Source organism: Vicugna pacos, chromosome 5, assembly GCF_048564905.1.
Source record: "Vicugna pacos chromosome 5, VicPac4, whole genome shotgun sequence".
Lineage (NCBI taxonomy): Eukaryota > Metazoa > Chordata > Mammalia > Artiodactyla > Camelidae > Vicugna > Vicugna pacos.
In genome coordinates, this window is record NC_132991.1 from 80,680,451 (window position 1) to 80,752,539 (window position 72,089).

The window sequence follows — 72,089 nt, forward strand, 5'->3', positions numbered from 1 at the left end:
CCATCATCACCACCACCATTGTTATCAGCATCACCAGCAGCAGCAGCAGCAGCAGCAGCAGCAGCAGCAGCAGCAGCAGCAGCAGCATCCTGACCTTTCACTAGGTGCTGGCCTGTAGCAGTATCTGTCAGTGAGACAGATCTCAGGCTCCTGCTCTGCCCTAGCCTTGACCACAGCCACTGTACCTCTGAAGAAGAGCGTGAGTCCCACCTTCCCCCAAACATGATGCACGACCTTTCCTTTGCTTTCCCTTGTGTCATAGTTCTCTATGGAGTCTTGACGTCCAGCCTGCCATTGGCCAGCCTCCTCTTGAGGAAGGCTTCCAGTGGTCCAGTTGCTGGTAAGGATCTGGCCGTGGCGTAATTTTCTGAGCCTTGTGGTTGGTGCCAGTTGGACTCTGAGAATTCACTGCTTCCTAGACTCGTTGTGTGTGGGTTTAAGTCACATATCCTCCTGGAGATACTGATTGAAGGGAGTTTGAGGGATTTGGGGCTGATCAAGGAAAAAAAATATGACCACAAGGTGGCAGTAGCACACTAAGGCTTTATTTAGGTGATGCTTTGACAGGTTTGGGCATGGGGGAGGGCCCTCTCAGTGTGACTCTGTGCAGAGGCTGCACCATGGAGGTCACTACTCAGAAAGGGTGGGGGCCGAGGGAGCTCCCAGGAGGGAAAGGGTTGGTAGGGGGTTTAGGTGTCCAGACGATGTTGCCCAGCAGCCTGGCCAGGGTCAGAGAGCCCAAAGGGCAGCAGTGGCTGGGGGCCTTATGTACGGCTACCCAGTGTTGGGTATGCAAAGCAGGCAGGCTCTACATGGCTAAATATCCACTTATTTGGTCTAAATAAAACAATTATATGTGTTAACATTTGAGTTTGGCACTAGTGGGCTTTTGAGCTATCACAGACTGGATGGCTTAAACAACAGGCTTTTACTTCCTGCAGTTCTAGTGTCTGGAAGTCCAGGATCAGGGTGCCAGCAGGGCCAGCCTCTCGGTGAGGGCTCTGTTCTTGGCTTGTTGATTGCTCCCTTGTTGCTGTATCCTCATGTGGTGGAGGAGAGAGAGGGAGAGGGTGAGAGAGAGGGAGAAAGTGAGCTCTGGTCTCTTCTTAAAAGGGCGCTAATTCATCACGAGGACCCCCACCCTGATAAGCTTGTCTCAACCTATTCACCTCCCAAAGGCCCCACCTCTAAATATCATCACATTGGGGGTTAGGGCTTCAACATATGAAGTTTTGGCAGTTTGGTGGGGGGAGCACAAACATTCAGCCCATGACATTTCTAATATAGAACTTTCTTTTCCCTACCAGAGACAATAAATGGAAATGCACTTTGAAAAGTGAAGAGCATTATACTAATGGAAGAAATCATTTTTATTACCACTTGAAAGGTTAACTTCTAGCTAATCACAAATGGTTTCTGATATTAGGTTTTCTTAACAATACAACCAAATGATGACTTGCCCTGTTTTTCTCCCAGCCTCTCCACCTAACAATGTCAAAGAACGCCAGTCACCACAATAAACCCCACACCCTCTGTCCCCTCCCTTCTGTCTGGCAAGAAGAGGGGTGAAATCACAGTGTGTCAAGCAGGCTGTAAACATTTGAGCTGTTTTCCCTCAACTTTTGGGAGGGCTTCTCTGGGATGACAGGAGGACAAAGGGTTGTGGTGTAAATTACCATGCAAATTGCCACGATGTTTGAACTTAAAAAGACTTTGCTCAATGAACTTGAGCTTCTGAGACTCCCACGGAAGGGGAGGCATGCAGTATCTTCCAGAGCTGAGCTGCTGAACCACCTAAACAGCCCCACATGCTTGACCCCAGTGAGCTCCTGCAAATACACTTGAGCGGCTGCTAAAATATGAAAACCAAATAGAGTCTATCTTTATCTTTAGACTATGCTTCCCTGATGCCCTCTGAGCAGTTTTCTTCTTTAAAGGCCAGTCCTTGTGGGACAACACTAAACAGCTTTGTAGTGCGATGCTGTGAGTGTGTCTTGGAGATGCAAGGGTACGCAGACGCTGTAATTTTCTTTCTTTTTCCTGGTTCCCTTCTTTCCTCCTTGTGTCTCATTCCCTGGGTCAGTGAGGAAACAGATGGTTCATGTGGGAACTCGCCTCATCTCCGAGGCTGGCATGCTTGATACGTTAGTCCTGCCCTGAGCCTGTGACTGAGAGGCGTGACTTCACGATATTTCCTCGTGGGGGATTGTCTGTGACTTTGTTGCCTCCATTCCCATGGCTACACCTGCAAGGACGAAGGCTGAGGCCACATCCAGAGGAGGGGGACTTGTTCTGAGCTCTCAACTCATCTTTCACTTGTAGGAAACGACTTCATGAGGGCCCAACCCTAATTTTGGGACAAATAGGGGGCCGTAGAAAATGCCCTGAGCAATTTCCATACCAGGGTGTAGGATAGCTTCTAAAGAGCCATTAGAGCTGGTCTTGGTCCTGCTCCTCCCCCTTGTCCATTGTGGCTTGATAGTAACTCACAGTTGGAGGCATATTTTTTTGTTAAAAAAAAAAAAAACCCACAACCACCGCAGTGAATGTTTATTAACTTTTTTTAGCTTTAGGTGTACGGCATAATGATTTAGTATTTTATACATTAAGGAATGATCACCACAATAAGTGTAGTTCCCATCTGTCACCATACAAAGTTGTTACAACATTATTGACTGTATCCCCTAGGTGTACTTTACATCCTCCTGACTCACTTACTTTTATAGCTGAAAGTTTGTATCTCATCACCTTTCCCTATTTCGTAGGTTCCCTCAACCCTCTCCCCTCTGGCAACCAGACTCTGTGAGTCTGTTTCAGTTTTGTTTTGTGTTTTTTGTTCTTTGTTTTTTCAATTCCACATATAAATGGCATCATACAGTATTTGTCCTTCTCTGTCTGACTTATTTCACTCAGCAAAATACCCTCCAGTTCCATCCATGTTGCTGCAAATGGCAAGATTTCACTCTTTTTTTATGGCCAAGTCGTATTCCATGGTATATAGATACCACATCTTCTTTATCCATTCATCTGTTGAGGGACACTTAGGTTGCTTCCATATCTTGCCTATTGTAGGTAGAGCTGCAATGAGCATATGGGTACATGTATCTTTTCAAATCAGTGTTTTCATTTTCTTCAGATAAATACCCAGAAGTGGAATGGCTGGACTATATGTGATGGCTCATCACAGTAGATATCATTCCCATTGTGCAGGTGAGGAAAACAAGTCCTACTTTTAGTTTTTTGAAGAACCTCCATTCTATTTTCCATAGTGGCTGCACCAATTTACATTCCCCCAACAGTGCAGGATGGTCCACTTTTCTCCACATCTTCACCACCACTTACTGTTTCTTGTCTTTTTGGTAATAGCCATTCTGACAGGTGTGAGGTGGTATCTCACTATGGTTTTGATAACGTTTATTGACCTTGATGTGCTGAACCTCATTGTGCTGAACCCTGGGCATGTTTTATCTCATTTAAACTCCTTTAAATGCAGGTATATTAGGGTTCTCCAGAGAAATGAAATCAGTAGGATGTGTGTAAACACACACACACACACACACACACACACACAAAGTCTACATCCATCCATCAATATTTTAATTTTTAATAAAATTTTTTTTGAAAGGAATTGGCTCATGTGATTGTGGGGCTAGCAGTCCAAAATCTTCAGGACAGGCTGATAGGCTAGAGATCCAGAGGACTGTCAATGTTATGGTTGGAGTCCAAAGGCAGCCTGGAAACAGGATTCTTTCTTCTCAGGTGATGTTAGTCTTTTTCTCTCAGGCCTTTGACTGCTTAGATGAAACCCACTCACATTATGGATGATAATTTGCTTTACTTAGCATCTACTGAGTTAAATATTAATCTCCTTGAAAAAAATATCTTCACAGTGACACTTAGACTGTGTCTGACCACGTATCTGGGAAGTATGACACGTTGACACCCAATATGAACCATCACAGTTGATATCATTCCCATTGTACAGGGGAGGAAAACAAGTCTCAGAGAAATGAATTCACTCGCAGTGGTAAGTTAAACAATGGTCTCCAAATATGTCCACGTCATAATCCCCAGAACCTGTGAAGGTACCTTATATGGCAAAAGGGACTTTGTAAATGTGGTTAAATGAAGGATCTTGAGATGGGGAGAGCATCTTGGATTGTTCAGGTGGGTCCAATGTAATCTCAAGGGTCCTTATAAGAGGGAGGCAGGAGGGTCAGAGCCAGAGGAGAAGGTGATGTGATGACAGAGGCAGAGATTGGAATGATGCTCTTTGAAGATGGTGGGAGGAGCCACAAGCCAAGGAATACAGCTGACCACGAGAAGGTGGGAAAGACGAGAAGAAGGATTTCCCGTAGAGTCTTTGGAAGGAACCAGCCCTGCTGAGATCTTGATTTTAGCCAGTGAAACTGAGTTTGGACTTCTTACTTCCAGAACTGTAAGAGGATACATTTGTGTTGTGTTAAGCCACTAAGTTTACGGTGATTTGCTACAGGAAACTAACGTACCTGCCAAAGGCACACAGTCAATGGTGGAGGAGGGATCTGAACCCATGTTGGGCTGAGCCTCAGGCTTTGAAGGCCATTATCATCACTAGCCTCGTGGCTCTCCCCTAAACAAGAGTTCTGGGTCCCTCCTCCCTCCTTCCACAACCCTTGCTCAGACTTTAACACCCTGCTCCTGAACTTACTATCATAGGGGGAAATTAGTCATGTAGGAGAGAGAGATTGGGGATAGGAAGTGGACACAAGAGTCTCCATTTATTATCACTATGTGGCAGGCACTTTTGAAAGAAATATTAGTGTGTTTATTTCTCCCAACCTCCCTGGAAGGCAGGTACTATTACTTCCCATATTTCATAATTGGGGAAACTAAGACCAAGAGAGGTTAAGTAACTTGCCCCAAGTCACACAGCTGGTAGGAGGCAAAGCTGGAGTTGAAGCCTAGATCTGGCTGATGTCAACATTTCCCCACACTCTTCTCCAGAATCTTCAGCACAGCAGCAGCACCAGCAGGAGAAGAAAATGTTGGTAAAAACTGTAGAAAACTGAAGACAGGCTCCCTGTGTTCTTGCTTTCCTTCCCAGAAACCTCCCTCTCAGGTGTACAGGCTGCAAATCCAGGGGTCCCCAGGGGTCCCCACAGCGTCCTCTATACCCTCCGCTCATGGAAGAACATTCTGTGTGAATTTCCTTCCCCCCGTCTTCTCACCTTTGCCTTCTCCATCTTGGCTCTTTGGCTGCCCCTTAGCATCTGCTAACGTAACACTTGGGCAGCTACCCCCTCACCCCAGACCCCTCCACCTTCTTTCCCTTTTTCCATTCTCATTGCTGCCCTTTCTCTTTTACTCTTTGGTTGTGGTCACCCACAGAGGGAGGATGAAACCTGCAAGAGGAAAGGGAGTGGAGGGTGAGCCACGCTTTCCAAAGCCATCTGACCAGACTTCCTTTGATGGCTGGGGGGTGGGTGTACAAGTTCCAGAGGTGGTCCCCTCACCCAGTGAGCTGGGCATCCAGTGACTGAAGATGACTCCTGGCAACCAGGGGTGACTGGAGACAGCCTGCGGATTCTGAGCTGCGTCTGTGACTTAACCAAACAGGTTACCAACAACATTGGGCTAAAAATACGACGTTTATTTTGGAAATAACTTGTTTTGGCAGTTATAAATACTCTACGAAGCCAGCTGAGAATGTAGTTTAGCAGCTCTCTGACAACTGAGTAATATTTGAGATGCACACACTACTTCTATGCAAAATCCAATATGCAATTTCAGCCAGTTCTTTGCTCTCCTGAAGAACCGAGGGGAGATTGGGTGCAGATAAGACTGGTGAAGAATCAGGTTAGTGCAGGGTTGCAAAGTACGTTTCCAAACTGAGAATCTTATTTTGGAAATGATGCTACTGGAAGACATGCTCAAGGAAGTTCTCTTTGCCTGCTAGGCATTCCTTTGTCTAGGTAGCAGAGAGCTGAAGTGAATTGTTATAGCTCCCTCCCTCCCTCTCGTTTTTCCTTCCTTTCTTTCCTTTCCTTCTTCACCTCCTCCTCCTCCCTTCCCCCTCCTTCCCTACTTCCCTTCCTTCTTTCTTTATTCACCCACCCTTCAGACAGCTATTAAGCACCAACTTTGTGCCTGATGCGTTGCTGTCTGCTGGGGATGGTGATAAACAAAACGAACTTGATCTGTGTGCCCCTCCTCCCAAATATGCAGTTTAGGATGCACTGTGATGGTAATTACAAGTGGGCAATGGAATAAATAATTAGAAAATGTGATCCCTGCTGGAAGCAACAACTAAGAGGGAGGGAGAGAGGCGAGGGATGTTCCAAGCAGAGAACCAACTGCGTGTGGGAAGGTCTGAGAAAATGACTGGTTTGAGGAACTGGCTTGATATATTTTTATTCATGAAATTTCTAGGAAGAGCTGGAGGAGGGCTGCTTGCCTGGCACTCTGAAGAGCCTGGCACTGACTCCTGCACTCTCTGCCTCTTTCCTTCCCGTCCCCCTCTCCCTGTTGGGAAGACTCTCCCCTCTGCTGAAAAATCCACTCCCACTGTTGCCTCCACTCACCCCACTTCACTGTCCTGGGCTCTGAGCTCACCAGCACCGTTTCTGCTACCTTCTTCACACCCCTGGCCTCGGAGGTGCAGACACACCAATGAGAGAGCAGCTCCCGCTCCCCATCACCCCTCTTCACCACTGCGCCCATCACCGCCAGCCTCATAGCTTCACCATCAGCACTGCGGCTCGTGGCTACAGTGATGTTCAGTTACCCGGCCATCATCTCCATCCCTCCTGTACCCCTGCTGCCTGTTCTGCAGCTCCTCTGCCTCCTCTTTCCTGTCAAGGTGGCTGCTGTCTTCTTTGTCCTTTCACTTGTGACTCCCTCTGCTCAGCCCCAGGGAAACCCCAAGCAGGGAAGAACCTGACCATCTGCACCATGTTATGGCAGAAGGAACATGGACTCTGGTGTCACACCTGGATTTGGGTTTCAACTCGATCAGCTGTTGGCTGAGTGGACTTGGGAAAGTCCCTGACCTTCAGACTATGACGGTTGGTCCACGGTTATGATGAGGATTCTGGACATGATGGCTGTGGCCATGCCTGGCACTTAGCAGGTACTTAGAAAAGGGGCAGTTTCTTCTCTCTCTCTCCACCCCCTTGGACATTGGTGACTCACAAATAAGAAATGACAAGAAATGAACCAACACACAGTCGCCGGCGCCCACACATAGCACGCTACTGCTCTGCAGCACCTCCACTGCCTGAGAATCATTTTAAGAACAATTTGAGGGCTCCCCAAATGCTGCTTCAAAACTTTTGGTTAATGATGCTTAATATTGCTTTAAATTATACAAGAAGTACATTAATATACTCTTATAAAAACACAAACAACAGACAAAAGGAAAAGTTCACCTCAACCATTACCACCCACACATGTTCCAGTCCCAGTTTCTTCCTCAGCAGTAAATACTCTTAACAGCTTTGTCTACAGTGTAAACTTCTGAACTTAAAAAAAATACATTTACATGAATATGTGTATGTGGTTTTGTGCTTTTATTTTTCAAATAACTGGTATCATGATGTAATACATGTCATAATGTAATATTATACTGCAACTTGCTAGTTCACTTAATATGTTCTTTCCTCAACAATATGTATAGAATAGTATCTTTGCATACAACTATGTCTTTTGTTTAAGAGCGATACTTTATTTTTAATGTTTTGTTATGGAGAAATTTAAATACATTCAAGAGTAGACTAAATAATATAATGAATCCTCCTGTACCCACTACTCAGGTTAACAATTATCACTCGTCCAACCTGGAACATCTAACCCACCTATTTTCTCCTTCATTATTTTAAAGTGAAACTCAGATACAGCTTTCTGACCATAAATATTTCATTATGTATCTCTAAAAGATGAGAGTTATCAAAAAAATATAAACACAACATCATTGTCACACTTAAAAAATAAACAATTCCTTAATATCCACCTTTATCTAGTTAAAAAATGATTTGAGTCAGGATCCTATTAAGATGCACACATTGCAGTTGGTTGATAAATCTCTGTCTTTTTTACTGTGTAGGTTCCCCTTCCATTTCTCTCTTCTTGCAATTTGTTTGTTGAAAAGATCTATCTGCATTTGTACCTACTGCATAACATTTCCCAGTAAAGCTCCAACCTGGGTTATTCTCCTGTTTTGTTGATTGGCACTTGGGTTGTTTGCAAACTCCTACTGTCCCCCGTATGTTCCAGTGAACATCTTAGTGTAAGCTCTTTGTGGAAACGTGCCAACATTTCTGTAGGGTAGCTACAAAGAAGTGGATATGCAAAGTTGGACAATGTGTACATTGTATTGGGCTGAACTATATGAAATTTTTATAGGCCAAATGTGGATTTGGCAATTTCAATGGTTCAACCTAATTTGTTTTAATTGAAGTTACCAAATTGCCCTTAAAAATATTGTATTGATTTACCCTCCTCCTAAAAGTTTATAATTGTACCCACTTCCTTATGCCATCCTCACATTTAAAAAGACCAGTGTTTTAAGTGTTCTGTGGGTCTGATTGGCCAAGAGTGGCTTTTATTGTGCTTCGGTGACTCTTGAGAGCCACGTGGCATCTGCATTCCCAGGAGCCTTTCTCGCTGGGAGCCAGATCCCCTGCGTACTGACCCACCCAAGATGGGCAGTATCTCTGCAGCTCAGCTGGGCCCAGATGAAGTGAGTGATCCGCTGGGTGCGTGAGCTGCAGGCAGGGGACTGGTATGTCTTCAGGTGGATTCTTCTTTTTCACTCCCTGCCCTGAGCCGCGACCCCTAAGGAGGGATTATACCTGGTTGAAATCTGAAGCCATTTGGCTGAAGCCCCTTGGCTTATAGCTAGTGGCTCCATAGGTAACCTTCACCACCCCCCCCCCCCCCCGTTAAGGCATCTGTCTTGGTTGGTGAAGAGAGATGACGTGCTGAAGGTTTGGAAGGCTACCTGGGCATTGCAAGATGCTGACGCCTGGATCCCCAGCTTTGCCCATTCTCTGTCTAAGACGTTTCTGGCACCTGTCTCCCTGGTTAAGAGATATAATGGGGAGGAAGGGGCATGGGGCTTGCAGGCGTGAGTAGGGAGGACCGTGCAAGCTGGCAGAAGGAACACTGGACAAGTCAGGAGACCTCATTTTAGACCCTATTTTGCCCATGAGAGCACTGGGACTAGCTGATTCTCTTCACCAGTCTATGCCACAGTTGTCCCATCTGGAAAGTGGGGACACAAAGGCCTGCCATACCGACTCCTTCCAGTGTTGTCATGATGACACAAGTCTGTGAAGGCATTCTGAAAGTGTCCGCGTGCTCTGCAAAAGCAAACCTCAGTGTGCAAACCCCACAGAGTCTGCAAACTACAGTCATGCTCCCTTTCCCGGTAATTATTCAGTCATTATTCACATAAGAAGGATTTCATTGTTATGTTTCATATATTCGTCGCAGTTGATGGCCTTTTAATAGTGGCATGGAGTTTGTGTACAGAAAGGCTATTCATTTTAAGATTTCTGGGCCTTAATTGTTATTTGTTTTGCTTGGTTCCAGCGTGCTCTAAATTAGTGGTATCCACAGAGCGTGTTTGTCTTGGCCCCACGGCATATTGTCTGCGGTGAGCGCTGTTTGGCCTGGCACAGGCCTGGCTCTCCCCATCTGTTTCTGATGTTTACATTGTTAAAGATACGAGAGACATGGAGGACACGGCCACATGCAGAGAGAGAACTTTTTTCTGCTCTAGTGCATCAAACAAGGTCTGAGCCTGTAATAAGCACAGCCCTAAATTACGCTTGAGCTGCTGACTGCGGGCCCAGCCCCAGTGACGGGGGATTGATTGCCAGGGCCCAGGGGTGTTCACTCCCGGGAGTGTGGGCCCAACAGCTCATTCTCCAGAAACTCATTTTTGCCTTGTATTTGAAAAGAGAGAATCATGCAGATTGCAGGGCAACAGCCAAGAGAAGGCCACCAGCCCCCAAAGAATCCCGATGCTGCGTCCTGGGGGCAAATCTATCCTGGAGGCCAGGGACAGCGAGGAACTGTCAGCTCTGCGGAGTGGCTGGTCCGAAGGCCTGAGTGATTCTCCCACATGGTCACCCCCAATCTGCTAAAGTGGGGTCCTGCATCTTTTTGTGAGATCTTAAATTTTCCTTTTACTAAAAAGTATTTTTTAAGAGTGATTTATTTATTTGTTTTGGGGGGTAGGTAATTAGGTTTATTTACTTCTGTATTTTTAGAGGAGGTACTCGGGATTGAATCTAGGACCTCATGCTGCTCTGCCAACTGAGCTATACCTTCCCCCCTTGAATCTTCCTCGTTGGGTGCAAGGCCCCAGGAAGGGAAGAGGAGGGGATGGGGGGACGGGGCTGGCTGGGCATTCGGTGTCTGTTGAGAGCAAAGGCTTTGAGGAAGGAGGAGATGGAGAGAGTGCCCTCTTTAAGCTCCCTGAGCATAGCGTGCGTGGGTGTGTATGTGTGTGTGTTTGTGTGAGTGTGTGTGTAAGGGGGTACAGGGAGAGAGCTTGGGTGAAGGTTGTGTGTGGCGGGGACACTGGATGGCGGCAGCATAGGGCGAGGCTCTGACATCATTACGTTCAGCCTGGGAGTTCCTCTTCTGTCCCGACTCTGGAAGTGGTCAGAGCAAAACCTGCTTGCTCTTGCTAAACTGTCATCCCCTTTCAGTTCCCTGAAACAAAAGAGCTGACAGAGAGACTGGCTGAGTTACTTCTTCCCATGTGCCCACAAAGGCACTGAGATCTGGGGTTTTCAGAACTTGGAGGGAAGAAAACATCTTCACATCCTCAACTTCTGCTCGAGTGGAAACCCAGTCTGCTTCCTCCTCTGCCTTCCATCTGTATCCTTTCCTAATTGGGTGCCCGATTTGGGTGGATCTAGCTCCCTGTGGAGATGAGGGTGGCAAATCCCGTGCAATGGTTTGATGCAGGCCTGTTTAGATATTTGCTGGCTGCTTGCAGAGGAATACCTAAATCCCCTTATACAGGCCCTCTGTCCTGTGCCAGGAGCTCTGTCTCCTAAACAATCCTGATTCCTCTCTCCAACTCATTCTCCATAGTGCGGTCAAGATGAACTTTCTAGAACATTTGTGGAAGGATAATATATTGAAATACTCAGTGGTGTCTTGTTCCTGCTATCTCCTTATCACTGGGACCCCCCCCCACCCCTCAGCTACCTCTGAAGAAGGTCACCAGACTCAACCCTGGGAGAGGTTTGTGTTTCCTGGGTGGAGAGCTGGAGTTACCTGCAGAGAAGCAAATGCTCTTCCTAGCTTGTTTTCCAAAAGCTAGAACTTCTTGAGGGGATTATGCAAGGAAGGATTTTGGAGGGGAGTTGGGGGGAGGTTGCTAGGAGGAGGAGGAGGAAGAAAGGAGGGGCACTGACAGTCTAACCTGCTGACAGTCTCTGTACTTTCTGTCCTGCCATTTCCTCTCCCTGGAAACACTCAAACACCCCCTTTCATTCTTCAGAACTCAGCTCAGATGGGTAGGAATTCATCCCTGATGCCTGCTTCCCTGGGGTGTCTGTGTTCCTGTGAATATCCGGTAACCTCCCTCCCCCTGCCTCCCGGTCTCTCTCTATCACAACACTTATCAAATTGGATTCCTGTTCATACGCCTTCCCTCTCCAGGGCTGGTGACTTGCTCATCTTTAAATCACAGTACATGGCAAGGTGCGGGGCACCCCGGCGGGCATTTGCTGGCTGTTCTCTGAGGGCTTCTCTCCAAGGTCTCCTCTAGACTGTGCTGGCACACCTGCTCGTTTGCTTCATGCCTTTGGGCAAGGTCTCTTCATTCTCATTCACCTGTCAAGTGAGCAGGTGGGTGCTGGACAATCTCCCCCATCCTTTCCAGGGCTCACATCCCCAGGGCAAGAGGATGTGGGAGCCTGATCAAATAGAAATGGCCAAAGTATCCCTTTAAACTCCATTGCCTTTTCCACTTCAGCCATGGTTTCTGCTGGGTGGTATGGTCAGGGAAGGGCATGTGTGGACTTATCACCCAGAGATCCAGAACATTCCCTTCTTAATTGGACCTCCTCAGCATTAAAAAAAATCTCAGTGAGTGGCATTCCCATCTAGCCAGTTCTGCAGGCCAGAAATCCCAGAGCTACAAACTGACACTTTGTCTTCACCATTGTCCCCACTCAATCCACTCTCTTCTAGATGGCTTCAAAATACCTCTCAAATCCAACCACTTTTTTTCCACTTTGACCCCAGCCGACCATCAGCACTCCATCAACATCAGCTTCCCTCTTACTATTGCTTCTACCCATTTGCACCCAGACCACAACAAACATACGGAACTGGCATCTGCACATCCACTCTGCCTCCTACCCTCCCATTTAGACTTCACCCTACTGGGTGGAGTGATCTCAAAATTCACATCTGACCCTGCCACGCTCCTTCTCACAACTCTTCATTGTCTTCCCATTGTGCTTAGGAAAAGATAAAACACCAGTCATGGCTTACAAGTCCCTGCCTGCCTCTTCAACCTCGTCTCACACCACGTCCCTCCTCAGGCTTGTTTTTCCAGTCGCTCTAGCCCTCTGGTGTCTTCATTGCCTGCTCCATGATACCCTTGGTCACAGGGCTTTTGCACATGCTTATCACCTTTTACAGTTGCGATTTTATATTTGTGAGTGTAAGTATATGATTAGTATCTGTTTCATTTACATTGTTAGATTCAGGAAGGTAAGACCATCTCTGTTTCTGTTCACTGATATATCTCTACACCTAGCATGGTACTTGGCACTCAGTAAACACCTGTTAAATAAATAAATGAAGGAAGGAAGGCAGGGCAACATACTCTGATCAACATTTGTACATGTACTTTACTTGAACATATCTGGTTTGTCATATTAACTGGTAACTACTAACATTTAATAAGAGGCAATTTTACTTGGGAAACCCTGTTCTCTGCATTTTATCAATCAAAATCTTAATATTCCAAAGAGAATAAAGATTTGCTCCCATTGTAAAAGGTTCCATATGGCCCTAAGAATTAGTTCTAATAAAATGATGAATGGTTCTTCACTCCATTAGCAAATGATCATTAATTTTAATTTATCTGTCTGACATCTGTTCCTGATCTTTATCCTTTCAAGTGTAATTAAAATAACTGTAAATATGCAACCCATCACTGAAAGTTACAGGTGACTGTACTGTACGGTGTCTATTCTCCAGCCAGTGAGACCGTATTTCCTTGATGGTAGGAGCCATTCCAGCTGGGCGCTTAATCAACATGAAGGAAACAGGAAGTGTCATAAGGCAACAGAGATGGGGTTGGTCTATCTGAGAGGCAACTGTTTAAAGTGATGGCTTGAAAATGGATTACTCTCTGCTATGACTGTGAAGCAATCCCCCAAAGGACAACTGTGCTTCTGGGGCCTTTTTGCTTTTTGGGTCATGTTTGTTTTAGAATCAGAAAATGGTGACATTTCAAGGAGGTGGAAAAGTCCTCCCTCTCACTCCCACTCCCCAAAGAGTCTAATCAAATATGTTTCAGATTCCTCTAAGAAACAAAATATTCTTTCTTACACTTAGAAGGACTGTAATTTAAAATGTGTTTGGAAGAGGAGATATTTGAATTCTCACTAAAGTGTGAATGACTGACATGAGGTCATTTCCTGAGAGGAAGTTTTGATATGGAAAGGATCCTGAGCGCCTACAGTAAGAAAAATGATCCAGAAAGGGAAGGCTTAACAATACTTTGTTGCCTGGACATTTCCAGACCTCTTAGGTTTCTTATCTTAACATGTCCACCCCCTGGCACAGGCAGAGTGTGGAAGAGGTTAGCTCTGGGGTCAGAAATTTGTGCCGAGGGTATCCCTAGGCTCAGTTTTAGGATGATTCAGGGGAAATCCATGGAGGATGACCTTCTCTATGACTGCAGGCGTCTCTGGTCCCTGGCCTGCCAGAGAAAACTGGCCTTCATAAACTAGGTCAGAAACCAGGGCAAAGCCACTCCCTTATTAAACCTCTCATATCTCTTTCTGGGAGAAAACAGGCTTTATTGTGGATGAAATAAAAATTTTAATACACTTGGGAAAAACTATGCAAGTGAAGTGTTTTCCATATACCTGGGTCTAAATTGTTACAGGGAAATTTTATTGTCATAAGGCCCATGATCTCAGAAACCAGGTTTTTATCCAGAGGCTATTCTACTTTTATAACCACATCAAATCGATGGAACATATGAGCTGATAACAATTCTGTTTTTCAGATCTGCGGTGTTTGTGAAGCCAATTTCTGCTCTTGACACAGATTCAGCCACGATGTTGTTGGATCTGGGGGAAAGGATGGCTATCTTCTTCCTCCCTTTCTTTCTTGCCTTTGTCCCCTCCCTCCCCTCTGCCCCCTCTCTTTCTGCTCTCTCCTAGGGTATCTAATCAGAAAAAGGAGAGAGAAAACTCCTGCATTCCCTTCCTATCCTCCATTCCCCCCATGCTTTTATGTTGGTGGTGATGAGGGTGGGTGGGAGATACTGCTCCACTGGTTACAGCCTACTCACCAGCCGAAGACGTCGCTATGATGCTGTAACAACCATAGTAGAGGAGTTGGTTTGGATGATAAGTGATAGGAAGCCAAGAATACGTTTTCTGTTTCCTCCCAGGGCCTCTTCCCCTGTTGGATATAGTGAAGTTGTAAGTTGTCTTGACTTAACCTGGCTATTTCCAAGTTAGTGACCTAGTTGCTACATTCTTCCAAGATGGGATTTTCTCTATCAATTACTTTGCAAATATTTCATCTGAATGTTTATAATATTATCTTTGGATGCCTCTAGGCATGCTGCATTCAACAGAAAGGGGCAATTATTTCTGGCCTTAAAATCGACTGAATCTGAGCATGTATTTGAATCCTCCTGTATTGCCAACACTGTACTAGATGAGGCATATCTTTTAGAGTTGGTGGGAAGAAATAAAATTCTATATGTAGAAAGTTGGATGGCTAGCTGGAGAAATTGGTGTATTTTTCTTTGCAAAAAATGTATTTCAGTGTCTTTAGTTGTATGTTCTGGAAAAAGGAACATAGTTTCTGTAAAAGCAATTGCTATAAGAGGTGGAATTGGGGGAAAATGCCACTTTTCGGAACTAACCATTGTGAATATTCTTCTAGACTCTTTGCTTATGCAAGTATCTTGATATTTTTCACAAGTTATCTCATATTACATATGCTTTTGTCTTGTGAGCTGCTTTTTTCCACTCAGTGATATTCTGTGGATATGTTTCCCTAACAATATGTAAAACGGTTACATAGAATCTAGCTGTATGGCTTTACGTTAATTTACTTACCTGTCCTTTCTTGATGCACCTTGAGGTTATTTCCTACTTTCACTGTTGTGAATAACTGAGGGTTGGGGTGGGGGCATCATTTTTACATCTTTTAAAAATTTGGCCAATCATTTTCAGGGAATGAATCTTGGAATCCCTGGGTCAAAGATACCCACCTAAAATACACGAATATATGCTTGTTACACAAATTCCAAGAAAATGCTCCTCCCAGCCCAGCCCCTCTCCTCCTCCTAGTTAATGTGGCATTTTGCATGTGTTTGCTAAGCTGGGGTTTTACGAAAGATTAGTGAGACCGAGGAAGGATAACTTCCCATTAGAGAATAAAAACTTCTATTAGGCACCTTCCTTCTGATTCCTCTTCTCTGTTTCCCCACTCCTTCCTTCTCGTATCACTCAGCTTCTCCCTTTTGTCTCCTTTACCTCCTTTATTATGCAGAGAATGTTTCCACTTCCCTTTGGAAACTGGATGCCTCCTGGTCCTTCAATCATTCAACAAGTACTTATGAAGTGCTACCCAGATCCTCTCCTGTTCTGAGCTTTAAGTGCTCAGAAGAGGCCAAGGAGACCTAACATTCCTGTAGAACCATTTAGAGAGAGAAGGAGAGGGAGAGGGGGAGAAACAATGTGCAAACAAAGTGGATACTGATGTCTGTTAGTTTATTCCTGAACCTCTGCCACATTGTTCTACTTATTGCAGCTTTATGGTACATTTTAATATTGGGCAGGGCAAGACCCTTACAACTATTTTTAAGGGGATCAGTTAAACAGAGATACAGGATAAAGATCAGGAGAAAGGGGGAACCTAGAGGGATTTACTGGAAGGGCTAGGAAACTCCCTTCTGATGGGTAATGATTTTGGCACCCAGTGAATTTTCCCAACTTCCTGGGAGGGAGCCATGATGACAGCACATATAGGAAACCTGGGGATTCCTAAACTTCAGTCAAAGCAATCTGCTCCCCTGTCATGTCTAAAAAGAATTGGGTGACAACAGTAATGGCCATGTGACTGAAATGATAAGTGCCTGGAATGGAGCAAGGACTTTAGCTACAGTAATAATCAAATTAAATTGCAAAATCCTCAGTGTAGTCCATTGATGCCAAGTTGCTCATGATGAGAAGAACAATCATCCAATTACTCAGGTCATGGCTAACCTGAGTTCCTTGAATGTGACCCAAGTATGAAATGCTCATATTTCTTAAGCAGCTTTTCCTTTTATTTCGATTCCTAAGGAGTTCTAGTTCCTCTTAAAATTCAAATAAATACTGACTTTTTATTGTTACTGTTGGCATGTAATTTGTGATGCAGTCTTCCCACTTCCGAGTTTTTACCTACTACTGTCTGTACTTCCTAGACTACGTAGAAATTGATTTTAGAAAGTCATAGGATACAATCCTGTTGAACGGTTTTCATTTTACAATGATCGTGTAGTAGTAAACGAGGAGTTTAGAATAAACATCATGAGGTCTTGGCTGTGAGCATCAATAGTGTTTTTTTAATAGCTATTAGAGTTATTGAGTTCTCCATTTTATACAACCACTTGTGATTATGCTGGAGTGAGCAGAAAAGAGGAAGATCTGGCAATATGGATTATTCTTTGACGCATGAAGGAGGCATATTTGGTTCAGAATTTAGTGTTAGATACAGCCCTACTAGCTGTATTTCTCAGTATGCCATTTCTCTTCTGTGAATTTCAGTTGCATTGTCTATAAAATAGGGAAAATAAGACCTGCCTTACCTATATATTTTGGGTTGCTGAATGGACTGAAAAAGATAATGCATGGAAAGCCACCTTGTAAAAGGCAAAGCATGATCAATCTTAAAATACTGTTCAGGGATTATGCCTATAAAAGGCCAACCAATTATCTCAGGACACAAAACATTGGTCACATTCCTTCTGAGTGGTACTTTGTAAATAATTCATTTAACCCACTGATTAATTTTTGGACCTGATTAAAACAGTCCCAATTCACCCTGCTTTATCATTTGTAGTGATGCTGATCTGAGCAAATGTAGGCTCTTCCCTGGGTTTGTTAGTTTGTTTTTCCTGAGAACAGTCAATTGCCCTTTGGCACTTGGCCGTGGAGGACTGGATCGTACAAACCAGTGGTTCCTAAACCTGGATCTCCAGCAGACTCACAGGAAACTTTAAAGAATGCTGATTCTAAGTTCTCACTCCAAACCCACTGAATCAGAATCCCCAGAGGTTGCAGTCCCCAAATCTGTGTCTAACCAGCTCCCCAGTGCTTCAGATACACAGCAGGAATTAGGGCTGTTCCTGGTGTGGAAACCAGGAGGCGAAGGTTTTAGCTCTTGCTCTGCCAGGTGCTAGTTGTGTCTTTCTGGGCTTCACTTTTGTCATCAGTAAGATGACTACGTTTTTAGGCTATAATCAAAATCCAAGAGCAGCGAAGCTTTGGCTAGTTCAGATCTGTAAGCAATGAAGCATTTAAAGGCAGTCTGAAGATCTGAACTGTCCTGAGAACCCCCTCATTGCTTTTGCTGAATATTTGGGATTTTGAGAGCTTCTGTCTGCAGTGAGTTCTAATAGCTAAAGAAGTTTGGAACCCGCTTCGCATCTATGACATTAGACATTATGCATTATCCTCTAGCTCTGACCACCTTTGGTTATACAGCCACAGTTAAAATGCTCTCAGAGAAAGGGGTATAAAACTTCTTTCTTATATGGTATTTTTCTTTCTCTTTCTGGCTTACTTCACTTAGAATGACATTCTCCAGGAGCATCCATGTTGCTGCAAATGGCATTATATTGTCGGTTTTTATGGCTGAGTAGTATTGCTCATATGTGGAATCTAAAAAAAAAAAACCAAAAACAAAAAAACAAAGCATAAATACAAAACAGAAATAGACTCATAGATATAGAATACAAACTTGCGGTTTCCAAAGGGGCGGAGGGTGGAAAGGGTTAGACAGGATTTCAAAATTGTAGAATAGATAAACAAGATTATACTGTATAGCACAGGGAAATATACACAAGATCTTATGGTAGCTCACAGAGGAAAAAAATGTGACAATGAATATATATATGTTCATGTATGACTGAAAAATTGTGCTCTACACTGGAATTTGACACAACATTGTAAAATGATTATAAATCAATAAAATATTAAAAACACACACACACACACACACAAACAAACTTCTTTCTTTTGTTTTATATCCTAGTTATTAAAAGTCAGTGCAAATCTCAGGAATGTGGAGAGACCAGCTTTGAGGGTAATTTGGATCTTCAAAGAATGCTCCTTTGCCTCCTTGAAAAAAGTTATGTTAAAGCAATTAAATGTTATTTGAAGGGATAAAAAAGTGCATGCTGACTACTAAATAACAGGAAGGGTATTAAAAAAACAAAACAATTCTTACCCTGGGATCAACACCAGAGAGAGGCAGAGTGATCTTGTGCAGAGGATGAGGGGACACGGGACGAAAGGGAGGTGTTAGAATGGCTTCGGCTCAATTAAAGATGTGAATGTGCAATTTGGGGATAGTCTTCTGAATTCAGAACAATAGCTGGCAACAGAAACATGAATGGCCCCATGAGAACTCCCTGTTCAAGAAACACTGGATTAATGCATCTCTGTTCAGACATGCGGCCAAATAAAGGAACAAAACAAACAAGTGGACATAATTGTTTGCCACTCAAGGGAGCCCTGGCCACTCGGCAATACAGTGCGTGAAGATTCTGGAATGCATGGGAGAGCTCACTGGGAATGACTGTTCTTGTTCCAGAGACCTGGGAGCCAGATGGGAATGGGCCTGGCTGAAGGATGAGGCGAATTGTACACTCCACATTTGATTCAGAGCAATGTTTCTCAGCTTCATTGCCCAAGTCATTCACCCAACTTGGCTCCAGTAAATATTTATTGTTTCCCAAACGCAAATCTCTCCCACAAAGGCCAAAGATATGCCATTACTGAGGATATTTTGAAAATGTGCTCCAGACTCTGAAGAGAATTGTCCAAAAGGAGATGCAAAACTCCTTTGAGTAACATGGGGAAGACGTGCACTGGGAGTCCCCAGGCATCCATGGGGTGGGTCATGTCCCGTCCTTTGCTGCCCTGTTTGTGGAGTTTTTGGAGAATGGTGAAAATTGAGCCATAGCGTGTGGGGGTCTGTGGGAAGTACTCGCATCACAGTCTGTGGGACTTTCTGTCTTAGATGCAAGAATTCTTTCTGGGTGTAGGGAGGAGAAACAGGACACAGACATTAACAAGTCTAACTCTCCAAGCCTGTGTGTACTGAAGGAGTGAGTTCATCAGTTCTGGGCCATGTTACAAGGGCAGAAAGAGAAAGTCTTAGGCCAAATACATCTGGGAAACAGCCGAAGTAAAGCTTTTTTTAGTTGCAGGACTTTTCATAACCTTTGGTATTCTAAGAAAGCGATACAGCAGGCAGCATCTTCCAAGTGCATTTGCTCATGGAAACATTTATTTGCCTGGCATCTCCTGGGACTAATGTTCTGTGGAACACACGTCGCAAAGAAAAGAAATCGAGTCAAAGAATCTTAGGGACTTTAGAGTCTGTTTCCACATCCCAGAAATCAGGTTATAGATCCTAAGAGAGCAAATGCTTTCCCCAGGATCACACAGATGGTTTTTGGCTCACACTGGATGAAAAAGCAGGGTATCATGGAGAAAGTGAGAGGTCTTAGGAGTCCAGGCATATCTGTTTCTACTGCAACATATTGCAAACACTTGTCACTGCCCCTTGGTACAGGGGTTGAATGCTATTCTACAGTAAAGCTGAGATGAGGAGAGACAGGTTACCAAGGGTCAGAGTTTGGAGGGGTTCCAATGCCAGATACTTTTGAATTTCACCCTGTTGTGCTCTGGTTTCACCTTGGCACTTACCACACTGCATCATCACTGTCTCTAGTGGCAGATTACATTATTTTGCCATAGTTCTTATCTCTTTTCCCACCTTTGCTATGGTGAGTGGAGTCTACTTCCCTGTTCCACTGATGTTGGGCTTGGCCACGTGTTATGGGCTGAACTGTGTCCCGTCAATCCGTATGTTGAGGTCCTAACCCCCAATACCTCAGAATGTAACTATTTTTGGAGAGAAGGTCATTAAGGAGGTAATTAAGTAAAATGAGGTCATTGGAGTGGACACTAATACAATATGACTGGTGTCCTTAGAGGAGAGGAGATTAGGACACAGACAAGCACAGAGGGAAGGCCATGTAAAGACGCAGAGAGAAGGTGGCCATCTACAAGCCAAGGAGAGAGGCCTCAGAAGAAGCCAGCTCTGCTGAGACCCTCATCTTAGGTATCCAGAACTGTGAAACAATGCATTTCTGTTGTTTAAGCTGCCCAGTTTGTGACATGTTGTCACAGCAGCTCTAGTAAACTGATACAATGTCTGAGGGAGTGTTTGTGATTAGAGGTGGCTGTTATCCAGAGAGTCATCAGGAGCCCAGGCATTTCCTATCTTGTAGCTCTGTCATCTTTAACACGTGGCTTCCAAGGTCACTGTGCTTGTCTACAAGAAGACAGTAGAGAGGGAGGAGTGTGGAGGGGCACAGTGAATGGTTTTATGGGTTACATCTGGAAGTGGCATACACCACTTCCACTCACATCCCATTGGTTAGAATGTGGGCACATCTACTGGGTCCCGATTGGAAAATCCCTCTGATTTCTACCACTGAGGGCCTGGTGGCTCTTCGATTTCTGACTGGTGTTTATTTGGTGGCAGCTGATTGAGACTCAGGCAAAGTCAGGAGGTCAGAAAAACATCAGATCATTCTGGCTGAAATGTGTAGACTATATGCTGCAGGAACAGCCTAGACGCATACTTGGAAACTGTGAGTATTATTATTTTTAATGTTGGTGGTCTGCTTTAACGTTCTTTCCAAAATAAAAACAGAAACTTTGACAGTAAGTCCAAGTTTGAAATGATGGTGGTGTTTTGACTCTCTTGCTTTTCTCCTTCTACTGGAAAACACTGATTCTAACTCAGCCCTGTTCAAGCCTGGGGCAGTTTAAAGTTCTCTTTTCTCATTGGAGGCAAAGAGTTGAATTCAGTTGGATTATGATCAAGCCATCTCTTGGGGGAGCGTTTGTTCTACGCACAGGAATAACCCCCTGGTTTTGCTCCCCGACATGTGCAACACTCACATTTGTGTTTTGCTGCTCAGCTCTCCCGGGTGTCTCTTATCTTCCAGGAACACTCGTCTTGTTCAAGTGCTATTGCCTTGTTAGAAAACAGGGTTTAATTCTTTTAAGGTGAAGCAGTTCCCTCATTTCCTTTTCATTCATTCAACGAACACTTATCAAACACCTGCTAGTGCCAGGTCCCCAGAGCACCAAAATGAATATGACAGTCCCTGCCACCAAAAGCCAGTGTCTAGGGGGGTGGGTCTCACTGTCACAGGCACTTGTACTGTGTATTGTGCGAAGCCTGGTTATCTTACCCTACATTCCAGGGGGCAGTTTAACACACTGAATGCAAAGACTGAGCATAATCCTGATTTTCTTAAAATTCTAAAAAGTACTTTCCCAGACATATACACACATATGAATAACTTTCCTTATTATTATGGAAGGTAGTTCAATAGGAAGTGAAGATGGTATTTCTGGAAAATAGTGCATTACTCAAAGATGATATGGAGTACATCACTGATTTGTACTTTATTAGACAGCAGCTCTCTATTTAATAATAATTTATTAAATACATGAGAAAAGAGCCTAATAGGAAATAGTCTATATTCTGTGTTTTCCATCTGTCCCTCCTTCCCTCCCTCTCTCCTCTATTCCTATCCCTTCCCTCACTCCTTCCTTTCTCTTTCTTTGACCATTTTTGGAAAACCTGCATATTCACGGTGGTTCTAGGTCCAGGATTTTCCAGTATAGAGTCAACTTCATTTTTTTTTTCTTCTAAAATAAGATGCATTATTAAATATTTAACTAAACGTGATTTGATTTCTGTACCCTTGTTAAACTTTTCACATAAAAGAGCCTACCAAATGGAAAAAAAATATCCTTACCAGGCCTTGGGCTTCTCGCTGGCTTGGACGATATGGCCCTTGGGTGTGTTTCAGGGTCAGGCAGAGGCCCTAATGGGCTGGTGTGGGGACACACAGGTGAGTAGGACTCAGCTCCACTCTGATCTAACAGGAGACAGAAGGTGGAAATCCAAGTCTCGGTCACAAGGGCACGTTTGGGTGAGTTCACATCACACCGTCTCAGACTTTTCCCAGCCCAGTCTTTCAGAAAGAGTGTGGAAAGTGAGGACTGACTTTGGCCATTTGATTTTATCCCTGCACATTTATGTCCGAAACAATCCCTCTAGACAAAATGCTTCCTAATAAGTGATTTTGTTGATTTGATAAAATGCGAGTCCCTGAACTCCCTGGGAGAATTTCTGACTCCCTCTGTGGCATATTGGGGGTCAGTGCACCATGGCCATCTGTTTTTGTAGGGCCTGTGGGCTAAGAATGGATTTTACACTTTTAAATGGCTGAAAGAAAAATCAGAAGAAGAATATTTCATGAATTGAGAAAATCATGAAAATTCAAATTTCTGTGTCCGTAAGTAAAGTTTTATTGGAACTCAGCCATGCTCACTGATTTATGCGTTTTTGCGGCTGCTTGCGCTACAATGGCAGAGTTGAGGAGTTGTGATAGAGGCCACGTGGCCCAGAAGTAAAGCTGGAAAGAGTTATTATCTGGTGCTTTAAGAAGGCTTGCTGACCTCCTGATATATTGTTGTATTTGCTGGTGGAGAAAAGTTAAAAAAAAATTTTTTTTTGAGGCTCGAGTTGGAAATTTTATTTTTTATTTTTTAAAATTTATTTATTTATTTTTATCGAAGTATAGTCAGATACAATGTTTCAATTTCTGCTGTACAGCATAGTGTCCTACTCATGCATATACATACATATATTCGTTTTCATATTCTTTTTCATTAAAGGTTATTACAAGGTATTGAATATAGTTCCCCGTGCTATACAGAAGAAACTTTCAAAATCTATTTTCATATATAGAGCTAACGTTTGCAACTTTCAATCTCCCAAATTTATCCCTTCCCACCCCTTCCTCCTACCCACCCACCCCCCACCATAAGATTGTTTACTATGTCTGTTTCTGTTTTGTAGATGAGTTCATTAGTGTCCTCTTTTTTTTTTTTTTTTAAAAAAGCATCTTAACACCTGGCCCCAGAGTCCTTTCTAGAGAAGGAGTTGTCTTTGTTCAGAAAAATCCTTTGATGGACCAATTGGATGCGAAAGCCCCAGGGTAGGTGGTGGGGGGTGGGTAACACTCAGCTGCTCTGCATACAAATGGAGGCCCAGCCCCTTGTCCCTCCTTGTCCAGAGAGAAAGAAGATGGCCCTCGGAGCAAAACATACTTCAGTTTGAATCCCAGCTCTCTGTGACTTTGGACCAGTCATTTAACCTTTCTGAGCTTCTGATTCTTGATTTGTAATGTGGAAACAATAACCAAATTGATCTCTCAGGTTTCTGTGAGGATAAAATAAATTAAGGTATACAAAACTGAGCATAGAGCCTGGCACATAGAAACTGCTGACTGAAAAGCTGAGAGTTATGTCTTATCCAGTGGACAATTCTGAGGACTCAGTCCAGGGTGACAGCCTGTCAGATTGCTCTGAGGGACTGCTCTGAAGAGGTAGGGGAGGAGCTAGGATATACAGGAGTTTTACAACTAAGATCAGGTAGTCGGAACATTAAAGATTACTTGTTTAGATCTAAAGAAAACCAGGGATCTCAAGTTAAAGAATTTAGTGCTTTTCTATGTATGAGAGGAAGCAAACATTTGGGCTCATTGAATTCATTCCTTTGACAAGCACCTAGCTATCCAGGGCCAGTATCCTGTCCTTTCTTATTCCGAGTCCCCTCAGTGTGCACCACTGTGAGTGGCTGCAGTCTGCTCCACAATGTCAGAGGTGTTCAGATGTGTATGAGAAGCCAGAACTGGTGACAGGGACCCCTGGAAGGACTGCGCGGTGTGGCCTTTGATGTGAAGGGTGAGGGTGATTAATAATGGATGTCAGCACAAGCCATGTCCTTACATGGAGCCAACAGTGATTAGAGGGGTCCTGTTTCCTTGGAGTTTTGAACAGGAAGAAATGGGTTAGTGATGTGATGTGAGATACAGTAAATATTGAGAAAGAATCTAGTGATAGTGAAGGTGGTTCTACTGATTTTCCAAGAAAGGTATGGAATCCCCAGGGAATGGAAGTATTTTCCCTCACACAACAGAGTCCAAGGGACACTAAGGAACATTTTTTGGTGATAATGTGCAGTTTAGATTTTTTTATTCTCAGCAAAGTTTCTCTACCATCTATTAAATTAGAATAAACACTTACTGTCTGGCATATAAGCTGCTTTTAAGAAAATTATTTTATTTTTAATCAATGTTTTTTTAGAGAGAGGTAATTAGGTCTATCCTAATTATTTATTTATTTAATGAGGAGGTACTGGGGATTGAACCCAGGATCTCGTGCATGCTCAGCGCATGATCTACCACTGAGCTATATCCTCCCCCCAAGATTCTGAACCATATGTTAAATGGTTCACACATTTTGTGTGTGAGTAGTTGTTCAGAGCTTGGATTCTGGAGCCAGAATGACCAGCCAGATTCAAATATGGGCTCTTCCATTTATTAACAGTGATCTTGGGCAAGTGACTTTATTTATCTGTGCCTCAATTGCCTCATCTGGAAATCAGGAATATACTCACCTGTGGTAGCTATCTGGCCTCCAGGGATCCCCGTCCACTGGTACTCAGGCTCCTGTGCAGGGCCCCCTACATCGTACCAGGGCTGTACATTACAGCAGACGTGCTGTCTATTGCTTTGATGTTAGGTTATAAAAGACACTGCAGCTTCCACTTTGTTCCCTTGCATTTCTTCTCTGTCTCTCCTGGCTCCCTCCCTGCCTCTCCTTCCCTCAGATTATTTGCTTAGGGGAAGCCAGATGCCATGAATCAAGGACATCAGGCTGTCTGTGGAGAGGCTAACAATCACATGAGTGAACTCGGAAGTAGCCCCTCTGGCCCCAGGTGACTGCAGCTCTGGCCAGTAGCTTGATCCTTGTGAGAGACCCTGCGCCAGACCCACTCAGCTAACCTTCTTCCCCAGTCTCGACCCATAGAAACTGTGGAATAAAAAATGTTTGTTTTTTGACGTCAATGAACAACTAACACAGTACCTTACAGGGTTGTTAATATTTATAAAGCTCTAGAACAGTATCTGCCACCTAGTAAACACCATATATACGTTTGTCAAATACACACATTAACACATAAATACATACCTAACTGGGGGATTAGTGGAGAGGAAGTAGCCTTTCTGTTGGTCAAAACTCAGTCAAGTCTTGGCTGTTTCAAAACCAAAAGCTTCTCCTTTCTTTAAGGCAATCTTGCCTGTTTTCACAACAATCTGAAATAAGGAGGAGACGCTGATTTACATTTCCCACAGAAGAGAAGAGAGATTAAAATGGTTAAGTGCCAAAGAAATTAAAAGTCATTTCGGTTTTTCAATTCATTACTTCTGGAAAAAAATTCGAGCCCAGCTTCATTACTAGTGCTCCGTTTTAGTGCTGATGATAATTGCAAAGGCAGTATTTTAAATTAGAATGTATAAGACCACATGTAATTAACCTGTACAGAAGGGCTAAGACTTCATATTAGACTATTAAATCAATCCCAGCAGAATCACTAATGCTGAGCAATTGATTTGAAAATACTGTACGAGCAGAGTAAAGAAGCAGGATGCTAATTACCATCCAGCAGAATTTAGCACACTCCTCGGGTATAGTCAGAGTGGCAGACTTTTTCCTCTGGCCCTTAACCCACTCAAAACTGAGAGTGCAAATTAGTTAAAATTGACTACTTAAAACAACCTGGAGTTTAAGGCAAGAGAGGGTTTTCCTGAGTGTGATGCTCTCAGATTGTCTGGGTGCTGTCACTATTGGTAGACCTGGCTGGGTGCATGTGTCAGGCTCCTGGCGGAAAGTCCCAGGGAGAGTCCAGTGGTAGCATCTCCTGATGCAGTGGGCATGAGCTGCTCCCTCGATAACTTGCATTTTGGGTACCACTCTTACAGACATTCCTCTCTCAACTCATCTCTATTCTCATTTCTACCCTGCAGTATCCATTTTCTTCCTTTCACTTTTCACTGAGTCATTCAAGCAAGCCTCAAGCACCTATAGTTTACCTAATGAAAAGAACAATAATGACAACAATAGCTTACGTGCATTGAGTGCTGGGGTACAGAATGCAAGTTGGCTATCAGAATCCAGTCCCTGCTTCCTCTCCAGTGATACGGCTGTAACCAGGCACATGGCCAAATTACATTCCCCAGACTCTCTTGCAGTGAGGTAAGACCAAGTCCCTCCACACCACTGTGGGGGAAGGGGTGCATACCACTTCTAGGCTGAGCCCTTTAAAGGAATGGCTATGTATCCTCCTTACCCTCTCCCTTTGTTGCTGTATGCAGATGATAACATGAACCTAGAGCCACGAGATGAAGTGAGTATGGGTCACTGAATCACCACGTAGAGTAAGGTCAGTGCCAACCAGGTTCACAATCTTGGGTCTATCATGTGAGGAAGAAATATTTTGTGTTTAAGGAATTGTCAATTTCAAGGCTTACTTTTGTATCCCTTTAGTTTACCCCCACTCATGTTTATATGCATTGTCTCTCATTTAATCTTCCTAACAACCCTATTAAGGGTACTATTATTCTGTTTCACAGAAAAAGAAACAAAGGCTCAGGAGATTAAATACCTTGTTTGAGGGCACCCAGATAGTAAATGGCAGACCTGGGGTTGACTGTTTTAACCGGGCACTGGGGAAGTAACAAAGAAGTTTAGGATGTTGCCTTGGAGCTCGAATAGCCCACAGGTTGCCGCGGGTTATTTTCTTTATGACCAAGAATTAGAAAACCAAGGGATAAAGATTGTTTACAGCTTCCATCTAGCCTAATTGGCTGGTACCTATGCCATGCTGTTGTTAAATATTTTGACTATTACTCCTGCTTAAGGCAGCTAGTGCCTCTCTCCTCTGTGGCTACTGAAGTTTCACGGGGCTCCAGAGTGTCAGAGGACACTAACCATGAAAAGGCATTCTAGTGCTTTCAACGCTCTGTGATGGGACTGGAGCCAATGCTTCTGGAAGTTCTTGCTTCAGTGAAAGAAATCTGAGTCTTGATTTTTTTTGGGGCATGGAGGGAGGCGGGACATTCAGTTATGCTGCTTTGGGTTGATGCTACTTAGGTCTAATTAGGTTAAAATCAAACAAGGAATTATCCTTGGCACTTTCCTCTTGTCTCAGGTTGGGTTCCTTCACGTGTGTTCATGTGAAGTGACTATTAGGGATGTTCTCCCAGGGGAGACAAGTAAGGGAGTGGGGAAGCAGGACAGGGTGAGATTTCAGATGCTGTTCCAGCCTCAGCCTAACCTGCAGGGTGACCTAATGCAAAAGTCACCCTGCAGAGATTTCCCTGCCTCAAGGCAAGAGTACAAATGTTGGAGTAGCTATACTCATATCAGACAAAATAGACTTTAAAACAAAGAAATGAAAGAGGGAAAATTACAGATGATCTCACAAAAATACAAAGGCTCATAAGGGACTACTATGAACAGTTATACTCCAACAGACTGGACAGCTTAGAGGAAATGGATAAACTCCTGGAAACATCAATCTTCCAAGACAGAATCATGAAGAACTAGAAATCTATACAGACTGATTACTAATAAGGAGATTGAAATGGTAATCAAAAGCTCCCAACAAACAAAAGCCCAAGACCAGATGGCTTCACTGTCTAATTCTACAAAACATTCAAAGAAGAGTTAATCTCTATCTTTCTCAAATTATTCTAAAAAATTGAAGAGGAGGGAAATCTTCTAAACACATTTTACAAAGCTAGCATTACCCTGATACTAAAATCAGACAGGGACATGACAGAAAAAGAAAATTTCAGGCCAAGATCCTTGATGATTATTAATGCAAAAATCCTCAACAAAATATTAGCGAACTGAATCCAACAATACATGAAATGGACCATACATCACAATCAAGTGGGATATATCCCAGGGATACAAGGATGGTTCAACATCTTCAAATCAATCACAGTGATACTTCACGTTAACAAAATGAAGAATGAAATCTGTATGATCATCTTAATAGGTACAGAAAAATTTGATAAAATTCAATTTCCACTTATGATAAAAACTCTCAATAGAGTGGGTACAGGGAGAATGTACTTCAACATAGTAACGACCATACACGACAAACCCACAGCTATATCATACTCGATGGCAAAAAGCTGAAAGTTTTTCCTCTAAGATTGGGAACAAGACAAAGATGCTGACTCTCACCATTTGTATTCAACATAGTATTGGAATTCCCAGCCACAGTAATTAGGCAAAAAAGGCATCCAAACCAGAAAGGAAAAAAATGAAACCATCACTATTTTCAGATGACATGATACTACATATAGAAAATCCTAAAGGCTCCACCAAAAAACTGTTAAAACTAACACATTCAGTAAACTCACAAGATATAAAATCAGTATATGGAAATTAGTTGTGTTTTTACACGCTGATAATGAACTACTAGAAAGGGAAATAGAGAAACATTCTCATTTATAATTGTACCAAAAAGAAGGAATAAATTTAACCAAAGAGGTGAAAGACCTGACACTGAAAACTGTAAGACACTGATGAAAGAAATTAAAGAAGATACCAAAAGAAATTGGAAGACATTCTGTGCTCATAGATTGGAAGAACTGTTATTGTTAACAAGCCCATACTACCCAAAGCAAACTACAGATTCAATCTCTAAATATGCCAGTGTCATTTTTCACAGAACTAGAACAAACAATTCTAAAATTTGTATGAAACAACAAAAAATCCTGAATAGCCAAAACAATCTTGAGAAAGAAGAACAAACTGGAGGTAGTACTCCTGGAGGTAATACTCCTTGATTTCAAACTATACTACAAAGCTATAGTACTCAAAACAGTATAGCATTGGCACAAAAATAGACACATAGACAATGGAACAGAATTGACAGCCCAGAAAGAAACCCACACATATATGGACAATTAATCTATGACAAAGGGGCAAAGAACATGGAGAAAGGACAGTCTCTTCAATAAATGGTGTTTGGAAAACTGAACAGCTACCGGTAAAAGGAATGACTCTAGACCACTATCTTATACCATACACAAAAATCAACTTAAAATGGATTAAAGACTTTAACATAAGACCTGAAACCATAAAATTCTAGAAGAAAACATAGGTGATAATTTCATTGACATCAGTCTTAGTGATGATTTTGTGGGTCTGCCTCCAGAGGCAAGGGAAACAAAAGCAAAAATAAACAAATTGGACTACATCAAACTGAAAAGCTTCTGCACAGCAAAGGAAACCATCATCAAAACAAAAAGGCAGTCTTCTGAATGTGAGAGAATATTTGCAAATCATATATCCGATTAGAGGTTAATAATGAAAATATGTAAAGAAGTCATACAATTCAACAATAAAAACAAACAACCTTAATAAAAACTAGGCAGAGGATCATACAGGCGTATTTCCAAAGAAGACATACAGATGACCAACAGGCACGTGAAAAGATGCTCAACATCACTAGTTATCAGGGAAATGAAAATGAAAACCACAATGAGATATCACCTCACACTTGTTAGAACAGCTATTATTAAAAAGGCAAGGAATAATAAATGTTGGTGAGAATGTGGAGAAAAGGGAACCCTTGTACACTACTGGTAGGAATGTAAACTGGTACAGCCACAGTATGGAGATTCCACAAATAGTTAAGAACAGAACTACCATATGCCCCAGCTATTCCACTTCTGGGTATGTATCCAAAGAAAATGAAAACACTAATTCAAAAAGATATATGCATTCCTATATTCATTGCAGCATTATCTGTGCTAGCCAAGACATGGGAACAACCTAAGTGTTCATTGACAGATGAATGGATAAAGAAGATGTGGTATATATATTCAAAGGAATACCACTCAGCCATAAAAGAGAATGAAATTCTGTCATTTGTGACAACACAAATGCACCTTGAGGGTATTAGCCTAAGTGCAATAAATCAGATGGAGAAAGACAAATACCATATGATTTCACTCATACGTGGAATCTAAAAGAAACCTCAACCCTCCTAAGCCCCTCAAACCAAAGAACAAACAAAATAAAACAAAAACAAACTCATAGATACAGAGGACATATTAGTGGTTACCAGAGAGAAGGGGTTTTGGGGGTGGGCGAAATGGATGGAGTGGGTCAGCTGTACAGGCAGCCGGGCCCAGGGAGCACTGGGGCTCTTGTGCAGGAGAGCTGCCCTGAGCCCCTGCCCAGGCCCCGCTGCAGCACAGGCCCGGCCCCACCTTCTGACCCAGTCCTGTGTTTTCTGGTCTTCTTTCCTTCATCTCTTTCTGTTAAAACAATTTTTATTTTGAAGAAGTTCTACAGTAGGGAAAGAGTACGCAGGGCCATGGCATACAGTTGCTACTCAGGATCAACAGGTGTTATTCCTTTACCATTTCTTCCCAACTCTCTTCTCTTCTAGTTTCTCTCACACACTGCAGGGAGCTCTGGCTTGGCCCATCAAAATGGAGGTGACACTGACAGCAACTGAGCGGTGAAAGGCTGGATGTCAGAGCCAGGCAGATGAGGGCCTAAAGGCTGAAAACTTTGTGACCTTGAATAGGTCACATAACATTACGACTCAGTTTAATTTTCCATAAAATGGGAACAACAGGTCTTCTGTGAGGGCCCAGTGTGACGCTGATGTGTCTTAAGTCCAGTGCACACAGCCCATGGTCAGGACTGAGTGGCCGATACTACTACTAGCCACTATGGGCCTGGGTAGACTTGTGAAATGCTCATGCTTTAGTGTATACAGATGTTGACCTATAATGCTGTACACCTGAAACTTATATAATAAAAAATAAATTTCAAGTTAAAAAAAAAGTTAAAACCTGAACCTTGGTTGAAAATTTTAGAGGGGGATAGAGAGAATCAGCCTTCTGCTGCTTTGACTGGAAGTTACTGAGGTCTAATTAGTCTGGGAAAACGGCACACTCCACATGCGGAATTTAGGGTAAAAGTTCAAGTAATAATAAAACGTCACTTTGCCAAAAGTGTTGGGTGTTGAGGTCTGAGTGGAGAGAATACAAATTTTCAACAAAGCTCCCTGAATGTGCCTCACTGGTTTCCTTATGTTTTTGCCTAGATGTTTTCTTGTTTACAACTTTTGCGACATTTCATACATATTTGAAGCTGGAAAGGCTCAAATGTTAATGGATTAAATTTAGAGGCTACTGTTACTTACTTGTATTGTCAGTAAGAAAAGCAGCCTTTTAATAAGGTTTAAAATGCCTTTTAGATATTTGTAGTTGGTTAGATACACCCGAGGAAGGTGGATACAATACCAAAGGAAAAAAACAGTAAGAGAAGAAAAGAAAAATCCCTAAATGCTTTAAAAGAGTCTGATGTTACTGTTTTTAAAACTTCTTGGCCACAACACCACTGAAGTGCTCTCCATGGAGTTTGTACCATATTCAGTTGATCATCCAGAAACCTTCCACGGAACTCGGAGATTTGGAGGAAGACAAATGAGAATCCCATCTGAAGCTCTCAGTTGGTCCAAAGTTGCCAAGATGTTTGGGGACTGAAGTTGAGTAATTTAGTTTTCTTCCTTTGTTTGTCCGAGATTGAAAACCAAAAGTGGGATTTAGGGATTCAAAGGGATTATCACCCAAACAGAATTTATGTTCAGTTTGTCTAAACAAGTACATTTCAGGAAATTAATGAAACCTGTTGAGCTTTAATATTCGATAGGCCCAAACTTAATGTGCTTTAAGATTTATTTGGACTAGTTCTCACGTTGGAGGCATGGTTATTACTGCATTCTAGCTGCCTGCTAAATTAGATAACCTGATCATGTTTGGCTTATTTCATGTCCTCCGAGGGGGAAAGGCCACTGCAGATCGAGTATTTGGAATTAGGCACATGAGTCATGACTTAGGGGTTGTCTCAGAGTGATTTATTGAGCTCTGTTCTTCAATTTCCAGGTTACACTCTGGTTTTACACATGTTTCAGAAGACCAGTCTTCCTGTTTATTAATCCAAGCAGGGGACAAAAGCAAGACACATGAGAACGTAGCAGTGAAGTGGGGATGGGACGCAGGGGTCCACTGTTTTTTGTTGCTTCGGTCTCTCAGCTCCCCAGGGCAGCAGGGGGTACAGGCCCCATCCTAGGCAACAGGCAAATTAGGTCAAATTTGTCTTCTAACCTTTTCAAGACTCTATTGGTGCTGTTATCCTTTCATCTTTCATGTTTTCTTCCCTTCCCTCTGGGTTAGTCTAACCGAGGTCTGGCTTTAAGCATGGACACTTAGATATGTCTGGTGTGAATTACACTTTACAGCCTTGCGCTCAGAGGCTAGAGGTCTCAGGAAAAGATATGAGCTGGATATCAGCTTGGGCCCCAACATGAGACAGGCACTCAGATGGTGATGGTGGTTACCAGCCTGTCCAGGGGGAGATCCTACAAGCTACAAGTTGGCAGAAGCCCTGAAACTGGACTTTCTCAGATTCCTGGGCTCCCACCCATAAACTATAGAATTTAAAGAATTTCTCCTGAAATTTGAGCCTTCTTATTTGGTTGCAACATCTGCCTTTAGCAAACCCCATTACCTGGGATTTATTATGGCTTTGAGGACAAGGTCAGACCATGCTAAGATGGCATTATTCCTGCATTAGCCACAGGGCACATGACAAGTAAGAATGAGACACCTGGTCTGTGGGCACACTCATTTACCTGCTGGGGCATGAAGAGGGGAGAACTGAGCCTGGCACAGCTGGCACTGATACACCAGTGTCCCAGCTCCTTCCACCCACCGGCCAACACCTTCTCTGGAGAAGAATCTTTATTGGTTAATGAATGAATAAATAAACGAAGAATGGATTTAACAATACTCATGAAGAGCCTGCTATGTCCCAGGCACTTTGCTGGGCTTGGGCAGAGGTCAGGTGAGCAGGATGGGCATGATCTCTTTCCTCAGGGAGCTTCAAGTAGGGAGGAGGAGATACATACTTACACCAGAGACCTGAACCCAGCATAGAGGGGGACATGAAAACGTGCACAGGGAGACACCATCACATTCGCCGAAGAAACTTATTTAGAATAGAGTAGACAGGGAAGGCCTCTCTCAGGGGTGACCTCCAGCCTGGAGGCCAAAGAGGTACCATCATTGAGAAAGGAAAGTCAAGGGGTGAGGGAACGGGGCAGATGACCTCAGTGAGGAGTGGTTTGTTCTTCTCAGAGAACGTTTTGAGGGTGGTTTATTACGTCTCCCGGGTGTACTGACTGAGCCTTAGCTCCCATGGGGGACTGCCAGACTCAGCGCACTGGGGGAGGGTATTTAACTGGGGGCTGAGTTACCACTGCAAGCAGATTTATCTTAAGAGGGTCTCCTGGGAGTTCTTGGATGCAACCCAGACCCCACCCCCTCTTACTCCCACTCACCACTTGAAGGCTGCTTTCAGCTCTACTGGAGAAAGGAGCCAAGAAGTTTTGGGGTTTACAGGTCCGTGCAGGACACTTTTTCCAGGCCAGGGTGGCAGGGGGCTGGGCCGGGGTTATTCAGCCGCCCGAGTTGGATGGGAGGGGAAGCACGCTTCCACGTGTGCAGAGGACACCTGCGGAAGCAGGGCTCCTTAACGCTGGCTCTGCTCTCGCCGATTCCAGCCATTCTTCTTCCCGGAGGGCTGCGCATAGAGACCGGACGACCCAATGAACCCCCGAGGAACGGACGTGGTCTACGCGCGCGTGCACGCACGCACGCACGCACGCACAGACGCACGCACGCGCGCGCTGCCTTTAGTCCAGCGAGGGTGGCGCCGAGATCCTGCCCAGCTACTCTCCAAGCTCATTTAAAATCTTAGGGAAATTCCCCAAAGGCTCCATTTATCTGTTAGAAGCTCAGTTTCTTTCAGAGGTATTCTATATCAAGGTTATTTACATAGATTTTGCTGGAGGGAAGGCTTTTGCTTATCCAATAGAAAGTAAATCCACGCTTCTCTTGTTTTTTTGTTTTTGTTTTTTTTTTCCCCTATTCTTCTCAAGAACGTTTGAGACGACTCAGCATCTATCTTTCTGGAATCTGACTCTGAGCTCTAGTGCCTCATGTCCCTGATTACAGTGGCTTCCACCCCATGGCTCATCCAAATTCTCACATCCCAGGGTAAGCACGATTTTACTTGGTCTATTCACTGGGGACTCACAGGATATCTTATTGGAAGTAATGTCGGATGAGATTTAGGGAAGGTTTCACCAACTGTAAATCAATGCCTTGAAGCTTTGGGACTATGCCTTCTTGTTTTTCTCTTAGAATTATACAGTTTAGTCCCAATGGGTGTGGTTTAGCAAGATCTCAAACTAGGAAACTCATTGATGGTATTCCCCAACACAACTCCAAACTTTTTTGAACAACTCTGTCAGCGAAAAGGATAAAGTCTAGTTTTTTCCCCCACTAATTAACACACATACCATCCACTTCTCCTTTCCACCCTAATTTAGGAGAGAAAAAAGTGTTATGACCCTAGCTTAGGGTCATTGCTATTTGTTTCTGAAAGGCTTTGGGATCCACTAGGCCATTGTTGAACTCCATAGGACTTGTTGAGCGCCTACTGTGTGCCAAGCCCAGTGCTTGGCACGGGGGATATAATGCTGTTCAGGATACAGCCTCTACCTTGAAGAAAGGAAAGTCTGCCTGAGGAGAGAGACAGGTAGAGAATTAACCATGGAATGAAATGACAAGGAGAAAAGGGAGATATTTATATATTATAGGTATATATACTACAGGAATATAGGTATTTATTTACATATAGTGTATATTACATACAGGTATATATTATATATAGGCATAGATATGTAATGGGAGTATATAGATGGAAATCCTTCTGCAGGAGGGGGTTGGAGGAGGAAGTAGGGTGATTTGTCCCTTAGGAGACATTTGGTGATGTCTGGAGACAGTTTAGATTGTCAGAATTGGGTGGGGAGGTGCTACTGGCATCTAGGAGGCCAGGGATGTTGCTAAACCTCCTGCAGTGCACAGGACAGCCTGCTGCAAGGAAGAGTGATCTGGCCCCAGTGTCAGGAGTGCCGAGGTGGAGAAGCACTGCTCTGGGGTGATGTCTGAGCTGAGTCCTTAAAGATGACTGGAGTGTGCTAGACGGCAGCCAGGGATGGTAATTCTGATCAAAGGCTTTACTCCATCACTAGCTTTGGGGATCCTGGATGGGGCAAGAAGGAGAAGAGGTTTGGTTTTGTTTCCTGCCATTATCCATACAGATTGATAGTTGCAAAAATAGTGTAATTGGCCGTTGAGTTCTTTTTTCACATATAATATGTTAGTCCGTATTTTCACTTAGACCTCATGAATCGTTTTAATGAGCCTGTGTTACTCCATCAAGGTGATGTGCCATCGTTTACCTATCAGTTTCCCTCTTTGGTCATTTCAGAGCCTTCCAGAGTTTATCACAAATAACATTGTAGTGAGTATCTGCGTGTAAATAGATCTTTTGCTCCTTTCAAAGATTTCTTTCGGGTACATTCTCAGCAGTGGGCTTAATGTGTCAAAGGCTATGAATATCTTCATGGATATGGATATATAGTGTCAAGTTGCTTTCCAAGAGTGTAACAGTTTACATACCTGACATGAATAAATGAATGTAGCAGCTTTGCAAAAATATTGCCAGCACTGAATATTATTATTTTATTTTCAAACTTCCTTTCCTGATTTAATACATGTAGAAAGAGCCCATTAAAGATGTGCAATATGCCTAGCACAATTCTTGACACACGTTAGTTGTTTTTGCTAGTGTTTCCCTTGCAGCTTATAATACCTGTCCTGATCCTTGGACTACAGCCTAGACCTTCTGTCTGTCCTACCCGCCTCCCCATCCCCCCAACCTTGGTTACTATCAATCTTCAGTGAGTCCCTGGCCTTGGCTTGGCCCTGCTTCATGTAAATGTTAGCTATTAATGATAACATGGAGCATCTGGGTTGAGCCCGCATGTAGCAGGCTCATATAGCAAGACTGTTCATATTCATCACTTGTCTCTTCAATTTGTCAGCTATGTTACCTTCAATAAATTGCCAAATTTTTCTCTCCCTGGGGTTGAGATAATGTATGTTAAGCAGGTAACACTATGACTGGATACAGAGTATGAAATGTTAGTGTTAATAATCTATTTTAATAAGCTATGTCAGTTTTCAGGATAGGTAACATTACTATCCTCATTTTAAAGATGAGACTTTCAGGCTCTGAGAGGTTAAAGTACTTTGTCCAATAAGGGGGACCTGACCCCTTAGCATGACCTCTGGCTCCTCCCCTCTGTGGTATGGGTGAGAGGGCCCAAGTACCTGGTAGGCGTATTCATGAAAGCCCTTTCTGTACCAGGGCAGCCAGCATTAACTTAACCTGTACATGGAAATGACTGCAAACTACATGCATACAGCCCTCTAAACCCAAAGTAAATTCATCTCAAACTACCCCTTATGCAGATTCCAAAAATGCCAGCAGCCACTCCAGTGCTACCCAGGCTGAGGGCAAGTATGGCGGAGGAAGAGTTAGAATGGAAAGAGAGACAAATCTTAGCCAATTGTGGTTCAGATGTCTTCAGAAAAATGTACAAAAACATGTGACCACGTGACTGACTGCTTGGGGCCTTGGAAAGAGCTGGGCAACCTGAGGGACCTTGAAGCTGAGGTCTCATTAGCTTCATGGTAAATCAGCCACTGGCCTGCTCTCTTGACTGGCAGTCCACCAGGAGTCAATTGGGTTAGTTACTTTTGATCGCTTGTCGCTTTTCTCTGAATCAAAACTTTGTCATTAGCATAGTTTCAGTCTGAGAGTTGCTGCCAGGGTGGAATTACTCTAATTAAGAGGAGAAGAAAAATATGTTGCTAGTCATTAATGTTGCTTGATTAGAGGGTGACCCAGTTTGAGGTTAAGCGAAGAGGACTGAGGTAGTAATTTAGCACTCTGGGGGGGTTTGTGGAGATTTTGTGGGCTGGAGAAGCAACAGCTGGATCCCAAGATTGCCATCTGATTTGAATTCATAGCTGCTTGTAAATAGATGTGTAAGAGATCTTCAGGAATGGCATGCTAATTTTTAGAATGAACACAAGCAAGGAGAGGGTTGGAGGTCTGTAAATTGAATGCGATTGATGCTGCATTCAAGTTCTAATAAAGAAAGCCTTTCCTGTCTTAAATGTGAAAATGTTGTATTTTCGTATTTGCTTGATTTGAGGATCCTGACCTTAACTTGTCAAATTCTGAGGGAGCAAAAAGCTTTATCTTTTTGACATATGCCCATAACACTGAATATATGTTAAAATAGGTATGATATTTCAGCCATCCTGCTTAATGAAGTGCACATCATTTTGAAGTTTCTGTGATAAGAGCAAAGTGTGATTTTGTGCAGAGAGCACAGACTAGGAGCTGGAGTGTGAGTTCTGCTTCTGCTGTTTGCTATTTTGTGATTTGAAGTTAATCTTTTGGATTAACTTGTTTCTACGTTACAAACCTAGTCTGAGGGATCAAGGGAGATAATTACACCTCACATATTGTCATGTGGAGTAATAAGAAAGCAATATACGGATGTGATTATGGTATCACCCAGTTCTCAGATCACTTACAAGTTGGGATTTGAAGCAGCATCTTTGGGAAGGAAGAGAAGAAAGAGTGAATGCCTTAGGTTTCCTCCAAGACTGTGGGGACCATTCGTCTTTACTGTGGAGGCCTCTCCTTGTCCCCTCAAGCAGGGTGGACCTGGCACCTCTGTTCTCTATGGGCTGCATGTCGGTTTTGTAGAGGAGGCAAAAATCTTACCTTTACCTTCTTAGGGTTTTTGGCTGAGCCTTAGAATTAAGTTGACATAAGAGAGATTAACAGGAGAAAAGCATACACATTTATTTAATGTGAGTTCTGTGTGACACAGGAGCCCTCATAAGGAAAGGAAGACCCAAGGAAAACCTAAATGCTTTATTCCAGGTTGAACAGAAAGAAACAGGTGTGGAAAAGTAACTAAACTATGTGGGGAGACTAAAGGAAGATCAGAATTATTTTAACAAAACCTGTTTGTACAGAATTCTCTCAGTCATAACTTCCTGTCCTTGGAGACAGATGATGGTAATGGTACTTTCTTTCCCGTGTAGGGAGGACATCTTCCACATGGGGTTTTATCTCCTGCTTTCAGGAATAAAAGGGGGAAGGTCAGAGCATCCTTCTTGCACCTGCTGTTAAGTGCCTTTAGCTCAAGATAATTTTTATGTCAGAGAAGCATATTTGGAGTGACATATTCTGGTTTCCTTCAGTTTTCTCTCCCTTTCATCCTCTCTTTCTATTCTCTCTCCTTTTCTCAATGGCCCACCTCCCAAAGGAGAACTGTTGCTTCTCTGTGTCAAATGGTTCTAGGGATGCTGCCTCTGCTCTTGGCCGTAGCAGTGGACACACATTCCAGGCCTGATTAGTCATGATGTTTTAACACTGAGCCAATCAAAATGCCTCTCTGGGCCTTCCGCTGGCCACCAGGCAGGAAAGGCCTTTCTTTCCTCTAGGATCGATAAGCTGAAATGATGTCCACCTAAAACTACAGAAAGAAAAGTAGACGACATTGAGTGCTTAATGTCTCTGCGAACCAACTTCACCCTATTACAAAGAGTCAGAGAGAGCAAAGAGAGGTTCTATTTTGGTGACAGGGATCTCTTTTTGTCCCTCAAATCACATGATGTTGTGGGTGGTTTCTGAAAAGGGGCCACAGCAATTTCCCAGCACTCCACACTCTTCTGCTTTCATGTGGACCCTTTTAAATTCATATAAGGAGAAATGGGGCAATAAAAAGATTGGGTAGAAAAGAAGGAATTGGTTGTCTAATCCAGTCTTATTGCTTCACTAAAATCCACCCATGTTATGCCCCATCAGAAATGCCCTAAGAGGCCACAGAATTATGAAGGGAATGTAGTTTTAAACAAGTTCTTCATTATCCATTCAGTAAATGTTTACTGAGTGCCTACTTTCCAAATACTGGAGTTACAGCAGTGAGGAAAATGGACAGACAACCCTGGCCTTGGGAGCTTACAGCTGGGAATATAACAGAGAAAATAAACAAATGAAATGACTAAATCATGTGTTTTAGACAGTAATAATTGCTATGGGGAAAAATAAAGTAGGCGAAGTGGGGTAGGGGATGTGTGTGTGGGCAGTGGGGCAGGGGGGTTGGAGGGTTGCAGTTTTCAATGGGGTGATCAGGGAAAGTCTCACCGAGAAGGTGATATTTGGGTAAAGCCTTAGGGGAGATGAGAAAGTGACCATGCTGGTCTCTGAGAAAGCGAGTGCAGAGGACACAGCCAGCATCATGGCCCCAAAGCAGACGTGTGCTGGTGGGTTGCAGAGATGAGGTCGGGGGTCAGCCATGGGGCCAATGGGGCAGGGTCTTCAGGACCTGCTGTGAAAGTTTGGGCTTTGACTCTGATGGACGTGGGCAGCCTGTGGTGGCCTCTGTACATAGCTTTTGAAGGAAGCCCACGGCCTTGAGCAGCCTTTGCTGATCTGAGCTGCACCCCACACAGATAGTGATGGGAGTGAAATGAGTCAGTGTAGGGACAGTTCCCAGCGTGGGTGGGCCTGACGCAGAGTAAGGACTAACAGAATGAACAACAGCAGTCAGACATTTTATCCTGAGTGCCTGATACTGACATCAGGCACTCTAAAGCAGATTTGATGGGGACAGAGAGTTCTGAGTCATTGCAAAGAGGGAGGAAGAGGGAGGAAGAACCAGTCCCAAGTTGGGGGGCAGCAAAGGGAAATTGGGCTGCTCCCCACCTGCTCTGTTCTCCAAGGGCTGATCCTAAGAGCCTGTTTGGATCTCTGTGCTATTCAGAGGTCCTTATACTATATGCAGTACTGTATAGACCTTGATAAAATGGAGACCTTGATAGACCAGCGTTAAAAGAATGAATAAATGCAGTCCAGTTTATAGCATCTTTACTGAGCTAGTCCTGCCAGGCACCCCCATCCTCTACCCTGAGCCACTAAGTCACTGCTGATTGGAGGACAGCTGGGAAAGGACTGTGATGTCTCCAAGATCGAGGCTGAGCACCAGGAACTAGTGATAATGGTTATTCCACCTTCATTCTCTTTGAGTCTGAGTACCTGTTGGTATCTGTCAGCTACTAAGGTTCATTTTAAGGGCGAAGCTGCAGGAGTTACAAGATGTGGAGGCATCTTTGGGCTGCGGGGCAAGGCTGCCCAGGCCCCCAGGGACCACACACTTTCCTCTTTCATCTGGGAAGTCTCCCTTGGCCCCAGAGACTGTGCACATTTTGGAGAGATGTAACTTCATAATTTTTTTATGGTCTGCGGCTGAGTTTAAAGAAGAGGCGGTGGCTCATGAAATTTTTATTTATGACATGATTTTCAGAATTCAGTGTTCGCAAATACTGGCAAGGTTGAATTTATGAAAGTGGAGGCTATTTTAATATGTTATCCACGCAGTTTAAAATGTTGCTGCTGATGGAGATGTTAGAATTCGGCTGCCGCGAATGGCATCCTGGGAATAGCTTGTTCTCAATAGGCACTTTCCCAAAATTGTTACAACTTGCAGTTGAAAGGCTAAATGCCGTGAATTCAGCCTGTAACTCACATATAGATTTCAGTTTGGCTGAAGAAAATTTTGTTTTCCTGGGTCTATTCTTAATTAGTAATTCCATTCAGGTTTAATTAACATTGTCTCATGATTGTTTTTGCCTCCTTAGCATTCTTTAACCTATTAGCTTGGAAATTTGAAGCAGCCATCTCCAGTGCGTAAAGAACAATCTGTTTTCTTAAAGACAGTTTCTTGCATGGGAAAGATTCTAATTCACAGTTATTAGCAATTGTTATTAATGGATGGAACAGGGGCCAGGGGTTGGAGTAGAGGCTGTGAGTAGGGCGCTGCACCTCTCCCTGGAGACACCTGCTGGTGCAAATGCAGGGTTGGGCTAATTCATTAAACCGAAGTCTTGATCCAGTGTGTGAACAGAAAAACCTTCCTGGTGTGTTTTTGAAACTTGAGCTGCCCTTTGCAAAGGAGGTCTTGCATTTATATTTTTAAGGGCAAGGCTCAATATCTAGGAGGCATAAATATGATGGGGCATTTTAGAGAGATTTGTGGAAGGTGGTAGTGCTCAGCTTCCCTGTCTGTGTCCAGCAGACAGATCTTCACATTTCCCTGGGGCCTAGGAGATGAACTGGGAAAGGTGGAACATTCAGAAACAGGAAGCACACGGGAGATGGCCGAGTTCCTGGGCAACTCTCTAGAGTAGAGGTGGAACGTGGCTTCATCCAGGGGCTGCTTCTGCCCCAGAGCCAGATAGAGAGCACTCCTCCACCTCTCACTCCTCTCACCTCTCACTCCTCCACCTCTCACTGCCACTTGCCTCTCACTGAGTGGCATCTCTCAGCTCCTTAGTTCTGCTGGAGGGATTCGGAGCCCCCTTTGAAGGCTTCATCAGTTCCCCCTGGTGGAGGCATGATCACCTGTCCTAACCAGCTGGTGCTTTAGCATCACTCCCTCCCTCCCCCCTCACTGTGAGGGCACAATGGAGGCTGCATTTTGCTTTATAGTGAGTGACAAGGACAGTATAGGGAGGAGCGTAAGTGGGGGCAGCAAAGAAGTAAGCAGGAGTCAAATACGTAAAGGCTCAATTTTAAATTACTTGTTAAAGCAGGGGGTAGATGATTATATGTATACTGTTGAGTTCTGATTGATTTTCCTCCTGTCCTCTTTGTTCTTTACTCCTATTGGTAAAAAGAGGCATACAACTTTTTGGGTCCTTTCTCCTTTTTTTTTTTTCTGATTTCATCTCCCCATGTATTTTTTTTTTCCCAAAAGCAAACGATGGGTCCGAGGTTGGGTACAATCAGTTTGTGTGTGTTTAGGGGTTCTATATGTGCCTTTTTTCCCCCTCAAAGTGGGTGGAAATGAGAGTTCCAAAACCAAGTTCTATTAATGTAAACTCCCCCAAGAAGGGCAAACAGAAGGAAAACCCTCGTTAGTCTTTCCTTTCCACCTTTGCTCTTAGAGGTCCCACTTTCCAAAGATGGAAGCCTTAACAAAATTTTAAGAGTTTCAGAATCAAATGAATTTGTCCAATTTCATTTTTCCAAGGGGGGATGGGAGGCCCGGGGAGATTCAGGGTCTTCCTGCATGTCCCAAAGCACCTCCTAAATGTGACTCTGAGGGAGTGGAGATCTAGAGAGGGTCCAAAGTGTGGGCTATAGAAAAATGAAAGAAGGGAGACCCAGAACTAGAACACTTTGTTCCTTTTATAAGGAGGGAGTTGCTGTTGTTTCACTTAGGCATCATCTTGTATGTGGGAGCAAGTTTTTAAAAACCAAATTTGATCATGCATGTCAGTGTTCATTGGTGACTTAGTGGAAATGGTTGGTGCAGTATGACGGACAAAGCTCTGAGGCTGGGAGTCGGGTGGGTTGGGGTCCGAAGACCTAGGTTGAACCCCAAATATGTGATGAGGCAGTCATTTTCTCTTCTTGGTCACTAAGTCCTCATTTGTACTATGAAGGGTTGAACTAGACAATTTCTAAATTACATTATAAGACCGAAATTCTGGAGCTTTATGATTGTACAAGCAGTGGACGTAGTCTCTGCTGTGTGTGACAGAAACAAGTAACAGTGGTTTAAACAGGGTAGACCTGCATGTATTTCTTACATAAAAGGTCAAGCTGATGTGGTGGCTTTGCTCTCTGACATCATCAGGGGCCCGGGCACCTTCTATCTTTTTGCTCTGCCAACCTTAGAGTGTTTCTGCATCTTCACAGTCCAGGTTGCCTGGCTCCCATGTGCACGACCACGTTCTAAGCAGCAGAATGAAGGATTGAGGAAGAGGAGCGGGAGAACCCCTCCCTTTTACGAGGATTTGCTCAAACCCTGTTGGCCAGAATGTAGTCAGATAGTCATACCTAGAAGCAAGGGAAACTAAGAAATGTAACCTTTTTTCCAGCTGGCTATCTGCCTGACTACAAGTTCTAGTTTTATAGGAGAAGAAGAAATAGATATTGGGAATAACTGTCAGCCTTTGTCATGCGAGTCATGCTTGAGACAGTATAGTACACAGCATCATCCATCTATTACCTCCATCACTGCTTAGTGAGGCACAGGAGGGCTCAGGTGGGGATGTGTCTGATATCCATGACAAAAGCCCAACTTGGGGGAATAATTGGGTCTCAGACAACCTGCCATTCAAGCTCTATTATTCAAATAAATGGGCAATGGTTGGAAACTCCTTTTTGGGGAATCTGCCTAGTTCTGATGCTTCCTGTTCTCTGAGCTTTGCTCCTTGTTCTCCAACATGGTGGGTGGTGGCAGCCATGTTTATACGTAATGTCCTCCCCATCCGTGGCCACAGACTGAAGCAGGTGTGGACACCTGACATATGTTGGGCTCTCACATTCTCTTTCCTGGGTATTCAGAGCTTCCCTTGAGAGGGTCATGTTAATGAGGGGCCATTTGCTTGAACTTAAATGTTACAAGCTTGAAAGTGGTGGGCACCCATCTTTTGTCATGAGTGTGGGGAATCAGAGAAGGCCAGTCCTCAGGCAGAGAAGGATGCGGCAGTTGTTCAGAGAGAACAGCTCCAAACACTGTGGGGCCTGAGAGAGGAACTGGGAGGGGGCTGCTGATTTCTGGCGGCTCCATGGACAGTGATTCAGTCTCTCATAAGGCTGAGATGTATTTGTTCCTATTAAATTTATTAAAAATACATCATGTACATATAGAGGTTTTTTTTTTTAAAGAACTCGTAATCTGACCAGTTGAACTTGCTTTTTTTTTTTTTTTAAACCTTAAAGTCTCAGGTACCATCTTAACAGCTAACGGCTTGCAAATTTCAATTTTCTGCTTGTCACTAAGAGTGACAACTTAGAGGACACTATATAAATTGATTCACCTAGCTAAACTTACCCAAAGTGGGGAAGCTAAATAGGTCAGTCAATGGAAGCCAAAACCACAATGTCTTTTCCCAAATGAAACAGCAAGAAATCCACATAGGAGGGGATGAAATGCAATGCAGTTGTTCAGAAGGAAGACTGAAAACAGCTCCTCTTTATTTTTAAATACCTTCCTCTAACTTCAGTGAACATGTGGATTTAAAAAAGATCATAGGTTAGTATAAGAGGACAGAACTCACTGTACATTTATAACTTGACTTCAAAGGAAAAAAATAGATAGGCAAGTCATCAACTTGCATAAATAAAATTTGAGTGGAGGCTCTGATGAGGACTAGAGCACATGCTCTGAAACTCCCCATGTGAAATATGAAATCCACTTAAAGAAATATATTAGAGTAAGACTTCAATGAACTGGAACCTAATTAATCAGAGCTTTCAACGATGATTATTCTTAAACCTGTTTAAATCAGGGACATAATAAAACAGATCAAGTCCTTGGGAGTGTCCTAGCTTTAGGCTTAAAAATTGTTTTTACCTCTAATACTTACCTAGAGCCATAGAATTGACCCAGTCATTGTATTTTAGAGCTAATAAGGCCTTACAGACCATCAAGTGCACAGGTTTTCAGCCTTAGCTTCACATTACAGTCACCTGGGGAGCTTTTAAAGCTCCCGATGTCCAGGCTGCACCCATACCAATTATATTTGAATCTCTGGGTGTGGGACCTGGGCATCTATAATTTAAACAAATTTCCCGGAGATTACAGTGGGCGGTCAAGTTAGAAAACCAGGGGTCTTCTTCTATAGCTGTTCCCCAGAAGTAAAGTAACTGAGTCAGATTGCCAGTTGGTATAGAACCAGGACTGTAATCTAGGACTTTCTAAACCAGACTGGCCTCTTCCCCATTAAGTCACACAGGATCCCGGCTACACAGGGTCAATGTGCAGTGCCCCACTCTGACCTATAAGCCAGTGCTTCTCCAACTTTGATGTGTCTCCTAGTCATCAGAGATCTTATTAAATCCAGGTGATGCTGCTGCTGCTGCTGGTCTGGGTACCACACTTGGAGAACCACTGCTGTAAGCCATATCCCTCCGCACACAAGCTCACCGGCCTAGCACCCAGGGGATAGATTGGGACTCTTCTGTCCTCACTCAGGGACACAGTTGCTGTATGTTGTGGTTTCTACTTGTTTCCTCAAAAGCCTATGAAGCTCTTCTGTTCACTCAGAACCTAAGAACCACCCACAGATGGAGTGTTCTTCATGCCGAGGGCTTCTATAGCTGTGTGTTTTGCTGAATTGCAACATTTGGCTGCATCATTCCAGAGCAGGTCTTGTCTTGTCTTGTCTTGTCTTGTCTTGTCTTTTCTTTTCTTTTCTTTTCTTTTCCTTTCTTTTCTTTTCTTTTCTTTTCTTTTCTTTTCTTTTCTTTTCTTTTCTTTTCTTTTCTTTTCTTTTCCTTATTCCTGAAAGAGTGAAAGATGTGCTTCATAATGGGCAACACTGAGGAGGTTAAAGTTCATTGACAAGGACCATTCCTGAGGCAGGATGAGCGTCTGAGCTCCAATTATCAGCCTACACATGTGGCCTGAGATGGAAAAACTGACAGGCAGTAGAGCGAAACTCGGTTATCTGCAGAAATCCAGGCCTAATCCCATCCCATAAAACAAAGTGGAAGATAAGTGAAAACGGTTGAAACCTGAAAGCAGATGGCTGAGTTCCTCCACGCTGGGCTGTAAAGGGGGACCTTCATGACAGCGTATTTATGGGTTTGGGGAAACCTGACAAGGTGTTGCTGTAAATGCCAAGAAATACACAGAACAGTGATTTTGTTATTTGAACACATCTCATGAGGACTGCAGCTTTGGGCGGATGGAGAAAGATAGCTGCTTTGTGTGCGTGTGCACGTTAGTTTAGCTTACACAGCTCTGAGCAAGAATGATTTGATGGATGGGGAGAAGGGTGGCCAAGGGAAATCCCCACAAATCCCCTGCTTGAGCAGGGACAGACTGACCATTTGGTCACCGAGGGCCTCAATGCGGGGGTTTGGGAATAGGGACTCGGGAGTTTAAGCTCATGGCTTTACTGTCCTCCTTAAAGAGCTGCCCAAACCAGAACTGGGTCCAAAAAGCCACTGACTGAAGCAGGTGCATCTTTGGCCATCCCTGTTCCAGGTCATTCCCTTGCTCTATGAGGCCATGCTCTTTTTGCATTATGCATTTTAGCGTGGATACCTAGGGTAGTGCTGCCTTCTTTGTAGAGGTATCGAGTAGTGAGTAGTATCTTTCGGTGGTCAACCAAGTATCCCTCATCTTTTAAGTTTCTGTCCTCGCTCCTGGCCTGACCCATAGGATCCTTTTGATAGATAAAAAGAACTCCTTAATATGCAAAGGAGTAGCTAACCGGACCTTTGAAAGCTATTCTCTCTGAAAAAAAAAAGTCCCGTATGTATTATTTAGAAATCCATCTTTAAAAGCCAAAGAGCCCTTTCTAATTGCAGTCCTGAAACTAGCCTGGAGAGCTGTGTGGTTGGGGGGAGGGGCGGCCCTTTTGTCTCTGATCCAAAGAACATGCTCTCTGGCTCAAAGTGGGTGAATCAAGCAGGAAGATTTTGAATTGCAGTTTAAACTGCGTGGACCCTTCGGATTTTCCTGAAGCTTGTCAGAATTCTGTTTCTGGGAAACTGCATTGTGATAGAGAAAGACAAGGAGAGGGGGAGAGAAGAATCAGAATGAGAAACTTGCAAAGGGAAAACAGATGTTTCAAAGTCACATGCAGGGCCCCTCAGCTGCAGTGTTCGGGTAAACGGGGCTGAGTCTGGAGAAGCAGCTCTGGACGTGAACAGTAAATGTAGAAGGGAAGGAAGCTGTGGCCGTGGGGCCCCACCAGGCCTGCTCTGCATTTGCTTTGTCCGAGACTTCAGGCAGCAGCCACAGCTGTCCTCCCACCTGGGGGTGGCTAGCAGTGTGCCCTCCTGAAGGAAGGGAGCAAAGGCCCCTCACTTCCCACCTGAGTCTCCATGGAGTTCTTCCAGCTCCCAGGATTTGCTGGCACAGGCTGGTCCTCTAGTGGGACCTGGCTCGCTGCAGGGCCGCCCTCACCCCCTACCCCAGGCTCCCTTTCCTGTCTTCCACTGTCAAAATTTACAGCTCTGGTGTCCGATCCCTTCAGTAGCTGCTCCCTGCCAAACGACAGATGCCAAGTTCAGTGAAGCTAGCAGTGGCTCTCAGCAAGTGGTCCTGGACCAGCAGTGGCAACATCTCCTGGGAACTTGTAGAAAGGTAAATTCTTAGGCCCCATCTTAGATCTACTTGGAGGATGGGGCCAGCACCTTGCGATTTCCCTTCAGATGAGAACTGCTGATACAGACTTTTATGAGCCATGTGTATATTAGAGCAGAGGAGGTCATCTGTGGACAGAGGTGAATTTCCTGGCGGGAATTTGGGAGAACTGTGGCAAGTCAGAGGAGGAGGCAAAACTTAGGGGAGTAGCTGGGCCCCCGCTTTAGGCCTCTTGGAGGTCTCCCTATTCTGCCCATGTGGGAGACCCACCCTTGGCCATCTTTAGTGAAGTTGGCCTTGGGTAGGTGATGTTGCTGCTGATAACAGGGTTACTCTAGCCTTGAGGGGGTCCCCCAAGGAGCAGGCGGCACAGCTCACCCGCTGCCAACACCCCCTTCCTGTCATTCTTCTTTATTCTCCAGCAGGGTTTGGATACATCTTCTCTTGGGTCTGTCTTCTTTAGAGTGGTTCTCACTCTTCCCTGACACGTCCCAGGACACACACATGAAGACACCACACTCACACACATTCACACTTTCTTCACCCCACCTCTTACACACCTGAGTCAAGGACGCAGGGGGGCATCCTGACTTGCTTTCCCTTTCTTCTCTCCTGGGAAGTGAGCCCCAGAGAGGTGGGCAGCAGAGTCTCTTTGATGAAAACTTCTGTAAAGTATTGCTCACAGAGCTGCTTTCCACATGTTTGGCGGTAGAATTTCCAATTGCAGATTAAATGGTGCATGTGTCTACTTAAATTAACCCCTCCTTGCCCTCAGTCCTGTGTCGGCTGTACCGTGTCACTGAAGCTGCCTGGGTGCTGATGCTGATTTAAGAGGGCACATTTAGCCGAGCCTTTGACTGGACTCACTGGCCCACGGTGATCTCTCTTTCCTTGGGACTTGGGGTTGGGTTGGGCTTTTTGGTGGTAAGGGCCAAGCTTCCCTTGGGTGACCCACACATTCTGGGCCTTCTTATTAGTGTAACTAGCGGAAGCAGACTACACCCTCTTCATTCCGCATCCCTCTCCCTGGCAGGAGAACAACGAAATTTAATCCTGACCTTTCTAGAATGATCTATCACAGTCACCAAGAAGCAGCCATGAAAAGATAAGAAGGCTCCTTTTGTCTTGAATTTGGCCCCCAAGATGAAGCTTAGAAGAAGCCATACTGCACTTTGGAGTGGGGGGCAGCTCATGCTGGGGAAGGATGAAGTTACTAAGGACTTTAACTGGCCTGCTCCCATGTTATCATTCCCGGTTGCAGATTGTCCCAACTCTTCCATACAGAGCTTTCTAAATAGCTGCCCAGCCCTGTGCAGTTTTCCGGAGACTGAATGGACAGAGTGGGAAGGGGTCAGGGGCTGCCCCACTCCACCTCCTTGGTGACTTCAGTGGGGAGGGGCCATCCTAACTGTTGAATGCTACATGCAAGACCACCGGGTGGCCCCTGAGTCCCTGGGGTGAGTTGGAGAAAGACCACAGATGGGGAGGAGAGCCCTTCAATGGGAAACTCAGGAGAGGCAGTCCAGGTAGCCTGTGGGTTGTAGACATCTTATATTTAAGGGAACAATTGCCTGGCAAGCCAGGCAGAGCCAAAGAGACAGCCTCAAGGAGGGCAGAATTGGAGATTGGACTCGGAGTCCCACAGGTAGCTTTGGGGAACACAAGAGTTTGTGACCTTGGCTCTTTGTCCCCTCGTTTATTTCAGGGACTCTGCTCTGTGCTTGTCTGCTCCTTGGTTGCTTTCTTTCCTGACTTTCCCCCAACATTCACTCTGAATAACTTTGCTTACCCCTCCAGACCCACCTTCCACTCTTCCCTACCTGCTCTGGGTCCTGAGAGGCACTGACAAAGGCCATTAAAACAGAAGACAAACTGAGGTTCTTTTTTTTTTTTAAACTTGCTGGGCAAATGAACAGCACACCAGTGAATAAGTCCACTGAAATGTTTCCACAGGAAGAAAAGTTAGGTTTTTTAAAAAAAAGACTCAGAGGGTTTCTGTCCATTGGGATCGTAATGCCAATTAAGGATCAGAAACTAGCCCTCTCAGTAGGTCCGAGCCCCATTGGTTTAAACAAGTGCTATTCACTGTTAATTGGTGAGGGAGGAGCCTGCAGGGTTCCGTCAGGGCCTGGCCTCCCCGAGCCACTCAGAGTTCACAGCTGGTGAACAGCTTCGGCCGGTCAGAGTCACCTGTGACACCGCACAGACTCGCTGTTGCTGTCTTTGGGGGCAAAGTGCACTGCAGGGAGGACTCTTTCCTTCTCTACTTGAGTGGATCCCCCGCTGGCTCTGGTTTGGTTTGGCCAGTGGAAGTGGGGCTGGAGAACACCGGAGAGAGAATTCAGGGCAGGAGAAGGGTGGACTTGAGGACTTACCCCTCAGCTCCCTGCTTGCTGGGTGGCTTGGCGCGGGGTGGCCTCCACCTCTGCCCATGGCCACCTCTCTGTTCAGCTGCCACTCCTGGTTCTGATGACGTCAGGCCCAGTGGTGGTAACAGTCCCAATGTTGCCAGCTCTCAGGTACCATAGCATCCTTTGTTAATTTCCACAAACCCTTCCCCCAACTTTGAACATAATCTCTTTTTTCAGGCTTTCTCAAATTACTCAGTTTGAGCATAGAGTCCTTTTCCTTCCAGGACCTTGACAGGTAGGTTGACAGATACAACCTACACTGCCTAATTTTTTTCCAGCCTTCTTACTCATCTTTTTTACATCTTACTCATCCTTTTGACAGCCTCCCAACTTTAGCTTGCACACGATCTACCATGGCGCTATTCTGTGTTACAACTTTCCAGCTTTAGTTCCTACTGCAGAGGGCCTTAGTCATTTACCATTTCTGAGCAAGTATCAGATGGGCTCAGAGTCTGCTCTTATATCTGGGCCACATCATCTGTGCCTGGCAAACTTTTAAGTTGGCTCATTTCTTCAAATACTCTCAGTTCCGTTTCCCGTGGCTAAGGGTGGAAGGGATCCTGTGGTACCAGGTGTGCAGGGTCAGGGCTGGGTGGGGGTGCTCCCACTAGGTGGGAAGTGGCCATGGCAGATGCTGTGATTGACATAGAACTTTTCATCCAGTTCTGTCTCCTCTCCTTCACTTAGTTGTAGGCTCCGTGGGGGCCAGGACCATGTCTTGATTGCCTTTGTCTCCACCCAAGTGTCAAGACTAGTTCTTTGCTTGGTGAGTCTAGGTGAGCGAGGGGGTCTTTCTAGAGACCCTCCCCACCTCAGAGGATCAGCAGGCCACCTAGTTCAGTTATCAGGGAGGAGGAATGGCTTTGCAATGTCTGTTCACATTACTGCTTCAGTTTTTGAAATGCCTCAATCATCTTTCTCAGTGTTGGATCCAGTTTTTCTCCGCTCCCAGGTGATTCTTTTTCTCCCCAGCCCTGGAACGGTGAGCAGGTAAGCTGACATGGCCAGAATGGGCTGGGGAGCTTATCTTCCTTGCTGTGTCCAGGTGCCCTCCTACCAGAAACAAGGAGGTGGAGGAGAGAGTTCATGTTTGCTCTGTGCCGGCTTCGAGCCCCTGCCAAAGACTTTCTTGGTGAAGGGAACAGGGAGTAGCCGACACTGATCAATACCTACCTGGTTTCAGGCACTTTGATAGCAGTTTCTTTGTTACTTCGTTTAATCTTACAAGAAACTGTATGGTATAGGTAATGCTTTCCCCATTTTACAGATGGGGAAACTGAGGCTCAGATAAATTACAGTCCTTTCTCAAAGCCAGGACTGCGACTCTCATTTCTGTGGCTGTAAACCCTTGCTGTTTCCATGTTTCTACTCAGCCACATTTCCAGGCACATACGGCAAGAACAACCAACTCTCCTTGCGGGCTGGCTCTTCACTCCCCACCTGCAAGGGGATTACCGGGGGTTACCCCTAGGGTCTATAGGGGGAAAATGTGCTTAACACATAGTGGGTGCTCATAAATCCACAGGAAATTGAGTCGCAAATAGAGCTATGGGAGGCAGTTTCGATTAGGTAATTTCTTTTCCACTGGGGCCAAGGTGGAGGAGAAATGGCTGTCAAATAATTTACCCTGCCTATCATCCTGGCATTGTCTCTCTTTTCATCTCTTTGTTTGGACCTTATATGAGTAGACATTTGATGGCCCCCATAAGTTAGAATCCAGTCGAAGCGCTGCAGAACTCAGCCCTTTGATATTGTCTCCCAGCAGACTATAATTTGGAGAATTGCTTTCTTGATTGGCTATTGTGACTAGGTAAGAAGAGACTGGTGCTCAGGTGGGGCGGCAGAGATGCTTCTGGAATTCCAATGGAGGTCTGCTTTGGATGCTTGGTACTTATTCATGAGAACTCTCTTCCACAAAATCACACTTCCCTCACAAATGAAAATATTTATATGACGGTATTCATGCAATTTGAAAAAAAAAAAAGTCGCAGCCTGCGGTGCCTCCCTTGCCTCTGAGCCGGCATCTGGGAGTATTTCCTTTCCTCCCCCAATATTAATGAAAAAGAAATCAAACTTTTGCAGGCTCCACTTAGTTCCTGACTTTCAATCAGGTAAATTTGTGACTTGAATATTTTCTTCTGCTCTTTCAGTATTCATGAAGGATCATTTGCGGCCGGGCTGGTGGATTTAAGCATTTGTCTAGTTCAGGAAAGACAGATTTATTCCTTGGGAGTTGTGTGTAACTTACAACCTACATATTTCTCGCCCCTCCCCTGCTTTCCTCAGCCTTTTTCTTTTTTTCTTCCTGTTTTTAAATTTAGAGGGCATGACTTTTTTTTCCTTCTGGTTTGTTGTTAGTGCGAAGTTAAGGAATTTGGGCTTAAAATATTGATCTAGCTTCTCCCACTGAGATTTTTGTCTCTGAGTTTTGCAGCTCGATGTGGCTGATTGAAAGTGGTCTGGGCTGAATTTGCTTAATAGGATGTTACACTCCTCTCCTGGGTCAATTTTTATCCACTTTATCAAGTTACTTATTGATTACAGCTCTTGTCACATGTGCATTCGTTTGCTGAGAAACCTAAAGACACGTTTTGTTTCTTGCTTGGGGTAGGCTGGAAATGTTGTGAACTCTAGTTCACCAGGGACCCCAGATGCCCCAGTTTTTCAGACTGACTCCATTCCCTCTTTGGCACTTGGCTCAGAATTATGACAGTGACCTTAGTTGTCTAGAATGGGAAAACAAAACAGTTAAGAAGTGTCCACTCCACTCCTCTGTTTGTTTTCTTCTCTGGGAATACAGAGAGACAATCTCACCTTTTTTTTTTTTTAATATTTTTATTGAAGTATAGTCAGATTACAGTGTTGTATCAATTTCTGGCGTACAGCATAGTACTTTGACAATCTCATCTTGAATAAAGGGATAAGAAGAAAGTATTGAGATGGAAACTGGAGACTGGAGGGGAGAAATAGAACAAATAGAAGTGGAGCTAAGTGGTCAAGTCCAGGAGAGGATGGCCGGGTGTTTGCATGACTAAGGAAAAAGTGATGTGAAAAAAGGAAGGAGCACATACTTTATGCTTCTGTGCCTTGGGCCAGTCTTCAAGATATTTGCTTCCTTCAGTTTGCAACCAGATATAGAAAAGTCCATCATGAAAGCAAAACTCTAATGAGCTTGATTCTGAAGATTTGGTGCCCCTCAGCAGGTCACGAGTTACCCCCCATAGCTGGGATTATTGCTGCCAGGGGAACAGAGCACACCTAGGAACACATTCAAAATGGAGGCATTTATTTTCCTATTGAATCTCAGCTTTCTATGTGCAAATGATTATTTCTAGGGCTAAGTTTAAGTAGAACTGTGAAATTGTCTTTAGTAACATCCTACTATAATCAAACTCAACGTATGAAATTATTCTGTATGATACTATAGTGGTGGCTGCATGTCATTAGTCATTTGTCAAAACCCATAGAATGCACAACATCAAGAGTGAACCCTAATGTAAACTATGGACTTTGGTTGATAATAATAATGTATCCATGTTGGTTCATCTGTTGTACCAAATATGCCACACTGATGAGGGATGTTGAGGTACGGGAGTATATATGTGTGGGTGGGAAGGGCTATGTGCAAACTCTCCATTTTCTGCTCAGTTCTGCTGTAAACCTGAAACTGCTCTAAAAAATAAAGTCTATTAATTAAAAAAAGTAGTGAATGATGTCACTCACAGCAGATATGACTTGACACATTTATATTAAACTGAGATAACATTATTTCATATGTTATTAGTATTTTCTTTTATCAAAGTGCCAACTACCTAGAAGGCAGGCTCTGTGCCAAGGTGGTATTTGCAGTGCCCATTAACTGTTAGGAGCTTTCTAGTCTCTTAACACCTTTCCTTGTTTTGGAGATACCCAAGTATAGCTATCAGCCTCATGGTCTCTGTTGTCTGTCTTCATGTCCTTCTGTAGTCCCCTCCAACATTGTGTTAGGGTTGGTCTGTGTGACCGATAGAATATGCAGAAACAATAGTGTGTGATTATGAGGCTGGGTCATAAAACACATTGCAGCTGCTGCTTTGCTCTCCTTTAAATCCCCTGCTCTGGGGGGAGCCAGCTGCCTTATTATGAGCTCACTCAAGCAGCTTGAAGGACGCCTATGTGGTGAAGCCCCCTGCCAGTATCTAGCTGGCCATGTGAGTAAGCTGTCTTGGAAGTACATCCTTCAGCTTCTGTCAAGCTTTCTGGCCAGCATCTTCTCTGCTGCTCTATGGGAGATGGAGCCAGAGCCACCCAGCTGCTTCCAGAGTCCTGACTCCCAGAAATCGTGTAAGATAATACATGCTTATTGTTTTAAGTTGCTGAGTTTCGGGATTACTTGTTACACAGCAATAGTTGACTAATACACAAAGGGAGGAAAATCCTGCTTCCCACAGTGGAAACCAGAGAAGAGTAGACTTTTCTTCTCCCAGATTCCTGGCAGTTTGTGCTTAGGCATGTGACCTCCCCTGAGCCAGGCAGGTGCTATGTCTGGACTTGCAACCTACACCTTGGGTCTGAAGACAGTCATAATCAAGCATAGCCCAGTTTAGAATTAATTTCTTCAGCAACAGCAGCAGCAAACAGTATCTTTTGTTGGGGACAATGAGAGCAAGCAGTATTCTTCTGTACCTTGGACTGGCCAGTTTGGGGGGCCACAGTGAAGGATGAGTTGGTCACCTTTGGGGAGTGTGTGGTGTCTGTAGCCTGATTTTTGCCATGGCACGATTTTGGATGTTATTCTGCCTGCTTGGCCCCCATTGGTTTCTCTCTGTTTTCAGAGTGCCCTCTCTTGTCTTCATAGTAATTCCTACAATCTGATCTTTTTCCAGTGAATTCTATTTAAATTAAACTAAATTAGTTTGTATTTTATGCAGCCAGGAACCCTATTTTGCACAGCACTCAAGTACACAGGTATTTATAAAGAGTACTTTATAATGATGGTAGTATCTTCTTTTTAAATATGCCCATTGCCCTGAGTACAGGCTAGACACAAGGCAGGTGGTGAGTAGATCTTTCTGGATTGGAGAGCTGATTAGTGAGCCTCTTGTCATGTGACCCTGCATTCTATTAGCAGCTCTGTGGAAGTGACAATATTAGAGGTAGTATCTGCCATCAAGGGATTTATAATCTGGACTAGAGACAAGCCACCCCACCTCCCCAGGCCCTGTAGTGATCTGACCCACTGATGTTGTGGGAAGAGGTCTCTCTTTGGAAGCTGAGCTACTCCGTCTATTAACTGTGTGATTTAGAAAAAGTTATTTGATATATCAGAGCCTCATTTATCTCACTGACAAACTCACAACCCCCAGTCCACTGGATGGCTGTGAGTTCAAATTAGATAAGATATGAAAAGAACTTGGCATGTACAGGGGTGTAGGAAGGTCATGATTACACTTGTACTGCCTGAGCTCTGGCTTGGGGCTGGCTGGGTGGCTTGGCTCTGACCCTTGAACTGTGGGATCTTGACAGTCACTCCCCTTTATTGCTTTTTTTTTAATGTATTTTTTACTTTTAATTTATTTTTAGTTGAAATATAGCCAGTTTACAATGTTGTGTCAGTTTCTGGTGTACAGCATAATATTTCAGTTATACATATACATACATATATTCCTTTTCATATTATTTTTCATTATAGGTTACTATAAGGTATTGAATATAGTTCCCTGTGCTATACAGAAGAAACTTGCTTATCTATTTTGTATTTAGTGGTTAGTATCTGCAAATCTAGAACTCCCAATTTATCACTCCCCATCCCTATTACCCACTGGTAACCATAGGTTTGTTTTCTATGTCTGTGGGTCTGTTTTTCTTTTGTAAATAAGTTCATTTGTATCTTCTTCTTTTTAGATTACATATATAAGCAATATCATACAGTATCTTTCTTTCTTTTTCTGGCTTACTTCACTTAGAATGATGATCTCCAGGTCCATCCATGTTGCTGCAAATGGCATTATTTTATTCGTTTTTATTGCTGAGTAGTATTCTGCATCTTCTTTATCCAATCATCTGTCAGTGGACATTTAGGTTGCTTCTATGTCTTGGCTATTGTAAATAGTGCTGCTATGAACATTGGGATGCATGTATCTTTCTTTTTAAATTAGAGTTTCCTCCGGATATATGCTCAGGAGTGAGATTGCTGGATCACATGGTAAGTCTATTTTTAGTTTTTTGAGGAATCTCCATATTGTTTTCCATAAGGGCTGCACCAAACTACATTCCCACAAACAGTGTAGGAGTGTTCCTTTTTCTCCATAGCCTTTCTAGCATTTATCGTTTGTGGACTTTTTACTGATGGCCATCCTGGCTGGTGTGAGGTGATACTTCATTGTAGTTTTGATTTGCATTTATCTGATTATTAGCGATATTGAGCATTTTTTCATGTGCCTGTTGGCCATTTGTATGTCTTCATTGGAGAATTGCTTTCTTAGGTCTCCCTTTACTTTTGCTCAATTTCCTTATCTGAAACTTGAGCAGGTTGGATTAGAGCTGAGGCTTTCAAACCTTTCTATTTTTCTTCTGGACATCTGAAAAACAAAAATTGTATTTGGACTTCAACTTAAAATAAATAATATTTTATTAGCATGAATTTACTCAGCTATAGAGAACAATGGAGCTACTCTGATGAATATAAACATTTGAAATCAGGGTTACGGGTAACATTTGCCATCCAGGCTTAAGTATCAAATTTAATTCTGCATATTATTTTGGATGTACATCAAGGAGAAAGCCCTGTTTCATATGCATAAGCAGTTGCAAATGGTAATTCTTTTTGATCGTGTATCTTGCAGTCTCAGAAGATGTTTAGTTAAACAAGGACGCTTTGGTATGAGGACTGCATGAACACGAGCTCCTTGAAGTACAAGTTAGTGGGCAGTGGGCTTAAGAGTGGCTTCTGCCACATTTGGCTGCACCTGTGGAACCCTTGGGAAACCAATTCACAGACTCCCAGAGCAGATAGGCAGACAGCGCTAGAGTTGCAGCACTTGTGTTCAGCCGTCCTGAGCTTTGACATGGGTGATGTCTGCATAATATGTCAGTCATCTTTTTAACTTGCAAAGTAGTATGTGATCATATGCATGATATAAACAATTGAAACAACAGGGAGGCATATGGAATTAAAAGTAAGAGTTCCCATTCAGCCATCTCCCCCTGTGGCTCTGTTTCCCTTCCTTTCTTCCTCAAAAACTACTCTCAGCACTTGGGTCCTTCCTGTTGCTCTGCATTTACGTGTATATACGCGTGTAGATCATTTCTTTTTTCATGTAAATGATCTCATACCATATACACTGTTCTGCGACTCTCTTCTCTCTTTGTCTTAACAACATGTCTTAGCAGCCTTTCTATGAATATACAGCTCTACCTGATCCTTTAAAACTCATTTAATATTTTATAACAAAAATATCCATAATTCATGAACTGTTCCTCTGTTTAACTAACATTTAAGATATTCTGTGTTTTTCATGATCACAAGTAGTGCTGTAATAATCGCCCTTGTACGTATTATACCTTACTGGCCTTTCAGCAGGATAGATCCTGAGAATTAGAATTGCCTTATCAAAACACATAAGGATTGATAAATACTACCCAACTGCCCTTTCAGAAGTCTACACGAATTTATACCTCTCAACGATGTTTATTATTTTAATTTACACTTCTGTGGTTACTAGTGAGGTTGAGCATCTTTTCAAGCTTATGGCTCCTTATGTTTACATTTTGATGCATTGCCTCGAACTATCCTTTCCCATTTTTCTATTGGGTTGTAATATTTTTTCTTTCCTAACTGGTATCTTACATATTTCAAGCAGTATTTGATAGGAAACTACTCCGGAGGACCAACCAAGCCAAATGGATTTTTTGGAACTTTATACAACAGCAGTTGATCCATATAAGTACATGTTTCTGTTTATCTATTCATTTACTCAACAATCATTAAGTGTTCTGACGTGTCGGATATTGGAAATACAAAAACACAAGTCGTGCTCCTTATACTCAAGCTGTGCATAGCTTCCTTGGGAAGACAGATGTGCAAACAGTTACAGTTCTCAGTGATCAGCGCTCTAACCAGGTGTGTCTGGGGGGCGGTGGGTGCACCGGGCCTACCAGGTATGACTTACTCGTGCAGATGTGGTGTTGGGAACGTTATACTCTATTACCTCTGAACTGGAGTGTCGGACGTGACCAGACACTGACTGTGCCTTTTAGGGAATACATTTTAGAAAGGTGGAATTTCCAGAGATGTGTGAAAAGCTGGGAAGAGGGGCTTAGCAAGCTTAGGAAAAGGTAAATGGCATTAAGAGAGTGTGTGATGGGGAAATGACTTGAATAAGGGAGTGAGCAGGAGTGATTGTGACAAGTGAAGGAGAAGGTGGGGAGTAAAGATAAAGGAGAGAGGGGATGGGTAGGACCTGAAGTTGGGTATCTTTTTGTGAACATGTGTGGAGTTTGGGAACAGGGAATCATAATGTCAGACAAGTCAGGAAAGAAGACTTCACAACTTCCACTTAAGATTTCATAATGTGACTTCTGTAGGAAGAGGCTGAGACCCCAAGAGGAATGATTCCAGCTCTCCTGGGAGGCAGGCGTGAGCTCAGCTAAAGAACTGGGCTTCAGGGTCAGGGAGAACCAAGTGCGTTCACAAATATTTTTTCGAGGGGAGAAAAGGGAACATTTGGTGTTAGGTGGAAAAAGCATTAGAGCTGGGAGTCCAGATAATGGCTGTCTTAGCCTGGAGTTCTCTAGAGTTTTCTAGAAAGGAGAACTTAAGGCAGGGTTTGAAGTGTTGACATTTTACGTGGGCGAGCAAGCTTAGGGCAGTGACGCTGAGGAGAAAGAGGACGTGAGACACGGAAAGATTTGAAACACTGGGATGCAGTGTGTGATTACACTGGTCATCCCTTCCCAGGGAAGCTCAGAAACAGCTGGCCACGCACGGGTGTCTGCTTGGCACGTGGGACTTTCTAGGAAGGACTGCAAAGAGAAATCCCACCTAAGGAGAAATCACACCTCAGCGTTATCCACAGAAGAGGTCAAAGATGGGGAGTTTAATGGCCAGCCTCCTCCTTTCTCCCATTTTCCTTTGGTCAAATTTCTTTCCTTGGGGAGCTGATTGGCCTGCAGTCCTTTATGCTTTGAAGAGGCAGCAATGAGGGGCCTTGACAGACCCCTGCTGTCACAACGTGCTTGGGTGCCCATCTCCATGGCTTGCCTCTCTCCACACTCGACTCAGCCTGTGGTTGGCTGAGACTGAGGGTGTCCTTAGGAAATGTACTTAGCTTAGGTGATTTGCCATCAAATTGGCCAATCTTCCAACTACTCCCATTCTGACCACAAGCTCTACTTCTAGCAACTTCATTTTTTTTATCTCTTTTATAATCAAGCCTTTATCCTATGTCTCAGGTCCACAATCGGGTCTATGTCTTCATCCCTGCCTCTCTGCCCTTATGACCTGGGTGGGATTTACAAGGAAATAGACTTGAAATGAATGTAGTTGTAATTCAGGCCCAAACTGGACTTCATGTGGTCTGGCCTTGTAGAGAATTGCACTCTGAGGAATACAGTCCAGCAAGCAAAAGCAATTAAATACAATTAAAACTGTACTGGTAACTCTGGGAATAAGGTCAAGGGAAGTAAACATATTTTGAATGGATAGCAAGATGTGGTAAATTTTCCCCCGCCTCTTATATTCTCTCTGTCTCCCACTCCCTGCCCCACCAGCATCTCTCGCCTTCACTCCTGAACCGAGAACTTCCCCTATCACCCCGCCTTTGTGAATTCTCTATTTTCCTTCTCTTCCCCTTTCTTCTGCCTTTATGGCTTTTATGCCAGCTTCTCATACACGTGTTCCATTTTGGCATTCCTGTTTCTGTCCTTTTTTTACACATTGTCCTAGAAACTGAGCTGAGACAGAATTCTCCTTTAAAAGGAACACTCACACATTAGTCATTTTTATTTTCATCATCTGGGGAAGATTTTGCTAATAGGCAGAGCTGTTCAGTGATGGAATAAACTGTCTTCATTAGGTAGTGATTCTCCTTTTGCGGGGATAACTGAAACACTGGATGGTCAGTACTCAGGATATCAGGAAGGGATTCTGGTTCTGGGTCACGCTGGGTGAGATGACTTATAAGCTCCCACTATGTCTAAAATTCTAGGTTTAGATTTGTGTCCCCTGAACTCTGCCATCGAATTGAGGTTGAATCCTCTTAGATTTTTCCCTCTTTATAAATCTCTATGCCAGGGATGGGGAGCCTTGAACCCTGAGCTTGATCTAACTCTTGTCTCAGTTTTAATTTCTTTTCGACAATTTGTCTAAATTATCTTTTTAGCATTCTGACCTTTCCTGCTACAATCAGTGGGCACAATTATGTGTAGGCTCCAGTGGCTCAGATTTCCCACAGCCGTGTTAACTACACTGTCTGGCCATGTCAGGCCCTTGCTTAGTGACTCTCTGTTTTGCTCCGAGACAGCACTTTCCAGGGAAGAGTGGCTGATGTTGGGTTGCGGGGAGGCAACAGCCAGGAGCGTGGATCTCCCAGGTGAAGATGGCTGGTTCCCCAGACCCACCATGTTCTAGGGAAGCCAAGTGGTGGGTAGCAGGGCACATGCTTTGGAGTCAGATGGGCCTGGTCTGAATCAGCCTCTCACATACAGGCAATGGTAGCCAGGACTCCTTGGGTTGCAAGTGATGGAATTCACACTGGCTTGAAAAAGGTTAAAAATGGTGGTGGCGGCCGTGGGACTTACCAGCTTTCCAAGCTGGACGTGCAACCTCAGCCACTTCCCAGAGCCCAAGGGACTTGCCTCTTAATTAGTCTCTTTCTTTGTTCCCCCACCCGTAGCTCCTCCTCTTTTGATGTTAGTTCATTTGCTACACCAGTAGAAAGCAATCCTCTCTCTGACTGTTTTGAACTGAATTCGCGGGGTTGAATCTCCTTGCCCTGGATGAGATCAGGTGTTTGCCCCTGAGCCAGCCCGGGTGGCCTGAGGAAGAGTACACTGACAGCCAGGAGCGGGTTTTCCCAGAAGCAAAGTGAGACTTGGTCACCAAAGAAGAGGGGGTGGATGCTGAGCAGACAAAAACAGCTCACGACCATGACAGTCCACCCTTAGCAATGTAATCTCAGTTACTTCTCTGAGCTCAAGTTCTTCAAGGGTAAAGTTCCTGCTTCCTGGAGCTGTTGTGCAGACTGTAAATAACACATGCAGGGCACCTGCCACAGAGCAGGCCTTCACGGAAAAGTAGCAATTCTCACTGTTCAGTCCAGAGAAGCAGATGGTGATGGGAGTGAGTGCCTGTGCGTGTGGATTCTCGTGCTGCTACCAGGGAGGCTCGGCTAGTAAGCCCTGGTTCCCACCATCCCAGTCTTTCTCTCCTGCTTTCCCTCCCCTTTGCTCACTGACTCATTCTTTATTTTTCCATCTTCCCTCCTCTCCTTTCACTGGCCCTATGTATACATATATTATAAAAATACAGTATTTTCTTATTATTGGTGACATGAATCAAATTTATTTATGGATTTTTTTTTTACAGCCTGACTTAAAAGAAATGATTTGAGATAGTTTCCCCAGGTACCTGCCACAGGATAAGTAGCCGAGGAAATTGAAATAGAGAAAATAAAGTCAAATTAGAACACAAGACGGATGTCCCCATATCTTACAAGCTGGCCTGAGGTGGGCTCGATTTACTGAAAATAAAGTTTCACGTTCCCTGTTCTGAATGGAAAAACCAAGCAAACTGAAAATTTTCTTTTTTCTCCAAAACAAGCCAAACAAATGAAATCAGCCAAATGCGATTGTCACGTGTGGTCCTTGATCTTGACCATGGGGCGGTGGATTTTGATAGTAAAAAGGTTCCACCCATTTATAGGGACCGGGGAGAGCGTTAAAGACAGATTAGGGTAGGGTGCTGAGAGGCTGCCAGGTGGACAGGCGAAAGGAAACAACAAATCTGTCCAGTGAGGTTCATAGACCTTTGGAGAGGAATGAGATCAGTATAGTGGAGATATGTTTTGGAATAAATAATGATGAAATGGAAAATCTGTCTTGTTAAAACCCAGCTTCCCAAAGAATTAGACTCACGGATTTGCCTCTGTGCTGGGACCATGTGAGCCACCAGGCTGGCTATTTTCTGGCTGATCCTTTGAGGAATCTATTATTGCTGAGAAAGGTGTTTCCACATCAGAGCAGTCAACAGAATGTGGCTATCTGGACAAGTATGTATAAACCAACTTACTGCTTCTTTAATGCCACCAACAAACACAACTGCATATCATTTCATGATCAAAGGGGCTCCAGCAATACTTGGGAAGCTGGAAAGAGGAAGGGGCATTGTTAGGGAGAGATGAGGAATCCTGCCTTGTTTCATGCGTTAAGTGGAGCAGGGGCGATGATACTTGTTGAGACAACTGTCACACTTGAGTTGGGGCGTTGGCCGTGTGGAGAGGATGTGCATGGACAGGGAGGTCTGGGTATCGTAAGCCATGAAGTTGTGAGATGGCAGGGGACCTTAGCCTGGCTCTCGAGACCTGCCGAGCTCATGAGAGACATGGGGCTACATGACGTGTACATGAGATTGACATCATCTGCACTACGTCATCACTGGGGACTCGGAGCTCACCCAACCCTTCATGTCCTGGTTGACTCTGGGAGTCTCCCATGGACTCCCCCCACCCCCATCAGAGGGAACCCTTATCCTTGCCTCATGTCCTTTCTGGGCCCAGCTCAGGGATTCTCTCATTTGGAAAGAATTTACTGTGCTCTGACCACACATTCTGCACTGGGTCGGACACTTTGGGGAATAGGGAACAAGGTTAATTCTCAGCCTTTATCCTTAAAGAACTAACAGATGTGAACGACTTTACAGAGCTGTTAGGGGTGTTTGTGGATGAGTTATGCAACCTGGGGTGGTAATCCACCCGGCCAGGACTCGAGCTTAGTCCTGTTCTGCCCCTTACTGACTCAGGCGGGGCACCCCCTCTCTGGGCCTCACCTACGAAAAGAAGGGGTGGGAGGAATTGCACTAGGGGTCTCTTTCCCTTTTGGCCTGTGCCAGCTCAGATCTTTTGCTTCTGAGATCCAGAGTATGGACATAAGTGGATGCTCGGAGGTACAAGGATTTTACTTATGGCAAAGTCGAATGGTCTCCTTGGCCCCCAAACGGATAATTCTGCAAGAGCCATGACCTCCCACATTCAAGCTGCGTGAAAGCAGCCCCATTGTTCTGACCATGGGCTGTGTTTGTTGGGGGGTGTGGGGTCTGTAGGTCTGTCCTGACAGGTGAGGGGTGTGAGCTCAGCCTGCTGGGAGAGCTGGCTGGGGCTCACACTGGGGATCAAGGGGCAGAGTGACCGACGGGTACCTTGGCCCTCTGCATGGGCACAGCCATTGTTGTTTTTCTCCTTAGGGGTCTGATCAAGGCAGCTTTCGACTTGCAGAGCGTCTCCATGGCCAACTGTTTTCGTTTTTCTCTTGGCTGTACTCCTGGCGCTGTCATTCTCAGTTGCTGTGGGCAGGCTTGTATTGCAGGAGCATTTTCTGCTCGCTCTGGGGGTCTTCTCCGAAAGCCATAGGAGTGCATAGTCCATGGCCATTCCCCAAACTGAAATCCACAGTGCCACTGATCCACAAGCCAGAGGCAAATTCCTACACTTAGCCTTCTGACGGCTTTTGCAGTCTGGCGAAAGCATCAGCTCCCCAGGCTTCCCCCTTTTAAGACAGTGTAAAGAAAAACAGGTGCCCACCGGTCTAGTCACATCCCCTATAAAACGGTCGGCGTCTCCACTTTTTTTGTGGGAAAATAGCAGAGAGGGTTGGGGAGTCTGATTAAGGGAAGGTCGAGCAGTGTGGGAAAGAAAAGGGGTCCGGCATCCTCTCTGCATCCATACCTGTCACCCGGAGAGCCGAGCCCTTTGAAAGCTGAAGAGGCTGCCCAGAGTCAGAGTGAGCTTCCTGGCTCAGCAGTGCTCAGGCAGGGGCAGGGTGGCGACTCTGGGGAAGAAAGTGTGTTAAGATGACCGATGAACTTGGCAGAGGCCGGAGGAGAGGACCCTGAAGTTTTGCAGTGATGCCGAAATTGCCTTGCAAAAGCTGAAATACAGGAGAGAGGGCAGCATTAAGTGTCTTTACTCTTTAGGATTTTTTTTCAACATTTTTTTGTGGGAGTAAAATACACATACCCTAAAATTTGCCATTTTAATCATTTTCATGTGTACAGTTCAGTGGCATTAAGTACATTTTTGCACTGTTGTACAACCATCACTGCCATCACTCTCCAGAACTTTATCTTCCCAAACTGAAACTCCACATCCATTATAAACAGTTTCTCCCCTTTCCCCCAGCCCCTGGCAACCACCATTCTACTTTCTGTCTCTATGAATTTGACTACTCTAAGTACCTTGTAGAAGTGAAATCATACAATATGTGTCCTTTGGCTGTGACTGGCTTATTTCACTGAGCATAATGTCTTCAGGGTTCATCCATGTTGTAGCATATGTCGAACTTTCATTCCATTTTAAGACTAAAATGCCATTGTATGTATATAGCACGTTTTGTTTATCCATTCCTCCTCCAACTTGTTGGACATTTGGGTGGTTTTCTACCTTTTGGCCATTGCAGATAATGCTCCGATGAACGTGAGTGTACAAATATCTGTTCGAGTCCCACTTTCGATTATTTTGAGCTTATACCTAGGATCAGCTTTGCTGGATCATGTGGTAATTCTATGTTTAATTTTTTGGGGAATCCCTCCACAATGTTTTCCATGGCCATTGCATCCTTTTAACTTCCTACCAGCAATGCACGAGGGGCCAGTGCCTCTACTCTTAGCGAGTCACTTCTTTGTAGTCTCCTGGCACACAGAAGAAGCAAGAGATATGCCGTTGTGCTCACACCAGCCTGGCTCGTCAAAAGGCAGAAGAAAGGAGGGTCCAACTGCCTGGACTCATAAATGCCCAGAAGCTGGAAATAGACAAAGCCCTGGAAATTGCCAGTTCTGATCAGTCGCTGGGCTGAACTCAGCATTTAACCGGAAGGATCCAGTCACCATTACAAAGGTCGATGCGTGGAGATGTGGGTTTTTGCTCTTGTTTTAGAAATCAGGGTTGAAGGAGGGTCTGCAGCCATTTAAGGCACGATTTGTAGATTTCACAAGTCTTCTTGAGGGTAGGTACCAGAGTTTGGGTTTCTCTTCTCTCTTCCAGGCCCTAAGAGCCAACACATCTCCAGGACCCAACATTTTTTGAGCACTCACTATGTGCCTGGCATTTTATAGGTATTTTATGTTCATTTGCTCATTAGTCCTCTTTAACATCTGGAAGACTTATGTCCCGATTATCACCAAATTAAGCAGTACCACTGTAGCCTCACCCCCTTTCCCCATAAAGTGCAGCAGAGCATGACCAAACATTCAAATGAGCTCTAAAAGCTTTAATGAGTGTTTCTGAGAATGTGACAATAGGGGGACAGTAAACTTCCATGAAGATTTGGAGGCCGAGCCTGGGCTCTATCTGACCCCAGGCTCTGTGCCTTTTATTCTGCTGTTTAATGAATCTTCACTGATTATCTTGCTTCTGCAAGACTCAAGGTGATGTCAGTTAGTCCTTTCCTAGCCTGGGTCTTCTGCTTAATTGTTGACTCAACTTCAGACAAAACTGTTAAGTAGTGAGTTGATTCTGATTCCCCCTTGAGTCAGGAAGGGCAAATGGAGCTGCCTTTCCAGGTCCAGAAGGGAGAAGGGTTTCTCTGCTTTCTGGGTACGCATGCCCGTCCCCGACACCCACACAACTTAGAGGGTGCGGCTCATGTGCTCTCTTGCTCTGCAGCCTGACCTTGACCCTCTCTCATTGACTGGGCCTCCCAAGGGCACTCAATGCCCAGTCGCCTAAGCGTCCTGCCCTCCCATACTCGTGAGCATCGGCGGGCGCATCCTGGCTTCCCAAGCATTAACCTCAGCGTCTCCTTTGACTGCTTCCTCTCTAGGTCTGCCCCTCCCACAATGGGCTGGCAGTTCTGTCTCTGGGATCTGACTTTCTTGAGCCTTTGACACAGCCGAGCCTTCCTTGGTGTCCAGGCTCTGATCGCCTCACATGCTGATTTGTGCTGCAGCCTCCTTCCTAGTGGGCCTTTCCACCTGCAGCCTCGCCCTTCCTGGTCCATTCTCTACCCAACAGCTAGGCTAATTTTCTTGGAGTGCTATTTTGGTTTTGTCACTCGTCCATTCAGAAGTCGGCAGGAGCTCCCATTTGCCTCCCACCTTTAATCTAATCTCCTCAGCGTGTGTTTTAAGACCTTTGCAAACTCACATTTAACTGCCCTCATCTTCTGCTGTTTCCCGGCTTCCTATCTCTGCTTTGGCCTGACACAACCCACATAACTTGCTGGCTTTGGGGCATGGCTGTGCCCTCGCCCCTCAGATTCATGTCTGTGCCCATTAAGATACAGCAGAGATGTACAGCAGAGGTGTAGGGTCTCACCAGGATTGTTTGACATTGTGTCCCTACCTCCTGTGCAATGCCTGTCACGTGGGAGGGGCTCAGTAAATGTTCGTTGAGTTAATGAATGTTAAAACACTTCTTCTTGAATAAGACTACTTGGGTTAACCAGCAGCCATATGAAAGACTTTATGCTAAGTGTTTAGGACGCTCCTGCTCAAGGAGCTCACGATCTAGTCTAGACCTATAAACAAATACCACATTTCCTTGATTATATGACAGACTGATTGTAAGATGTGACGTTAATTTAAAAACAGCTTTGAGGGATAAAAGAAACACTCCCATTTTAATGCTACACTATGTATGCTGATCTTTAATCTCAGAAACTTTGAAATGTGAAAAAATATGCATCTTAGAATGAACAAATTAAAGTATGGGGCTTTAGGAGTTATAGTGGAGGGATATACAGAATGCCACAGAAGGATGCTGTTGAATCAGTCTGAGCTGGGTCTTGGTTAGTTACCCAGGTAGACTGGGAGGGAGGTAAATATCAGTAGGCTTTGAACACCCAGGTCCTTGGGAGCCCTTCCAAGCTGTGTGGCCTGAGACCAGAGACTTCATCTCTTTTTGCAAAGTTCTGCCCCCTCCTTTTTCAAATTCTAATTTTTTATCGAAGTGTAGTTGATATACAATGTTAGTTTCAGGTGTACAGCAAAGTGATTCAGTTATATATATATACATACACATATATATGTATTTTCAGTTTCTGTTCCATTAAAGCTCATCACAAGAAATTGAATATAGTTCCCTGTGCTATATAGTGGGTCCTTGTTGTTTATCTATTTTATATCTAGTACTGTGTAGCTTTTAATCCCAAACTCCTAATTTATCCCTTCCCCCACTCCTTCCCCTTTGGTAACCAGTTTGTTTTCTATGTCTGCAGGCCCATTTCTGGTTTGTAAATAAATTTTTTTTCTAGACTGTACATACGAGTGATTTCGTATGATATTTGTCTTTCTCTGTCTAACTTAACAGGTTTTCCCTTAAAGAGAAACTACCTAGTCACCCGTTCCTCCCACTTACTAAGCATTGGCTGTGTACTCAGCATGGGCGACGTGCTTAACATACATCATGTTGTCTTCAGTTGTCATACCACTAATCCAGTCCTGGCACATAGCAAACACTCAACAAGCAGATACATTGACTGAAGATCAGTTTTGGTGGTTGTGGGTGTCGGTGTCTCCCTGCTTCGTGTTCTTTCCCCCTTTTCCTGGTAAAATTCCCTTTAAAGAAACACCTCTCCCACTGTCAGTCCACATTGATGGGGCTGCTCCCTCTGCCCCTCCTCAGGGGACCCTGGGATGGGCATATGACCCAGGTTTGGCCAGTGAGACCGTTGTGTCTGCTGGTGCCTGTGACTGGCTCAGAGGTGGCCCCTGACCCCAGCCTGCAGGAGCTATAAAGAGGACCCCTATCACAGTGGGGCTGCTAATGGGTGGAATGTGAGCTTGAAGCAGTAGGTGGGCATCTTGCTGTGGTGTCCTGAGCACCTGTCTGGGAGCAGGGCTGGCAGGGAGACACTGGATCTTCTTTGAGCATTTGAATCCAGCCGTACCTGTTTATCCCAGGGCTTTTCATTATCTTGGTTACTGAACATCTCAGTTACTGGAGCCAATCCATTTACTTAAACTATTTTTTTTTGGCTTAAATGGATTTTTGTTGGACTTCTATATTTTACAATGGAAAGTATTCTTTGACCCAAACAGAAATTTTGATTAGAATGATGCTTAGTTCTAGGAAGGTGGAGAGCTCGTGTACCTGGAGCACCAGGGGGTGTGGATGTATGGAGTTGAGGCCACGTTAGGCACTTGGCTGGCTGATTGTATAAGCCCAAAAATGTGCATGAAGGGAGTGGGGCTTGTGATGGGTGCTGGAGGACTTCAGAGGAGGGAGGGGGCTGAAGACTTGAGCCTGCTGGGGAGACTGGTGGCAAGGAGGAGGGGATGGTGCTGTAGGTAGCAGATGAGCAATTTTGCAACAGAGGGCAACTTAAGGTGCATTCAGGACAAAGGGAGTGGAGCAGCCTGGCTGGTTAGGGAGAGAGGACGCAGAGCAGGCAAACCGGTCCGGGGCTAACACCCAGGGCTCTGGGGCTCTGGACCTGGAAGACGGGGTCAGTACCTCCCTCCTCAGCAGCCCTGTTACCAAAGCACCACATTGTGTTTTTCTTCCTTCTTCCAATATATCTTTCACTTTTCTACATTAGAACGTGAACCCCTTGCAGTCCTGCCTCCCTGTTTTGTACCATTTGAGCACGGTGATTCCATGCTGTCTGCCTGGATTTGAACCCTGGCCCAGCACTTACCATCCATGACCCCTTGGACAAATCACTCATTTTCTCTGTGCCTCAGTTTCCTCATCTGTAAAATGGGAATGATAGTAGTATCTACTTCTGAGGGTTGCTGGGAAGATAAAGTGAGTCAGTGAATGCACAGTGTTGAGAACAGTGCCTGACACAGATGAAGGCTGAGTAAGTGTATACTATTTATTGTTATTTTTATTGTTGTTCATTCTATTTCATAACCCTCAGTGTAGACTGTTGCATAAAATGAGTGCTCAGAAATGTAGCGTTTCAAATGAAGAATCCCCCGCCCGCCGTGTGCTTAAGTGTCTCCCCTAAGGCATGAACTGAATAAGCATCTCTGTCATGGCAGGAGAACCTCTGTGTCTCTAACCAGGCTCTGGCTTGCCGCTCTGTGTGGGTGTATGCGTATGTGGATCTGATTATTCTTCCTTGACCCCCTGCCAGTGCTGTCTTTGGGATTTCATCATTGGCCTCATCTCTCCTGGGGCTCCTGACCCAGCGGAAGTCCTGATTGGCGTGGCAGTGACACTCCCCACTGCCACAGTCTTGTCTCGAGTTTTCTTTGTTACTCGGGCTCCTTTCATTTTGATTCCAGGAGCATCTGCTGGCAGGATTTCTGACACTCCCGGGCTCTCAGAGCAATGGGGTCTCACTAACGTTCGGTCCCTCCGTTACTACATCGAAAGACGATTTACCTAACAGATGGGATCTTTTGAATATTTATGTCTGGACACATCTGTTCCGGACTTGAAAGTTTAATAAAGCTTTTCATTTTCTGAAGCGCGGGTGAAGCCTGTCTGTGGTGAGCTGACAGCCCCACGGGGTCAGTCCCTCCGTGGTGACTCTGGGGCATGGGGGGATAGCTTGGGACACCCCATTTGGCAGGTAGCCATGATCTCCAAACCCCTCTTCCTTCCTCCTGTGGCACAGGAGGGGGTGGCTAAGGGGCGGGGGTGGGTGATCAGGGGCTAAATCAGTGGACCAAATGAACGTATTTACAGAGAGAAAAGTGGCCACGATTATTTACCACGAGGGAAGATATTTTCTGGTACTCTGCTTCCCTGGGGAGGATGGGTCCCCTGGTCGGGGTGCAGGATGGAGCAGTCTGACCCCCAAAGGTCACAGGGACTCTGAGGGGAGGTCTCGATGGATGTGTAGGAGGGGGCTTTCACAACAGTGCTCTCAAAGCTGGGATGTGAGGGGAGTTTGTCTTGAGTACCTTCCGCTTTTTAGTTCTTGCTGCTCATTCCTTCCTCCCTGGACCTTGGTGGCATTTTCTAAAACCCCCACTCCCGGAGGCTCTGTTCTGGTCCAGTCAGGCTCCCAAGAAAGAGTAATAACAGGAATAACAGTAGCATGCAGTGCAGACCTGCATTGAATCCTTCCATGTGCCCAGCACTGCTCTAGTTTTTATTTCTATTAATCATGTCCAATTATCTCCACAGCATCAAAATAAGAACTCTTATCACTGCCATTTTATAGATAAGGAGACTGAGGCACAGAAAATTTAATTGACCTGCCCAAGGCCACGTAGTTACTAAGTGGGGGAGCCAGGATTTGAACACAGACCGTCTTACACCAGAGCCCAAACTCTCGGTGCTCTCTTGCCTGTTGATTGGAATCTGTCATTCAGCATTTTCCCAAATAATGTTTTTTTGGAACCTACGGTACAATGACTCAATAACTCCAAATGCGTTTTCCCCTCAGGGCAATTAAAAATACACATCAACCTCTTAAAGACTGAGGAGTTACGCAGCAAAGAAACTTGGTGTAACTCAGTGTTTTCCAAATTTCCTTTTTTTTCTTTTTTTAATTGAAGTACAGTCAATTACAATGTGTCAATTTCTGGTCTACAGCACGATGTCTCAGTCATGCATATACATACATTATATTCATTTTTATATTTTGTTTTTCAAATTTCTTTGACAAAAAAATTTTCCTTTTCCTTAACACCAATTAACAAAAGTCTCATAGATCCAACATATTGCACGCTGCTTTGGGAAACACTACTGAAAATGAGTGTTGGCTTAAAGTATTACCTCTCCCAGGAATACTTGCATTTAAACAAAGTTCAGAGTTTTACGTCTCAGAAAGCAGAGGGTGGGAGCGCATAGAATTTTAGGGATCATTAGCTGGAGAGAGTTTCTTGAGGGGGAACTTTCAAAAAGCATTGAATTACTGTCTTACATGACTTAAAATTTTTTTATTTTAAAACTGTTTCATCCTTAGAGAAATTTGTGAAAATAGGATAAAGGACTCCTGTATACCTTTGACTGTGAGACCTGGCTAGGTTTTGCCAGTGTTCAGTAACCTCTGTGATAGCGCTGGGCCCAGTCCAGGATCACACATAGCATTTGCTTGCCACGTCCCTCCGGGCTCTTTCAATCTGGAATCGTTCCTCCTTTTCTTTGATTTTCGTGACTTTGAAAAATTTGAAGTGAATAGGCCAGCTGTTTTGTGGAATGTTTCTCAATGTTTGCCCATTGTTTCCTCTCCATTAGACCCAGGTTGTGTATTTTTAGCCAGAATATCATAAATCCCGTGTTCCTTTCATGAAAACCCATTGGATGGTATGTGCACACTGTCTGTCCTGTTCCTCGTGGTGTTAACTTTGATCACCTGGTGTCTGCAGGTTTCTCCACTTAAGGTGATACTCTCTCCCTCTTTGTATTTTATACATGTTTCGTGGGGAGGTGCTTTGACACAGTGTGGAATCCTGTTCCCCTCTCCACCTTCACCCACTGCTTGTAGCATCTCTTGCTTCTTGCCTGAGTTAACTGTTACTATGGTGGTTGCCAAATGGTGAATTTCTAATTCCATGACCCCTGCATATAGTAGTTGCCTTTCTACCAAAGGAAAAACTTCCTTTTCCCCATTTATTCATTTAAAATTTTATATCATGTGTGGCTTTATGGGTTCTCATTTTATTCAATGGCTGTACTTTATTACTCTCATAATTCATTTTGATGTCCTGATGTTTCCAGATTTGGCTGGTGGGAACCCATTCAAACTGGCTCCTACATCCTTTTGACTTGTTTCGATCATTCTTTGAGCACTTCCTTACTTTTGGGCCACACAGGGTGTTCCAGACACGTCGCCAGCTTTCCCTGCCCTAATCCTAGAATCAGCCATTTCTCCAAGAAGCTCTGGTTCCTGTTACTGGAGAACAAACAGTATTTTGCAACCCAGATTTGGACAATAGTTGTGCTCACTGCT

General features: G+C 44.3%; 1 long non-coding RNA gene across 8 annotated transcripts; it reads right to left on the reverse strand.

The window, feature by feature from the left end:
- Positions 1 to 570: 570 nt before the first annotated feature.
- On the reverse strand, positions 571 to 34,112 carry LOC140696482 (uncharacterized). Of its 8 annotated transcripts, XR_012072905.1 has the most exons (9): positions 33,437 to 33,628; positions 25,614 to 25,738; positions 23,688 to 23,799; positions 22,328 to 22,450; positions 21,459 to 21,534; positions 18,040 to 18,137; positions 14,546 to 14,658; positions 5,496 to 5,585; positions 5,315 to 5,384 (listed from the first exon to the last, which is right to left on the reverse strand). It is a non-coding gene; the product is annotated as an uncharacterized lncRNA (long non-coding RNA). The 8 variants fall into 8 exon arrangements; XR_012072900.1 differs by lacking the exons at positions 5,315 to 5,384; positions 5,496 to 5,585; positions 33,437 to 33,628 and adding exons at positions 571 to 1,040; positions 33,865 to 34,112; XR_012072904.1 differs by lacking the exons at positions 5,315 to 5,384; positions 5,496 to 5,585 and adding an exon at positions 571 to 1,033.
- Between the last annotated feature and the right edge of the window lie 37,977 nt (positions 34,113 to 72,089).